Source organism: Phoxinus phoxinus (genome assembly GCF_949152265.1).
Source record: "Phoxinus phoxinus genome assembly, chromosome: 9".
Classification (NCBI taxonomy): domain Eukaryota; kingdom Metazoa; phylum Chordata; class Actinopteri; order Cypriniformes; family Leuciscidae; genus Phoxinus; species Phoxinus phoxinus.
The window spans coordinates 28,593,785-28,665,873 of record NC_136884.1 but is presented as its reverse complement, the minus strand read 5'-3'; the positions used below and the strand labels follow the sequence as shown (position 1 = coordinate 28,665,873).

The following is a 72,089-nucleotide window of genomic DNA, read 5'->3' as shown; positions in this document are numbered from 1 at the left end:
TCTGGAAAGTAACCTGGCTGCCTTAAAAAAATAAGTTAATTCAACAAAATGAATAGTTTAGCCAATTTTTATATTGTTTGCACAACTAATAATTATAAATTGACTCAACAAGATGCTTAGTGTAAACAACTTAAGACAGCAGAAAAGTTTGTTGGTGTCCATCCATCTTCTTCCGCTTATCCGGGGCCGGGTCGCGGGGGCAGCAGTCTAAGCAGAGACACCCAGACTTCCCTCTCCCTAGACACTTCCTCCAGCTCTTCCGGGGGGACACCGAGGCGTTCCCAGGCCAGCCGGGAGACATAGTCTCTCCAGCGTGTCCTAGGTCTTCCTCGGGGTCTCCTCCCGGTGGGACGTGCCCGGAACACCTTCCCAGGAAGGCGTTCAGGAGGCATCCGAAACAGATGCCCGAGCCACCTCAGCTGACCCCTCTCGATGTGGAGGAGCAGCGACTCTACTCTGAGCTCCTCCCGAGTGACCGAGCTCCTCACCCTATCTCTAAGGGATCGCCCAGCCACTCTGCGGAGAAAGCTCATTTCGGCCGCCTGTATCCGGGATCTTGTTCTTTCGGTCATGACCCAAAGCTCATGACCATAGGTGAGAGTAGGAACGTAGATTGACCGGTAAATCGAGAGCTTCGCCTTGCGGCTCAGCTCTTTCTTCACCACGACAGACCGGTACATCGTCCGCATTACTGCTGAAGCTGCACCGATCCGTCTGTCAATCTCCCGTTCCATCCTTCCCTCACTCGTGAACAAGACCCCAAGATACTTAAACTCCTCCACTTGAGGCAGGAAGTTTGTTGGTGTCACTAATTTTATGTTGTCTCAAATGGGATTTAGGTTTACACAACTTTTAATGTCTTGTTGGACCAACTAAAAAACTAATTCATTAAACTTAAATTAAAGTTGATCAGACTATTTTGCCAGCTTCACCTTTGTTACCCCAACGAATAATTCTAGGTTGATAGAACTCCAATATATGTACAAACAACTGAAGTTTCTTAGCTTATTTAACAAAACATTTTAAGGCAGCCAGGTTACACATTATTTCAAGTTGAATGAACTTGTTCGTTTTTACAGTGCATGTGTGAAATTGTTTATGGTCTTATATTCTCTTAGCCAATCAGATGTATGATGATGCGATGCTTGCCCTTGCAAAATGGTATAATTGGTGTATTATTTTGTGTAAGGTAGAGTTGGCTTGCGACCTCCTCGTGAGACTTTGACGCTCGCTCTATCAATGAAACTGCAAACTATTCTTCAGTAAATTTTTATCTTTTTGATTGAACCTCACGACTCCTGGTCATCTTTTCTACATATCTGGTCTCGGGTCTTATAACTGTTAACCCCTAACAGTATACAGCCAAGTCCCTGTGAATGATAAATTTATGTATGTTCCCATTTTAAGAACTCTTGAGTCTCTGTTCACCAACTCTGAACTTTGCCACTGTTTCCAGCAAGTAAAGCTTCATCCAGATGGCATTTACAAAGACATTAATGATGGTTCTTACTTTCAAAACCATACATTATTTGGACACAAAGAACATGCTCTTCAGATACAACTATATTTTGACGACTTCGAAACTGCAAATCCGCTCGGATCAAAAAAAGGGATTCACAAACTTGGTTGTGTTTACTTCATTTTAAGAAATTTGCCCCCCAAGCTCAATTCCGTTTTGATGAACATTCATCTCGTGGCTCTTTTTCATTCAGAGGACTTGAAAAAATATGGCTTTGGTCCAATCCTCCAGCCTCTCGTTGACGATCTAAAAATTCTCGAGACAGAGGGGATGTGTACCCTTTTCAGATGCTTCATTAAAGGGTTCAGTTATTCAGGTTACTGGCGACAATTTAGCTATACATGGACTAAGTTGCAGTCAGTCTTCAGTGAGGATGATCCAGGCTTGATTCTCTGGACAAAGGAACTCTACTTAGAACATTGCAATGCTCTGGCACAAGATCCCACTCTTGTTTCAATGTTTGGTGTTAAGAGGACTTGTCCTCTCAATTCATTGCAGTTTTTTCAGTCCTCAGACAATTTTGCAGTTGACATTATGCACGATTTACTTGAAGGGGTTGTACAGTACGAGTTAAAGCTCCTATTTCAGTACCTAGTTACAGACTGCATGTCTGTAAACAGCCTTAAAGAACTGATTCAGAGCTTTAACTATGGATACAGTGAGAGAAAGAACAGACCTAGTGGAGTCAAAGTCGATGATGGGAGCAATGACCTTGGCCTCAATGCCATTCAGTCGTGGTGCCTCCTGCGCAATACCCCTTTGATTTTTGGAGATCTAGTTGACAGAGACAATAGTTATTGGAATTTGATACTACTTCTGATTCAAATTGTGAACATTGTATTCTCACCAACTGTAGCGGATGGTATGACCTATTTTTTGAAACATTTAATTTTTGATCATCATAAACTTTTCAAGTCTCTGTTTCCAGAAAAAACGTCTGATTCCAAAGCATCATCTGATGATTCATTATCCCAGGTGTATTAGGAAAATAGGTCCACTAATACATGTGTGGTGTATGAGATTTGAAGGTAAACAACTTCTTTAAGAAGTCTATTAAGAATTTCAAAAATATAACCAAAACACTGGTAAAGAAACATCAGAATCAGTTGGCCTTTCATTGGGAAAATTTTTATTTTAAAAGATTTCAGTTTGGTCCTGTTAATGTGGTCTCTACTTGCAGTCTGGAAGGCAGTGAAGTTTTATTTGAAGCTTTTAATGTGTCAACTATTTCAACGACATCTTGGGTAAAACATTTCGGGACAGAATACCAAGTTGGAATGCATGTTTGTTCTGCTGTTGAAAATGAAATGCCAGTTTTTAATAAGATAGTTAATATTGTTTTGAAGGATGAGCAAGCATTCCTTTTGACTAGTAAGGTTACTACAATGTATTTTAATGAGCATGTGCATGCATTTTGTATTGAGGAGGTTGATGATGTTTTTACTATCATTTGTGTATCTGACCTGTTATATTACAGACCATATGACAGGCAGTTTTCATATGGAAATGATGAAAGTCATTACATTGTACCATATTGTAGTTTTGTTTCGGAGTGCAATTACCTGCAAAAGTTTGACAAGTCTTAAAGGGATAGTTCACTTTAAAATTAAAATTCTGTCATCATTTACTCACCCTCAAGTTGTTTCAAACCTGTATTAATTTATTTCTTCTGCTGAACACAAAGAAAGATATTTTGAAGAATGTCAGTAACCAAACAGTAGTCTATAAAAATTTTTTTTACAGACGACTGACTGCAAAAAAAATACTATGGAAGTCAATGGGTACAGACTACTGTTTGGTTACTGACATTCTTCAAAATATCTTTCTTTGTGTTCAGCAGAAGAAATAAATTAATACAGGTTTGAAACAACTTGAGGGTGAGTAAATGATGACAGAATTTTAATTTTAAAGTGAACTATCCCTTTAAATGTGAAAGGTGAATGTTTGTTTATTGTTTCGAATGCTGAATGTGGTGTACCTTAATAAAGTGTTTTTGTGACATTTTCTGCCATTTCACGAGTTTACATGTTAATGAAATCTGATGTAATATTATAATGCGTATTTGGCTTGCTGTCCGGGGGGAGGGCTCCGAGCTCAGAATTCGGCCCGACCCCAGAGTACTCCCCCCATAACTTAGAGATCATAGGTATCTATGAACGGACCCAGCCGAATGTGGGGTGAAGGGGTGGAGGTGGGATGCTGAGAAATTAGTCATGAGACAGGAGGTAAGGAAAGGCTTTATTTATACTGGCTCCTTCTCGTGCTGATTGGATGATTACCTGAACATGCTCCTCCCGAACTTTGTTACATAAAACTTCATTTCACGAGTTTACATGTTAATGAAATCTGATGTAATATTATAATGCGTATTTGGATTGCTGTCCGGGGGGAGGGCTCCGAGCTCAGAATTCGGCCCGACCCCAGAGTACTCCCCCAAATGCCAGATAAACGAAAGGACAGCGAGCGTAGAATTTAGCCCCCCAAAAAGTGAAGGGTATGTATTTACCAAGGAACGAGCTTGCCTGTTCGACTGGGAAGGCTCTCGCAACATCCGACGGGAACTTGGATGCTCACGGCATCGGACGGATAAGCCCATTCTGCAGTTGAACTGACAGCTCGCTGACGCAAGAATTATGCGAGAGTGAATTTGTGGACGAGTTTAACCGTTCACTTAGGAGGGCTCTCGCGGCGTCCGACGGGAACTTATATGCTCACGGCATCGGACGGGTAAGCCTCGCCAGGTTGGACGGAGGGCGCCCGCTGGACTCGGTCGGGAAGGCTCGACCGGCGCTTCGAAGGGGGGGCTGGGGCACGGGAAAAACCCCTCACGTGCCGACGAATGGGGAGCCCACCTGGCGACACGAGCGCGGACGTCCGGCGACGTCTAAGACGGGCAGACTCTCACTGCAATTCGAACGGGAGGGCTCAACCGGCGTTTTGGAAGGGGGACGGAACCCGGCCTTCGAACGGGTGAGTCATCGCTGCGTGCGAACGGGGGAGTCTGCATATGATAGAAAACGTTCCCTGTGAATATTAAGCGATCGTGCGAGCGGCGAGCCCAGATGAACGGAAGGTTTGGTGGAACGGATGGAACTGAATGAGGCGCAGCAGGTGATAATTATAATGAACTAATTAGTTAGGGCTTGGTGAGCATTTCTGATGTAGAAACGGCTTGATCTAATATAGGTTTTGAAGGCATTCGATGACCAGCGACCGAGGGTTTTGATTTGTTGTTGGGAGAGACCTTTTTGTGCGGCTGTGGTAGCTGCTCCGATGCGGAAGGAGTGGCTAGAGAAACGCTCTGCTGAGACGCCGGATTTAATGAGGACTGCTTTAAGATGCTTTTGGAACCAGAATCTCGTAGCTGGGTGGTTGGAGTCGTAAGTAAAAAGTGGGTCGAGTGGGGATTTGGACGTGGAACGTTTGTACTGCAGGTAATTAAAAAGCGCATGGAACGGTTGGATGGGAGTTTGAAGATTGAAAATATATACGAAGTGACCTCTTTTATCTTTGTCCGTTTTGCTTTGTTTAATGAAAAATGATATGGTTTCATTATCTACGACCTGAAGGTCTGACATAGTGGGATGGATATTTGGGTCGAATAAGGAAGTGATGGTCAGTTCGGAACAGCGGAGGAAACCGAAGAATGCTAGGATGAACATAGCTTCTAACGTATAGGCGGTGTTGGTGGAGTGGTATCCAAGACGGAGTGATGAGATGCATCTGGTGAGTATATCGATTGTGATTGGTTGTCTGGTATCTGGACGCGTGGGGCGGGATCTTTGGATTCCCTTAACTAGAAGGGACGTTTGGGAGTTATTTATTGCAGGTGTAGGTTTACCGTGGATTAATTTATGGAAGAATTGAATGCCGCTTAGGTAGCTCTTAATGGATCCGGCTTGGAGACCTTTGATACTATGAAGATGAGATATGAATGAGGTAACTGTTAAAAGAGAAAATTCAGGAAACGGCAGGTTGTGAGAGAGGTGGAATGATTTGAACGATTTCCATGCGGTGTAATATGTTTGCAGGGTTCTGGGAGAAACGGCTTGGAGGATGGAATCGATGGACGTGTCCAGGAGGCATTTTAGCGGATGGTTTATGGGAAGATCAGCTGAGAATAAGGAGGTACTGGGGTTGGAGTGGGGTCTGCTTCTGGCGCCAGCATCCTGAATTTCTGAAAAGAGAAACGGGAAAGAGAGTCAGCGATTTGATTTTGAGCCCCTGGGATGTGTTTTGCAGTTATTAAGAACTGGTCGCATGCGGAGATCCATATGAGGCGTCTGAGGAGTGGCATGAGCGCAGGTGAGCGAGAACGACCTTTGTTGATGCAGTGTACTGTTGCTTCGTTGTCGCAATGGATTTGGATGCTTTTGGTTGACCATTCTTTCCCCCATAGGGAAGCTGCGACGACAATTGGGTAGAGCTCGAAAAGGGCAGAGGAGGCTGAAGACTGGGGTGTGTCTAGGAGCTGAGGGGGCCAGGGAGACGCGAACCAGCGTCCCTGGTAATAGCCGCCTAAGCCGATCGAGGGTGCTGCGTCTGTGAACAGTTTGATATCAAGGGGGAGAGATATAAAGTCGTCGTAAAAAAAAGTTAAGCCATTCCACTGATTGAGGAAATTAATCCATAATTTTAGCTCGTTTTTTGACTCTCCAGAAAGGATGATCCGATCTTCCAGCGCATGAACGGATGACGTGAGGGCTAGGAGATGCGTGATAAAGGGTCGGCCCTGTGGAATAATGCGCATCGCATAATTTAGGTGGCCCAGCAGCGAGAGAAGTTCGCGTTTTGAACAATCTGTGCCGTCTGTGAAATTGGAAGCGATTAGGATGATGCGATCGATTTTTTCCTTAGGCAGCGAGGACTGGAATTTTACTGAGTCCAGATTGATGCCTAGGAACTCGATGGATGTAGTTGGACCCGATGTTTTCTCCTGGGCTAACGGAATCCCTAGCTCGGCGAAAACTTTTTCCACTATGCGGAGGTGAGCCTCGGGGATGGTGTCGTGAGGTGAAATTATTAGGAAATCGTCGAGCAGGTGGAGAAGATGAGGAATTGCATAATTATTGGAAAGGATCCAACATATGGCTTCAGAGAGCGTGTCGAAGATTTTTGGACTGCTTTTGCAGCCGAAAGTTAGGCGCACGGCGAAATAGAACTTTTTCTGCCAGATTACACCGAATAAGTGCCATGAATCAGGGTGAATAGGCATTACCTTGAAAGCAGAGGATATATCTACTTTTGCAACCCATGCACCTCGTCCAGCTATTTTAATCATGGTTATGGCTTGTTCGATATCGTGATAGTTGAGAGAATACTCTTCGAGAGGGATGAGACTATTGATGCTCGGATATGTAGAATTATGGGGGGCTGAAAGGTCGATTATCAACCGCTTTTTCCCAGAGAATTTCCTGGTAGCCACGCCTATGGGGCTGATGCGAAATTTGTCGAACGGGGGGGCCTCAAAAGGACCCATCATGAAACCGGATTCTATTTCTTTTTTAATCAGCTTATTCACTACTCCAGGCTCGGCTAAGGCGGACTGAAGGTTAGCGCAGATGACATTTTGTGTGGGATGGCTTTCTACACCGGGTTTAAAGCCTTGCTTGAGACCTGTCAGTAAATAATTTGTGAAGTTAGCATCTGGGTGGTGTGATAATTCTTTGGCCAGGCGGGAAACATTTACAGGAGTCGAGAGATAGTTTTTTGCGTTTTTATTGACAGATTTTTTTAACTGGGCATATCACGCGGGCGTGGGCGCCGCCACAGTAAACGCAGACGTGGAGAAAACGACAGCGCTGTCTTGGGCATCTCCCTTCGTTGAAGTTCCTGCAGACTTGTCTATCGGGTGCCGAGTATGGTGCTCTGATTGAAAAATCCTCTCTTGCGTGACGCGGAACGTAACTCGTTGATTTTATTGCATTCTGCTCTGGGCAGGGAGGGATTGAAGGATTGATTTGGGGGCATGCCGTGGTGGCATGGATTGTGGATCTGCAGATTGCGCAGGAGATATTTCTGCACCCGAGGAAGACTCGGTTATGGAGATCCGTGTCCAACGCTCCCCAATAGGGACACTGATTCCACTGGGAAACGCGGACGGCGCATTTTGCGGAAAACAGCTTGTGGTACGTTTAAAAATGACTACCCCCGTAAGACAGTGCGAGCTCCGCTATGATGGATAGATAATCATTGAGCTCGCGCCGTCTATGGGGGAAAGATGAGCAAATGATTTCTGTATAGCGGCTGAAGGCAATACAGAATTCGGCCAGTGACAGTGAACGTGATGAAACCTGTGTGTTATTTTTTAGAGTGACTGAAATGTCGCCGCAGTCTACTTGGCGATTGGACTCAGCTGGGGGAAACAAGGACAGGAGAGAACCCAAATCAACATCTGCACCTGTGAGGATTTGGGCTCTGATGTTGTTCGTCACTGGAGGAGGTTCTGTGGCTACTGCATTCGGAGGGGCTGGTTGAGGAGTGGCTGAGAAGAGAGAGAAAGGAGAACGCACTTGGAGAGGGTTAAAGGGGGGGAAAAACGGGGCTGTGGCCGTTTGCGGAGGCATCCTCGCGCGGAGATCGGCCCCCGGGTTAGTTGGAGGAGGAATAGGAAGAGCATAGTGTGGAAGGGGAAGGAAATGCGCCGGCGATTGACCGGCTAACGGAGGCAACCTCACGTTAGGGTAAGCACCTGACGCTTGGGAAGGAGGAAAACTGAAAGAAGTAGAAGGGAAGAAAAATGATTGGGGATCGTGTAAGAAAGTGGAACTGCCGGGATCTAGAGTGAGAGGTACCGCGATGGGAGGGGCTGGGGAGGGGAGTTGACCTGGAGCGGGTTGACGCCCTTCTATGACTGGTTCCGGGGCGCGGCCCAGGCTAGCGGAAGGTCTGCGACGACGTGGCGCGGGGGCAGGGCCCGGCGCTGCAAGCGAGGAAGGAGATACTGCGGGACGAGCGATCGGGGCCCGGCGAGCCGTGCTCGTTCGAGCCGATGGGATTGGAGCTGAAACAAAAAGGGGAGAGGATTGTAAGGTGACATATAAATTAAATAATTCTGCTTTTTTCATCCTGCGGGAGAAATGTGCATCAGAATTAATTAGGGCTTGTCTTAGCCCCTTAACTGTCCACTTCCCTATGGGAGGGATGTTTGGGGGAGCTGAAAGGTGGGAAGACGCGGAGGAAGACGATGAAGATGATGAGTTCCTTGCTGGCGGTGGTGAGGGGAGTCTTCGGCGTCTTGGAGTATGCTGAGAGGATCTGGAAGGCCGACGTCCCCTGCCTAAGGATGGAGGCTCCAAGTTGTCGTTGGCTGCCAGAGAAGAAGGGGTCGCTGGAACTGCGTTTTGCGGTTGAGATGTCTCCGTGATGAAAGATTCATCGTCGGAGGGGAAGAGCTCTAACTCGGACATGACTGCACGAAGGCGGAGTCTAATGCTGAGAAATTAGTCATGAGACAGGAGGTAAGGAAAGGCTTTATTTATACTGGCTCCTTCTCGTGCTGATTGGATGATTACCTGAACATGCTCCTCCCGAACTTTGTTACATAAAACTTCATTTGTCTTAAGTAGGATTGGAAGCAGCTCTAGAGGTAGCCTATTCGTATTAACACCCTATAGTGTTAATGCTGAACAGTATTTTAACACTTAATGTTGTTGTATTCACACTACACTTGTGTTGGTGTAAAATAAAAAGTATTACTCAGTAGCACTGTAATTTAACACTAACACTAGTGTGGTGTAAAAACAACAATGTTAAGTGTTGAATAGTGCTAACTTTTAACAATATACAGTGTTGAATTAACAGAAAATTAGTGTTAAAAAATGAACACTTTCAAAAGTGTAAATGTAACACTGTGTAGTGTGGACACATATACACACTTGGCTGGTGTTAAATTTGACACTGTAGGTGTTGATTTAACACTGGGAATTTTGCTGTGAAATGTCTCAGTTTTTCAAAATACCCGTGTACGTGTAAACGGGGCCTCAGATCGGTAAATTCAATCCTGTTCAGGAGGAGGTTTATTTAAAGTAAACTGCATTAGATTAGAATAATTGTGCTCATACTTTCACTGATCAAGGGTTTAAAGTATGATCAGATGATCTGGGTTTATATATTTCACATTTATTAATACATTTACATTTATCAATTTCACCAACAATGTGACAAAATACCTTTTTTATTGAATGATCAATTTAAACAAAAGGTAATTTGTAATAGTAATAATGATTAATGAATAGAACTGAATGACTGAAATTGAGGTTGAGAAAAGCACAGATACACACCGTCACTCATCATGACTCACAAACACACACTGATCTTACGGTCTGTATGAGGATTCATTACACACATTTATTCTGACATGTCCTTTCACTGACAGAAGTTCAGCTGTAGTATTAATGTAATGAAGATAAAATAAGAGACTCTAACATCTCACTGGTACTGGTTTATCATGCAGCTCAAAGCATTATGGGTAGAGTCTCTCTACAGTCTGTTCTCATTCATCAACACAGTTTCACTGATGATCCAGGATAATAAACCCTAAACCCAGGATAGAGCGGCTGAGTGAATGTGGTCTGGACTGTGTGGATGAGGCTCATTGTGTCAGAGACGCTGTAGAAGGACAGAGTTCCTGCGCTGTGATCCACATTTACTCCTATTCTCCTGTTGATGGACTTTACTGGGAGATTAGTCTCTATCTTATTGTGTGTGAATGAGGAACTGGAGGAAGAGCAGATCAAACTCCAGGACTGATCATTATATCCAAACACACACTCATTACCCAATCCCTTCCTGCTGATGCTCTTATATGACACTGATATATCCACACCACCACCAAACACACCACTCCACTCAATCTCCCAGTAACAGCGTCCACACACACTCTCTCTACACAACACCTGATACACATCATCAAATCTGTCTGGATGATCAGGATACGGCTGAACTGTGTCAGTGTACGTAATCACTCTGTTCCTCTCAGACAGACAGAGGAGTTTATTCACAGTGTTCAGATCCAGAGTGAACTGATGAGAATCTGATGGAGAGAAAACACATCAGAATCAGGAATTATGAATCTGATCTTTTATTATAGCTGAACTCTTCATGTTCAATATATCTGTGTCTCAGTGCAGTTTACCAGATATCCTGTGCAAATCATCATTATCATAATCCATCATCTAAAGATGGACCTGAATATTAATGTTGGTTATTATCCTGTGTTTATTATAAACTATTATTGTATTTACACCATTCAAATATTCAGGGTCAGTACGATTCTATTTTAAAATAAACTGATCATAAGTTAATCATAAAACGTAATCATTGTAGGCCTACTGTTGGTGATTTTTAGTGCTTGCAGCCTTTGGGGATCTTGAGCTTTCTTTACATTTCTGTCTGTTTCCTCAAAGTTTAAAGACACTTGTTACAAAATCCTGTTTAAGATAAATCCATAGAAGAATAGATTTCAGTTTGTTCCTACTTTCCTGAAGCTTTTTTACTACTGGGATTTTACCTCTAAATCTTGGATGAATGTTTTTAATTGTCTTTTAGTGGAAAATAGGCATATTTATTCATCTTTATTAAAGTCACGAGTCAGTTACATTTTCAAATCTTGCTTTTTTGATTGTTAGTAAGTATGATATAGTGATGCCACTTTGGAAATGTGCAAAATATGCACACACAAAAATAAAATAAAGGACAGTAAAGATATTTAAAATATTAATAAACATTTGTATTTTTAATCATTTAAAATTTCTCACATTTCTGCTTTATTTCATATTTAAATCTTTCAATTCATCAAAAAATCCAGATAAAAATCTCCTCCACATATTCCAGATTTATATTTACATTTAAAAATATATTCAAAAAGAAAATGAATCTTTAAAGGGGACATATCATGATCATAATTTGGCACGGAAACATTAATTACGTAGATTATCACAAGTTGCAGCCAATAACCAAACAAGAAGCATTTATATTAAAAACAAAAACAAGAAAAAACATAATACTGTGTCTGAATGATAAACGCAGAGGTTGTTTTCACTGGAAGTTTGGCACCCGCGCAGAAAAGCTGAATGAGACGTTGCTATGGAAATGATACACCGTCTATTCTGATCACTGGTCAGGGTAGCTGCACATTTTTTAAAGTCAAATTTAAGGCTTTTTAAGACCTGAAGAAATCAAAATTAATACCGTATATTAGGGGTGTGCAATATTACCAAAAATATATCTTGATATTTTCAAAGTTTTGTTGATAATATAATAATTAGATGATATTTTACTGATTTTGTACTGGTACCATGGCTGGATTAGGCCTGCTGTTGACAGCAGACTCACGATGATATTCATATTTAACATATTCTGTTCAGTGGTCAGTTCACAGTAGTGACCGAAATTAACATTTATTATGAAGGGGCAATATTTCCCACCTTTTAAATTGATTTCCAGGGGCATTTTTACCTATATATGAAAATAATTTATAAACGTATGTAGAGGTATGCATCACCTTTTATGTCAAATTCTAACATTCAAATTAAATTATATTAGAATAAGACAGTACCACTGTCAAATTAAATCATTAAAATCAATTTCAAAAGTCAATTAAAATCCATCCTTGGAGTGCAGAGGTGACACATAAGCGGCATCCGAACTGGCATTACTATATTTACACTTCATTTACAATTGCATAAATAAAGCTATTCAATATTTAAATATGAAATGATTTATAATTTTAACATTTTAATTAAAAGGTACTTTAAATATGAAACTAAAACCGCCAATAGGTGGCGGTAAGTCACTGTCTTAATAAGCGAGTTGTTGGAGTCATTTATTCAACAGATTTGTTCAAACGGCCGATTCTGTAAAGGCAAGTGCACACTACAGGATTTTAAAACGTCGGGCTGAACTGTGCGGTTCACACTACATGACTTGCTCTCTCTGGAATCAGGAGTGTTCAAGTTGTTGAGCTGTTCACACCACACGACACAACGTGATTGATCCGCAACAGGAGGTAACTCACTACACGAGTTGACAACAACTCTGTCACCCAACGATTATATCTTGTCTACAAACCACGTTTTGTCACGAAAAATCACGCGATAAAACGAACCGGAAATGACGCAATACAGCACGCGCGCCACTACCCAGCGAAGAAGACGAAGAAGAACACAAGTACACAACACGCGAGTTTTGTTTGAATATGGACGTCAGACAGAAATTAGTGCTGCAAACTATTTGCGCGATGATTTGCTCTGGGAAAAAAAAAAAACTTTTCTTTCTGGTGACCTCAACCCATGCCTTGCTCTGATTGGCTGTAGCTCATGACATCGCATAAGATTGAGTCGTGCGACAGCTCCGGATATCTAGCATGCTAGATATTTTTCTGGGCTCGGCGACGCGTCCGCGAGGCGTCTGCGAGCGTCTTTGATGCGTTGTTGGCTCTTTCATACTAACAGATTGGCGAGCGTTCATCGGCCGCTAATCCCTCGCGATTTGAACGCGATAACAACCCGACCTGTCGGCGAGCTCAACGATTTGCAAATCGGGCTTAAATCGGGCTTAAAATCCTGTAGTGTGAACTAGGCATAACGGTCACCAGCTGGAGTGCCCTTGAGAGCCACCAGAGGACACTCCACATCAGACTATTATCACTCCCTCACAAACTACAATTCCCATAACTAACTGCCCGGACTCATCATCACTGTTAGTCTCAGCCTATTAGTACCATGTTAACTTATTCACTCACTGCGAAGTTTTGTATGTTGTTGCACTGCATTTCCAAGTGTTTTCTCTGGTCTCATGTCTCATGGTTTTTGGATTTCTTGCCTGTTCCGTGGATTACTCTGTTTGTTTGTTTGGACCTGTGTTTTGACCTATTACCTATTGGATTACGTGTCTAGATTGCCCCTCAATTACCGATAAATCTGCATTTGGATCTCAACCTTCGTGTCTCGTAGCAGTTCATAACAGATTCATTCAAGAAAAACGAGTGATTGTTCATTGAATCAAATGATTCGTTCAAAACACGGATTTCAGTAAAAAAAAAAAATCATCGCTGTCTGTTGGACTACAGTTTCATTATGAAATTCTCATCGGCGAAATAAAGGGGAAACAAACAATATTGTGTCTAAAAAGTAACACACAATGTTAACTTCATTGTATAAAATAAATAGCACATTTGCAATTGTGCACAGGAAACCGACACTCTTGCTCATGTGATATTCTAATATAGCAATATATGATATAAATATAAGACAAAAACTCATTTGGGGACATATCTATAACTGCACTGACACATCACGCAGTGAAAGCAAGCATGAGAGACAAACGCGATGTCAGCTCGCACTCACAGTGCCTCGTACATAGTTAAAACAAAGATTACAATATCATCATAGTTCATAGACAATCCTAAGCACAAAGAATAAACTTACTATTGAACTGACATTTACTCGTTATCCTCTCCTCTTGCGTGCAGGAGACAGACGCAGGCTAATACGCTGCCGTAAATTATGCGAATTGTCACGTGAACAAGCAAATCCACAAAGATAGAATAATAACAAAATAATACGTACGCTAATTAGATAGTTTTAATTTGGAAAGCTTTTAGATACGGTTAAGTCAAAGTGTCATCTAAAATTCAAGACCATTTATAAGTAAAAATAAATTTTTATTTAAATGTTCAAAATCTAATTTAAGACCTTTTAAGACTTTTTAAGGATCCGCGGGGACCCTGCTGGTGTAAACTAGCAGGTTACATTCTGTCAACACCGGATGCGAACGGCGCTACACGTCTATGCGCCTTAAAGGAACACTCCGACTTTTTGGGACTTTAGCTTATTCACATTATCCCCCAGAGTTAGATAAGTCCATACATACCTTTTTCATCTCCGTGCGTGCTATAAGTCTGTTTGACGCACCCACCGCTAGCCTAGCTTAGCACAAAGACTGGATGTGAATGGTTGCAGCTAGCATACTAATCCAAATAAGTGACAAAATAAAACAAACATTTTCCTATTTACATGTTGTGATTTGTATAGTCACAGAGTGTACAAAAAACAAAGTCACATGAGACACAGACATATTTTAACCGTATACTGGGAACTATATTCTCTGAAGGCGAAGCACTGCTACTTGGGCGGAGTGATAACCGCAGCACCTGAGACGCGCCGTTGTTTCTTCTGTCAACAAAACCAACGTGACTATACGCGAGTGACTCTAGCTCCGCTCAAGTGTTACTGGGACGACAGAGCGCGTTCGAGGCAACAATACTAACATTACAGGGGATACATGGAGCCCGTAAACAACTGCAATAGTAGTTACCACCCTATTCATATAATAGTGTCACTAACGTTACATTAGATCTAAGTTAGCTAATGGCACTGTTACAGTAACGTTAGGCTAAACATTTAAAAATATAACGGAACACTTACCGCAGCCGCTCCACTTTGTCCTGTATGTGATATCGATGGGATGTCCGTATCCTTCAGCACACGTTTCATGGTCCTTGTGGCAAATTCCATTTTTTGAAAATAGTCGTCCTCAGTGAAATGTACCGAGCAAACATAATGTCCCTTGATAATCTCATTAGGTGTGTTTTGATGAATATCCAGAGCAAGTAGCCATTTCTTCATCCGGTCAGCGTTTTTAGTTGGAATTCTATGAAACATCATGGTATTACCTGGTCTCCCTGTTTATTGTCACAGCTCTTTACAATACAGCGGAAATCCATGATTGTAAACTACGCTTTTACTATTTATAAATTGCTGACTCTGTTATCCAAACTCTGAACGAACTCTCTGCTCCTCACCGGCGCGTCTCAGGTGCTGCGGTTATCACTCCGCCCAAGTAGCAGTGCTTCGCCTTCAGAGAATATAGTTCCCAGTATTTATACGGTTAAAATATGTCTGTGTCTCATGTGACTTTGTTTTTTGTACACTCTGTGACTATACAAATCACAACATGTAAATGGGAAAATGTTTGTTTTATTTTGTCACTTATTTGGATTAGTATGCTAGCTGCAACCATTCACATCCAGTCTTTGTGCTAAGCTAGGCTAGCGGTGGGTGCGTCAAACAGACTTATAGCACGCACGGAGGTGAAAAAGGTATGTATGGACTTATCTAACTCTGGGGGATAAGGTGAATAGGCTAAAGTCCCAAAAAGTCAGAGTGTTCCTTTAAACAAACGCCTACCAAGAACACCTCAACACCCCCTTTCGAAGATATTGCCCCTTGATGTTCTCTCATGTAAACTTAATTACATGATCAACTCTAAAACTCTTCTGTCATGTTTTCTTTCTCCTTCTACAGGAAGAACATGAAGACACTCAGTGAGTTTTTCTGCTTTTTTTCTCAGTGACTTACATTGTAGGAAGTCGTTCCTGGTTCTGGGAACAATGTTGGTGAAAGTGACTGTGGAAATCAACAGACATGAAGAGTGTGATTATCATGTTGAGAGAAAACGATCCTAAGACATTTCTAACATGATCTTCTACATGATATGAGATGATGGAGGATGATTTCTGAGAGCTGGTGAATCTCCAGGACTTTACCTCTGTCTGAGATCTTCTCCTCTTTGCAGAAATCCTCCAGTTTGACTCTCAGCTGACGGACAGATTCTCTCACACCATCAAAAGAGGAGAGAGAACTGAAGGGATTGTCATTTACGTCTGTAGATTCAGGAGGAGCTGAGAGAGACTGGAAACTCTACAGAAAACAGAAATCAAAGCTCATCACCTCCACACTTCATCAATAACCTGCACTACTGCCAGATCTGAGCGGCTATATAGTTATAAATAAGAGTTTAAATATTAGGGAAGTTTTGAACTGTTGTTGTCTGGAAACTCAATATATCATTCAGAAAAATATTTTTTTCAGAGATTTCCAGAGCTGAACTGCATTTGTAAGTGCGTCTCGTTCAACAGAAGAAGATCAGATGAGAGTCTGACTGATGAGGATATAATAACCGAACACACAGATCAACACTTCAGTCGACGGCTCATTCTGCGGTCATGAAATGTTTCTCTGAGTCTCTTGCTCAAGTCCACTATGACCCTGTTCTTCTAGATCTGTGTTACCTGCAGGAACTGGATGTGATCCTGTGTGTGTGAAAGCTGCTCCAGCTCAGCGTCTCTCCTCCTCAGATCATTGATCTCCTGCTCCAGTCGCTCCAGTCGTCCTTCAGCTCGACTCACTGCAGTCTTTTCCTGATCTCTGATCCGCTGTGTCGCCTCAGAGCGGCTTCTCTCAATGGAGCGGATGAGCTCAGTGAAGATCCTCTCACTGTCCTCCACTGCTGTGTGTGCCGAGCGCTGTTACACACACATCACAATCACACAGTGTCTTCAGTGAGTCCTGACTGAGACGTCTCAAACTTCTCTTCTTCTCCAGACTCACCTTATGAGACGCCACAGCCTCTCTCAGCTGCTGAAGATCTTTCTCTCTCTGCTGGATCCTCTGCTGGAACGACCTCTGCGTCTCCTTCAGCTGGAGCTAAAGGACAAACCAATGACAGGAGAAACATCACACAAATCATCAGCTAAACCGACACTCAAGTGGTGAGATTGAGGGGTTAAAGGTCTTGCATGATAAGCTTATAGGTTCATTCATAAGTGCCAGCATTATTTCACCAATGCCTAGTTTTATAGTGATGTTCACCCAGAACTGTCACATGACTAATCATGCCATAATATTTCATATATTTTCATAAAGATTTAGATTACCCCCATTGGAGTTGTATGGATTTATTTTATTCTACTTTCAAAATGCGGACAGATGAGAAATTCCTTAAAATACCTTCTTTTGTGTTCCTCTGAAAGAGTCATACCAGTTTGGAATAACATGAGTAAATAATAAATGATAATTTTTTGGGGTGAGCTACTGGTTTAAAGGGGTCCTATTATGCTTTTTTCCATGTTCATCTTTCTTTGGTGTTGTTTAGTGTTTATGTTTGAGGATGAAAAAGTCCCTCCAGAAAGGGTTATTATTTATGTACTTTTAACACTATTCCTCAGCAATATACAGCCTCAATCTTTGATGTGTTCTCACCACTTTTATAACGACTGTTTTAACGGCAGAGAGATAAATGAAGTTACAAACGTAGGTTCGGGAGGAGCCTAATCATTCAGTCCTGTCAATCATCATTACGAGCGAATATAAGCAGCAGTCAATGCGCCGTCCCAGTGACAATTCTTCCGACATTCCTCCACCTCTTCATCGCCGTTTATGGTAAAGCGTGTTACATTTCCGACACGCTAATCACAACAGACCGGCTGACCAATCGATTTTCAGAAGGCTGGTTTTAAATAAATTGAAACTAAGGGGCTGTTTACATGACACCATTTTTAACTAAAAATGGTTCAGCTCTTCATTTACACGACAACAACGTTTTGGGAGGCTGGAAACGCAAACTTTTGAAAACACTTTTCAAAAGTCTCCATGTAAACAACAAAACCGCGAATCTCTGAAACGATGACGTCCTGGACATGCATATTACGTGTTTAATCGTTATCTAACAGCCTAGCAGCAGAATACAGTGTTTTTAGTCGTTTTTGCAGATCCATGTGAATGGGGATTTACTTGACAATGGTGTCGTATGTGCGCAGAAAACTTAAAGGAAAAACATCTCCGTTTTAAGCATATCGTTGTTGTGTAAACAGAGTTCAGTCAGAGGGTGAAAATAGACATTAAATTATGTAAATGTATTCTAGTAGTCCTAATAAACAAAACTATGAGCCTGTAAATTATAATAATGGGACGTCTGTAAGTTCATACCTGATTCTCTGTCCTCTGTGCTGCCGCTGATACAGTGTCGTGGTTTTTATGTTCATCCATCACACACAGCACACATATACACTTCTGATCAGTGCGGCAGAAAACCTCGAAGATCTTGTCGTGTTTCTGGCAGATCATCTCCTGCAGTCGTCCAGTGGCATCAGTCAGATTGTGTCTCTTTCCTTTAAACCAACTCTCGTGTTGTTCAAGGTGACTCTGGCAGTAAGAGTTCAGACACACCAGACAGGACTTGACGGCTTTGTGTTTTCTTCCAGTACAGACGTCACAATGCACATCTCCAGCTCCAGCGTAACAGTCAGCAGCAAGTTTAGTCTTCTTCAGTTTCTCCACCATTTCAGCCAGAAGTGTGTTTTTAGCTAAAGCAGGTCTTGGCCTGAAGGTCTGTCTGCACTGAGGGCAGCTGTAGACTCTCTTCTCATCCTCCTGATCCCAGCAGTCTGTAATACAGATCTTACAGTAACTGTGTCCACAGTGGATAGTCACTGGATCCTTCAGGAGATCCAGACACACTGAACACATGAACTCATCCTGAGAAAATCTGGCTTCTGCCATTTTACTGCATGAAGACAGAGACACAAACACACAACAGCTCAACTACACTTCACTCTCACTTTCCCTGAACTCATGTGATTCCTGTTTCCTGGTTCTGTGTTTGAGTGTCGTGTGCAGAACAGGCGTGTCTGTAAAGCAGCTTCCTCATTCCTAAACCTGAAGAGCCTCATTCCTAGAGCCTCAAAGTTTTTAGTTTCCATGTGTTCACACACACACACACACACACACACACACACACACACACACACACACACACACACACACACACACACACACACACACACACACACATTTTCAATGTCTCAAACACTCATAAATATAAGTTAGAGAGAAGCAAGACAACAACCTTAAAAGTTCAGTAATTCCATAACATACTACAATGTTACTGCAGGACTGAAAACTGTCCAGAATTACAGTTCCTTAGAGTCACCATGAAGTTAAAATGGCTAACCTGTGCACATAGGACTGGGCAATAAAACAATAATTATCACAATAAAATTAGAACAGAGGAACAAAACAGCGTTAACAATGCCACATGGTCCATTTATCAGCTCAGCTTAAACGGCAGCACAGCGCTCTAGATGCGTTCACTCGTTGATTGGTTTTAATCACGTGACCACTAGGGGTGGAACGGTACACTGAAGTCACGGTTTGGTTCATACCTCAGTTCAGACATCACGGTTCGGTACGAGTTCGGTACAATGGAGGGAAAAGCAAAACAAAAATGCAGAAGGCAATTATTTTTATTGTGCATGTCTCAGTCTGTACCACCTACAGTCTCTCCCCTGAGCTAGCTGACAGCCTGCCCTGTAGTGTGTAAAGTAAGATGTAAACAAAATAAGACAATCACCTATAAAACTGAAAATACAGCATCTCTTATGTGCGGACGCACAAGCTCGAAGGTGCGCGCGGCAAAAATGACGTCATTGCGGTGTGGGCGGTCGTGCACGTTGGGTGCGCAAGGCCCCATCTCGCGTGGCGGTGTGCAGTGCACAGCTTTTTTTGTAACAGCGCGCGTGTCTCCGCATCCGAAGATGCACGACTTCAAGCTGAATCTGGCCGAGCATGTACATCTCACCGGCACCCAGTTATTGCGTCTAAATTAGTTGCTTACATGAACTAAATGAGCCTACAATAGCAGACATAAGCCCTTTAAATAAAAATAAATGGCCATGTTTTATTAAAAGGTTCACAAAACTAAATAAAAATGTTTAGAAATTATGTAAGATAACGTTAATTTAGTTGTAGGTTACGTTCTCAAATCCATTTGTTTTCTAATGTCACAAGAAATAATCTGGTTTACTGCTTTGCACGATTCTTTTGTAGTGTGGTTTTGGCGTAGCCAACTAAAGTGTACTAAAATAAATATTCACGAGTGTACCTTACTTCTTCTCAACGCTGATTCCTGATGGTTTAGGAGGTCGTTCCCGTGCAGCCTGCTGTCGTCCCGGAGGTCATCCCCGTGCAGTCCGCTGTCATCTCGGAGGTCGTCCCCATGCAGTCCGCTGTTGTCCCGGAGGTCGTCCCCGTGGAGCCCGTTGTAATCCCAGAGATCGTCTCGGAGCTGCCCACCATCAGTCCTGCCACGGTCCAGAAGGCTGTCTTCCTCTTTTATGCAGTGGCGGTACTGCATGCGTGGAGGAGGCACAGAACGTCTGCCGATCCAGAGACTGTTCAGGTCACGTCTGCCGATCCAGAGACTGTTCAGGTCACGTCTGCCGATCCAGAGACTGTTCAGGTCACGTCTGCCGATCCAGAGACTGTTCAGGTCACGTCTGCCGATCCAGAGACTGTCCAGGTCACGTCTGCCGAGCCGGTGTCTGTTCCTGCGCCTGATCCGGTGTCTGTTCCTGCGCCTGAGCCGGTGTCTGTTCCTGTTCCCCCGCCGTGGCCCTCCGATGGGCTGTCGTCTCCGCCCTGGCCGCCCGATGGGCTGTCGTCTCCGCCCTGGCCGCCCGATGGGCTGTCGTCTCCGCCCTGGCCGCCCGATGGGCTGTCGTCTCCGCCCTGGCCGCCCGATGGGCTGTCGTCTCCGCCCTGGCCGGATTTCTGACTAAAATATACATATTGCTAAAATATTTGCTGTTGGAGACAATAAATGTGCCATATGTGGAATTTTAAACTTACAAGTAAGTATATTTTTATGAAAGTGACCATTATAAATAATGGGGTAATCAAATGCAGGCTAATATAATTAGTTTGTGCTTTTGTTTTTAAATTGACTAACTTAGGCTAAACTAAAAATGAAAATAAAAACAAAAGCACAAATTATATTAGCCTGCATTTTCCTCTTGTGTTAGAGTCGTCAGGTTTAAGTAGTAGGTAGTGCCAATCTGTGGTCAACAGTAGGTGTACAGGTTGGCTTCATCTCATAGAGTAGTCTCTAGTGAGGCCACTGTGCACATGAGCTTAAAACAGTTATTCTGTCTAGCATGAGATAGCTTCCCTCCATTTGGGGTTTATTCTTTTGAGGCCACCACTCTAAGCTCCAGATACACCAAAACACCAAGCGTTGGGCCTTGTCGGGCCACCTTGATAGCCACCTTGTATTTATATCAGGTCTCCTCTCACTTCAGAGAGTTGTTTAAATTAGACTATAACTTTGAACTTATGATATTCAGGTGTCGGCAATCGGCTTAGGTAGAGACACATTAGTACTCACCTCCCATTCGGGTCGGTCTGTGTACACTCCCTTAGGGGCTAAGCACTGCCATGGGCCGACGCTTTTGATAATCAAAGCTGTAGGCCTTTCTATAGGCCTCCTCGATAGTCAGGTAGCGTACGATTGTACTCCCCTTGCTTAAAGGGTCAATAGCACTTCTGCTGAGTACACCAGGATTGAGTAGATTTACTCCCCTCGTTTGCAAAGGTTATAAAAGCGCTATGCTGAGTTCTACTCTACAGGATGCCTGTCTCTATTATCCGGTTTGTGAGTGAATACTGCCACTATTTGCAGTTATTCCTATTGGATGCCTCCACTGGTAGAGATAGATAATGTTAGAGACTCAGTCTTGCAAACAACCCAGTTTTCTAAACAATGTCAGTAAAATAGACCAGGTCAGCCTCCCTGGTGGCATGTGGGGTTGACTTTATGTCCCCCTGACTGGACAGGACTCCTTTCAGACCCCCTGGTCATATTTCTTTAAGGGAACCCCTTCCAAATAAGCTGTAGGTTCCAAGCCTTTGAGCGTCTCTTCTTTTCCTCGCTTTTTGACGTCTCTTGTCTTTGGTGGAGTGTGCGGACTCTCTTGAAGTGCCTATCAAATTAGATTTTTTTTTGTCTACGCACCTATGGACTAATTTTGAGGCGCGGTGAGTCCCTAACTACTCTTCAATATTTCTATAGTTAACACATTAATGATTTAAAGGAAAATTAAAATAAGTTTAAAACATATGTGCCCGGTTTCATAGACGAGGGTTAAGTCTAGTCCCAGACTAAAATGCAAGTTTGAGCTGTTTTAACTGAAAACAACTTGCACTGAAATATCTTAAAATATGTCAGTGCCATTGTTTTGTCTCAAAAGGCACACCAGTAATGTTTTTTTTCTAAGGCACATTTATAAATTCTACTTAAATGTCCTAATTGAACTGGCTTAATCTAAACCCTATCTGTGAAACCAGACCATGATATATTGAATTACATCAATCATAACAAAAACATTTAGACTGTGTCAACCAAAGTTTTTTTTCCTTGAGGATAGCATATTTTCATAATTGTTTTCAATGGGAGCGCCGCGTTTTTTTTTAAGGGGTGGTAGATTATTATTTCACTTTTCTAAGGTAGTGTAATTTTGCTGTTTGAGCATAAACAACATCTGCAAAGTTACGACGCTCAAAGTTCAAAGCATAGTGAGATATTTTGTTTTAAAGAAATAGCTTTTTAAGGACTACAACAAACGGACTACACGACATTCCTCCTGGGTTAGTGACATCACAAACCCTAAATTTTACATAAACCCCACCCCCGGAACACGATACATTTAGAATATGCTAATCAATGACTAGAAGATAACTACACATAAGCTACATAAATTCATCAACTAAACATTCAGAAATGTTGTCTACATGTTGTCACTTTCTTGAGTCTCTCCATTTTTGAAATTTTCAGTGCATGTCTGTGTGAGGTAAAAGGACACAAGTTGTTGCAGCTCCGCCCTCTGTGCCCTCTGTTTTTAAAAAAGCATAAATGTTAAAAAACCTGCTGCGCTGCCAAAACGCTCTCAAGCGCCCACAGTTAGGCGTATTCAGCATAGCTAAAAACGCTTAGGTGGACACGCTGCCTTAGAGAAATGAAAACCAAGAAAAATGCCCAAGTATAATCATAAGCAGTTTGTTTAATAACAGGGTTTATAGAAGAGCTCTTTCAATGGGACAGTTAATAATAACTTGATTCTGAAAGTTCAAAACTGCACATTTCTGTTTTTAAAGACTTTCATACTTATTTGGGAAGTCAGATTTGTCAAAATCCAGCTGTCAGTCACTTCAAAAAGTACAGTGCACATAGTAAAAGGTTTGTAAGTGCATTCAGGAACATGACATTTGTTGAAAATAGTGATAGCATATACTTTCAACAATTGCTGAGAGAGAATGAATTTAACCAAAATACTGCTCCAATTCCCCTACATGACAGTCATTTATGACACAACACTCGTTTCGTGCATCATATGTTCTTATGCCATTTTAACGTCACATGCCCAAGCACAGCACTTTCCAGTTTCGGTTTTCAATCCGATCAAGTGTTTTTATATGTTCTGCCGAACGGATCACAAAAGGTTTAAACCACCACTCAATAGTTTAGTGTTCATTTCAGGGATGTGGCAAAGTGTTTTCCAATGCATCCACACATACTGTACACTTTATCTAGGAAACATCATGATTGTTCAGAGGGAAATCAGTTTGTTTCGGTTGCACGTCCTGGTGGCCTGTCTGAGAGTTACTACATGAGGCTCCGTGTGATCAAAACCATAATATGGAAAAAAGACACCTTGCTCTCAAATGTGTCTACTTCCATCATTTGTTATTCAAACAATAATTCAAAGTCACTTTCAAGAAATTCATGACATGAGTAAGGAACACCTGTTTTTCAAGTTAAGAGACAAATTAGCTTAATTACAGCTTGTTGAAAGGGATATTTGTGCTATCATCACGTCACCATATCCCTCTTGTGAACACTCTAATGATAGTAGATTGTAAGCAATGATTATAGATACATTTGTATTCTTAGTTTTTCTTACACAAAGAGTTGTGCGGCCGTGTCCTCAGCGATGCAGTCCTCGAGATGCAGAGGGAAGTCATTAACTCAATCAGAGAGGTGGCCAAGGAGTTGGGCGAAATCAAGACTGTCCTAACTGAAATAAACTGCACAATGAGGGAATTCTTGAATAAATAATATATTTCTCCACACCTTTTGTTGTTCTTCCAAACGCTGGCGCACAGCAGCAGCATTTGGCTCAAATGCCTGGGGATGGGGGTCAGGTTCGGGGCCAACACAGCAATCGGCGTCAGGGGGTAGAGCCACGTTTTTAAGCTGTGCCACATTGTGTAGCACAGCACATGCCAGTACGATTTGGCACACCTTTTCAGGAGTGTACAATAACCTCCCTCCAGTGCAGTCGAGGCAGCGCCATCTGCCCTTAAACAGGCCGATGGTGCGCTCCACTATAGCGCGAGCTCGGCTGTGGCACATGTTGTAGTGCCTTTCCTCTGCACTATGTGGGTTGAGGAAAGGCGTAAGCACTGTTTGAGGGGATTTCCACTGTCCCCAGCAAGGATAGTGAAAGGGTTAAGACATTGAAGTTAGGGATGCACCGATACCACTTTTTCCAGACCGAGTCCGATACCGATACTTTCATTTTTGGTACTCGCCGATACCGATACCGTAACCGATACCTGTATTTTTAATTTTCAATTAATTTTTAATTCATGCATTTGTCATTTTTAAATGTATTGGTAGAGAAACCAAAAGAATATCAATCATATTAGTTGTTTATTAAATTAAAACTTAATTTGTTCATCAAATATATATTTAATGCACTGCATATTCATTACTGTATAAATTAAATATAGATGGATCTTTTTGTAAAGTAAAAAAAAAAGTAGCCTATTTAGTCAAGAGCAGTGAGTAATTTATTTGTCCTTTGTTTGATTAACATTAAAACACAGCAGCAGATTAATTAAACTGCAGCACCTTTAAGACCGAACGCACGGACCCCATTTGAATATACCGTCTGTTCACTTGAGATATAACAGACTTTGTTTATTAGGAAACTCGCCAAGACGGGCGTTTTTACATAGTTTTGTGTGAATTCATCCGTACAAGCGCAAGACGTGAAAGACTTCAATTCAGTATTCGCGCTGAGACGCTGGTTTCGGGGCGTGCTTTGGATGTTTGAAGTTCATGTAACTTCTTGACCTGCAAATGTCCTCTAATAATGCAGGCAACCACTCGTTAAACATAAATAAGGTAACAGTTCATGTTTTACTTAAATATACGATTTAGTTTTAATCCAAATAACATGTGCTGAGTGAACGATCAGCAATCAAGAGCATTCAACAGAAGTGCGCTCTCGCTCTCTCTCTTAATGGTCAGTTAACGTTAATAATAAGCTACATGCCTCGTTTTACTTTCTTTGCCATTGACATCCGACTGAACTACAAACTTTCCATTGACGTCTGATGCGCTCGACCAGCTCGACTGTGCCGGGGCGCGCTCGATCCACTGCGCGTTTTTCTCTTATCAGCTCGCGCGCCACAGCTATATAGCCGTTACTATATTCTGTTTAATATTTCAATAATAAGATATATTTACTTCATAAACAGCCTTCTTTTTTATCCCCATTATAATTTTTTGTTGTCAGTGTTTCTTTGTTTGGACACAAACACTGTACACACGCTGCCTGGTATCGGTTGTTGGTATCGGGGCATTTTTACGAGTACGAGTACATGAGCTCAGTATCGAGTCGATACCCGATACTGGTATCGGTGCATCCCTAATTGAAGTACAGTAAAATGTGAAATGTCTATAAATCAAACATACCTAGAAGCCAGCCATCACGCAAAACACCAGCCTCGAGTCTGCGTCCAACACTGCTGTGTCTTAAAATGAATGAGTCATGGGTTGACCCAGGCCACCGAGCTACTACATTAGTGAGCAACATGTCTGCATCACAAATAACTTGGACATTGATTGAATGGAAATGTTTTCGATTAATGAAAGCATTTTCATTAACATTCGGTGCTCTTATGGCAACATGAGTGCAGTCAATAGCACCGAATACGTTTGGGAAACCGTACATAGCTGCAAATTGAGCTTTCTTATTTGCCTGTACACCCGCCGTGTATGGAAACTTTATGGAATCATGGGACAAAGCTATTATGCCTTTTAACACGTCTGGCATTACCCGGCTATGGGTCGGCTGAGATATACCTGACCTGTCAGCCAATTCCCTCTGAAAAGTGCCAGTCGCCAGGAATCCTAGTGTTGTTAGGACTTGAAGTGGGACTGGCACGGCGTGGTTCCTCCGAGTGCTCCTCTGTAACGCTGGGCCCAAAAGACCGCAGAGGTCCAACAGGACAGCTCGAGGAAGCTGGAACCGGCTCATAAGCCACTCGTCCTCTTGCTGTCTGAAGATGCGTTCACTCCGAATCCTTCCATTTGCCACATCTTCTAAGAGCGCAAGATCAGCCATTGTGCGTAATTACGCATTGTGATGGGGCCTTTTATTTCCATCCATTTAATTGCATCTGACAAGCTAGAGATGTCGGTTATAATCTACGTGGAAATGAGAAATAGTTCAGTGCAAATGTAATTTCTTGCAGCTTTCTGAATGGTTGAGACATACGTCATACGTTATTTTATCAAAAATAAAACAAACTAAAGGCATATGCATGAATACCATGATTCCCTAGCTGATGAAGAAATTTTTACTATGAAAACAACTTTCCCCAGTGGACAATTAATACATCTATCTATTTATCCATCTATATATCTCCCTAGTTATCTATCTATCTGTTTATCTAATTGCATCTATATCTGCTCCGCCAGACGGACACATTGACGAGAATATCAGTTTTGTACATTATTTTGTTCTGTTTACCATATTGTTTATAAGGATGAATTGCATAACATGCCAATATTACGCCTTCTTTTGTGCGTATGCAACGTTTATAAATTAGACCCCAGGGGCCTCATTTATAAAATTGTGCGTAGGATCCTTACTAAAAATGTACGTGCGCCCGAAAGCCAAAAATGGCGTGCGCAAAAAAATATTCACTTATAAAACCGTGCGTACGCCAGAACCTGCGCAGAATTCACTTTATAAATCCCAGTCAGCGGAAGATTGTGCGCACATGCGTCTCCTCCCCGAAATAACCATATATGGAGCTTACAACGCCTCGTTTTACTATGCATATCCTCATCTGCATATCATTTGCATATGATTATTCATCCACATGATAACATGTTTAACGGTACAAGACATTAGGAAAATATGAAATACGGATGTGCCATCACATTACATTTATAAAAATAATTTAGTAGCTGTGGCCCTATCCTTGCCTTGTTTTTGAATAAATAAATCAAATAGTGTAAAATACATTTCAGAGAAAGTTTTTCTCAATCTTTTCCACTGGCCAAATAGTGTTTTTAATTGATTTATATTTGTAATGGAAACAGATCGACCTTGTTGTGCATTATATTTGCACAATCTGCTATTGTGATATCATATTATCATGATAAGCAATTATCTAGTTAAAACATTAAAACACAGCATGCCAAAGGAAAAGTGTTCAAAAGCATTGCATCCACAACAAATATTTATAGGCTATTTATTGAATATATATATTTTTTAACTTTTCAGAAAATGTCATGTAGTTTAAGTGTTTAACTCCATTAATGAGAATGGCATATTTAATCTAAATGTTTATATTGGAAGTAAAACAGTTTAAATCATTATTTTATTTAAACTGTTATTGTGAACACACACTGTAGCCTATTTATGATTAGGACTCATAATGAAGATTTACAGTTTTACTTCATCTGCCGTAAGATATGCGTCAGTTTCACTGAACGGCCCAACGCGCTCGCCAACGGTGACATTTAAAGGGCACCTATTATGGAATTTTGAAATGTACCTTTCATGTAGTGTGTAACATAGATCTAAGTGAACAAAAAACATCCTGCAAAGTTTGAAATATGAAAGTGCACCGTATATAAAGTTATTGTCTTTCAAAAGTAAGAGTCGACTCGGAGTCATTTTTATGAATCGTTAGAAGACCGAAGCTTTTTCTCTGACTAGATGACGTCAACTTGTCAAGTTATTATACGATACGCCCACTTATTGCGCTCCAAGGCCAGGGAAAACTTGAAAACATCATGGCGACGAGACGCTGTGTTCTGAAGTGCGACTCAAAAGCCAACTTTTTTCATCTGCCCAAGGAGGAGCATTTGAAGACTAAGTGGCTACAATTCATATATACAACTATACCACAGAAGTATAGTCCGAGCCTTGTGCTTTGCTCGCGCCATTTTGAAGACGATTGCTTTTTAAATGCAATCAAACTGGGATTCGCGAGCCGGCTGATATTGAAGAAAGGTTCAGTTCCAAGTGTATTTGCATCAGCTTCCTCCTCCGTATCACAACCTGTAAGTGTTATTAATAATTGTTGCTTTTATGTTTTATGTAGCATGCTTAATAATTATTTTGATTGTTGTGTAAGTACCGTTTAGCTTCTAGGTCTTCAATGGCAATTGTATTGAGATATGTGAAGTGTTTGTCGTTGTTTTCGGAGTTGTCGAAACTGCATTTTTATTTTTATTTTTTTTAAACCTTATGTTTATGCATCGGGCTAACGCAAACAAAGACTGATTGTGATTTTACTTACTGTGAATCGCAAACATGTGAAAATAAAATAATATTTGGCTTAATAATAACTTACTGAAATCCTATGTAAACTTATTATTATTATTATTTTTCTGACCCAAAATTTTTCAACTGTAACTCCTCCTAGAGCTTTAACTCTACAAAAAAAAAAAGAAGTTCTTCAGGTAAAAAAAAGGTAATCCACCAAGTCAAAATGTAAATCCACAAGGAAAGTAATAATATAAAATATAAAAAATAAACAATTACCAAAACAGAGTACCACAAGAGAGTCCAACTGGAGCAATACAGCTTCGCTGAGGCTGTCAAAAACCGGAAAAACCCCGGCTGAATGTTAACAGAAACAAGTGTGAGGTCTTTGTGAGTGAGTCATTGAATCATTCATTCCCAAAAAATGTTTTTTTAATAATTAAAATTAAAATACATTTAATAGACTGCAGCAATTAACATTTTGGCAGAACCTCACATAAATGACATGCCATTTTGTTTAGTTGTCTGTTCAGAATCACTATCTCTATTTGAAACAAAAAATGTGTGATTCTCAATTTATCCAAAATTGTGCAGTTCTACTCCTATGTGTGACTCACTGTTTCTCCCATGACATACAGTGATGGGCAAATGGTAATGGTAAAAAAACCCCAAATATTCAGACTTATAAAACCGTGCGTACACCAGAACCTGCGCAGGATTCACTTTTTAAATCCCAGTCAGCGGAAGATTGTGCGCACATCCGTCTCCTCCCCGAAATAACCATATATGGAGCTTACAACGCCTAGTTTCACTATGCATATCCTCATCAGCATATCATTTGCATATGATTATCCATCCACGTGATACCATGTTTAACCCTCTGGGGTCGGCAAACGCGCGGTGCGTTTTGCTGGGGTTTTTTTTTACATCAGCAACATAGACTTTAAATACTCCGTCATGTATGGTCATACAGACTTAAGAAATATGAAAAAAGAATCTGTGAGATGTCTACTTTTGTATGTGTCCACTTACAATCAAAACAAAACGTGCTTTTGTAAAATAAAGAAAACTAGAACGTACATTTCCAGAAGAAAATGTGAATGGTGCTTGCAGTGGCAAAAATCACGACCCGGTTGCTAGAGTGTGGTACATGATTGCATACGAGCAAACAACCATGTCTGTACGATGTTCTGTTGCTGAGATATGGCTTATTCATGTTGTTCAGGTGGTTGCTAGGGTGTTCTGGGTGGTTGCTAGGGTGTTGCTAGGCGGTTGCTAGGGTGTTCTGGGTGGTTACTATGGTGTTCTTGGTGGTTGATATGGTGTTGCTAGGGAGTTCTTAGGTATTTTGGGTGGTTGCTATGGTGTTGCTAGGGAGTTCTAAGGTATATAGGGTGGTTAATAGGGTGTTATGTGTGGTTCCTAGGGTGTTTTAAGGTGTTTTGGGTGGTTGCTATGGTGTTGCTAGGGAGTTCTAAGGTATTTTGGGTGGTTGCTAGGGAGTTCTAAGGTATTTTGAGTGGTTGCTATGGTGTTGCTAGGGAGTTCTAAGGTATTTTGGGTGGTTGCTAGGGAGTTCTAAGGTATTTTGAGTGGTTGCTATGGTGTTGCTAGGGAGTTCTGAGGTATTTTGGGTGGTTGTTAGGGTGTTATGGGTGGTTGCTAGGGTGTTCTAAGGTGTTTTGGGTGGTTTCTATGGTGTTGCTAGGGAGTTCTAAGGTATTTTGGGTGGTTGCTAGGGTGTTGCTAGGGAGTTCTAAGGTATTTTGGGTGGTTGTTAGGGTGTTCCGGTTGGTTTCTAGGCAATTGCTAAGGTTTTCTGGGTGGTTGTTAGGGTATTTGGGTGATTGCTAGGACATTTCTAGGCGGTTGCTAGGGTGTTCAGGGCGGTTGCTAAGGTATTTTTGGTGGTTGCTATGGTGTTACTAGGTGGTTGGTAGTTTTCACAGATGGTTACTATGGGGTTAGGGCTAAGGTTAGGCACTCGGCCGCATTTAAAATCTCTATTAAACGAGTGCATTATAATGAGTGCACGAGGCCTGCGGCCTCGTGCCTATAGCTTATGGTTGCTAGGGTGCTGTAACTGGTTGCTATGGTGTGGCTATGAAGATTTTAGGCCATTACTTATTGGCTGCTTGATAATATATAGCACACCTCTCCTCAATGAGCCGGTCGATTTGACGCCTCACTCAGGGGTCTGTGACAAACGGTGCGGGGCGAGTTACGCGCCGAACTTTTGTCCAGAATAATAAAAAGAAGTTGAATAATAAGTATGCAAGAGAACACTAATGTTGCTTTGCCTATAGGCAAGCACCATTAATAAACAGGGAGTGCTTTCAGCCTCTCCGTCTCGTGAACTTTTTTTTTTCTTGAGCACGGCCCTAAACATAAACAAACTCAGCGAATACTTGTAACACATTTGAGCTCTATATATTTATAAACATTTAAGTGTGCAGTTTTAAATGACCTGATTCAAAAAGAAAACAAATATTCTCTGTTTAAGTAATTTGTATAAAACCAACAAGATATCCAGTTTCTCAAACCCTTGCTCATTATTTTTAATGTGACCACACCCACACGTGCAAAATATATAGACATGCAAATCGCGCTCATTACCTCAACAACAATTTACCTAACCTCATCAGTCCTCTTCTGTTTGCCGAGTTTGGAAGACGCGCGCAAGCTTATTGGATTTACATCCGAAGAAGAAGAATGCGATTTGAAGACAAAGATTTTAAGGTAAGAAATAATTCTGAATTATATTAGTTAGTATTGTTGCATAAACTTCACATTGCAGTCGAACTGTTGCTCGATGCTTCAGTGAATGCTCTCAGGCGCTGCATTGAACATTTTACATTTAAAACAGCTTATTATGTTGGTAGCCAATGTGCCAGATGCTTTCACTTGATTCAAACGTTCGTTTTTGTGATTAAAATACATGTAAAATATTACCATAACATCTGTCTTCCTGTCAGGGCCGGAGTGGGGCCACTTTTCAGCCCGGGAGATTCAGGCCCAAGACGGCCCACTTTTTCCATGGTGGAATTCGAAATTAGCATTTTTTTCCAAATTGGATAAATGAAGCAACAGTTCAGCTCTTACTATTGTGTAGTTTGTATTAATACCATGGTTAAACAAATAATGTAAAGGTTAAATAATAATTCACAGAAGAAGTTAACAAAAAATATTCCACTATTCCAGAAGAATAGGTTGATAAATTACAAAAGCAGAAAGAAAGAAAGAAAGAAAGAAAGAAAGAAAGAAAGAAAGAAAGAAAGAAAGAAAGAAAGAAAGAAAGAATTTGAAATGTATCCCACTCTTCCACAAAGAGGCATATTGAACTAATGTTTACAGTTCTGCTGCTCAGAAGCAACAACAAATAATTAAGAGGTCATTTTACTGCATACACAGATCAAGCATGAGTTTTGTTATCAATATTAAATTGCATAATATTTGCAAAGTCTATGAATCGCCATGACATGTATTGAGTGATACAAAAAGGCTAATATTTTAATTAAATTTTATATTTTGCTTGTGAATAGGTTGACAACGATACAACGTTATTAGCCGAATAATTAAGTTGCAGCGTTGCTATTGCTAATCATTACTAGGCCTATCTCTCTTTACCTGCTTGCCACTTGTGTTTGTCCTCTTGAAAATAAATCTGTAAGTGTCATGAATTTGCGTGGAAGCAAAGGTAGTCGGATCTAAATGCAAGCAGTATACTTTAATTACTCAGAACAGGATAAACTCAGAACAAGGAACAGGAACACTCACACGGAACTTACATACAATCACTGACCAGGGACAAGAGAGAATACAGGGTTTAAATACACAGAGGGGAACAGGGAACTAGACACGGCTGGGGCAAATGACATCAACGAGAAGGACCATACAAACTAACAAGGGAACTAATAATTAAGCAGGCTAGGGACAATTGAATACAATAAGCACACACAGAATCAAGGAAACTGAATGAAATAAAACAAAGTCCAAACACACAGAAACATGACAAAAACAGAACCTGGTCATCACAGTAAGCTTGGCACATTTGGCAGCATCCTCCTCCAATGCCTTTCTTTTTTTCAACCTGGCTTTTTCAGCCCCTCCTGGCCTCTTCCTCCCATCGTCCTCCCTGACGCATACCGTTACGGTAGGGCCGGCCCAGCTATCGGTACTTGAGAAAACGTTTTGGAAAAGACGCGCTATGGACCCAACCAACTATATGGGTGGGGAGGGGAGGGGAGAACTGCCTCACATGATGGAACAACCCATGCAGAGGCTGCGCGCTGCGGTGTCCGAATGCGGAACGCGTGTAGCCTAATAATATCATAACTAACGTGACAAATGTAAAAAAAAAAAAATTTATCGACCGGCCCAAAAGTGAAGCGGCCCACCGGGAATTCTCCCGATTACCCACCCCGGGCCTGCTTCCTGTGTGCGGAAATTTGTTTCTGTAGCCGTGACAACGAAACACATGCATGCGCGCCTGTGTTAGAGCCTTGTTGCTGTGCGCGCTGATGCGCTCATCTGTTGAAATTTCCAAATGCTTTCCACACAAACAAACGTACATGTGTAATTAGTATGAGAAAAAATATATTTATGCCTATCGGACACAGGCCGGGCTTGGACAGAAAAATTCGTCCCGATCCACAAAACGCACCAAACATAGGTTTCATATTTTTACTCCAATCTCATTTAATAACGTCATATCGATGTAAACTTTTGAAGTAACATATGATAATAAATATATTTTTCTCTAGTGTAGTGTTACTGAAGTGTTCCTTGTTAATGATGCCTGCTATAGCCTACTATTGTTATTATTATTTTATGCAGCCCTGCACATACTGTATGCCTACAAGGCACAACAAACCTGGTGTTCATTTTGTGTGTGTGTGTGTGTATTTTATAAATTTTAAAAAGCAATTTTAACCAGAACAAATCTAAAATGTATTCCCAAAATCGTGCAGCCCTAGTTTCTCTTGATATCAGCATGTTCACAGCTTTCTTTCTTTTTTAGGTACCAGTCCTGCTGACTTCAACATGAGCAGAACATGGTAAAGTGAATAATCAAACACCTGGGAAATGACAGGTATGCACTAGGTGTGTGACTGGTTAAGTCTCTGTCTTTAGTTCAGTGTGTTAAATAATGTGCTTTTTTGCCATTTGTTGTGTATCTTTGGATTGTTGTGTTGTAAATAAATCCAAACAATCAAAAAGCCATTATTTTAAAAATCTCCTCATTCTTTGTTCAAAGTTCCTCATATGACCTGAGAGCTCCTAATAGGGCCATTATGGGAGGCTCTTTGTCTTTCTCAGCTGTGAAACACTCAATATTCATGGGTGGTTAACGCCTACTCGCATACAGCTTACTTACACAAAACATGTCTTACAAATTTTAAATCAATATATTGTCTGATCTGAATGAGTAGTCAAGGTGATTTTCACATAGTTTTGGAGCAAATATTCTAGGCTACGTGATACAATTTTCAAAAGTCTTGTGAAAAAATTATCAGTTTGGGTTTCATGACATTATTTCAGTGACTTTTTTTTTTGTCATTTTCACAAACCCCGCTTAAATGTTATCTCAAAACTACAAACTTCTACATACATGCTGCTGAAATATTATTGTAGCAGAGTTTGTGCTGATGCAGTGTAATAAGACTTTAGCCATGAAAATGTCACAAGTAACAGAAATAAGCGCAAATGTTAGAGCATGTCAGAACACCTCCAGGACCCAGAAAACACCTCGGGTTAAAATATCAACTATCAGTAGTGTTATGTGCATGGCTGACCACTTAATTTATGGTTGAACAGCTTTGTGAAGGTGCAGCGCTTTGGGTCTGTGTGTTTGACGAGCGAGAGAGGAGGTTCATGTGCTTCATTCATTATACATTTCATTATTTTACAATTATTTAACATGCAAAAAATGTAAAAAAAATTAAAAATTCTCGGCTTTTGGTGATTCCATTGTTAATTACGTTTCACACATTCACCTCAAACAGGGTTCCCGCGGATTCTTAAAAGTCTTGTTAGATTCTTAAAATGTAAGGCCATAAAAAGTCTTAAGTCTTATTTTTACTTGTAATGATGAGTCACTTGGTGTGGGATCCATTTGCAGGCTTTATTAAATAACAGGGTCAGACAGGCAAAGGTCAAATACCAGCGATAATAGCAGAGTAGAGTACATGCACAATTGGAGTCCAGGAACAGGCAAAGGGTCGGAGCAGGCGGATCAAGTCGTAACAGGTTAACAAACACAGGGTATAAACGCTCAGAATTGTTCACTGGGAAAGCAATACTTCACAGTAACCTGAAGAGTGAAAGAGGTTTATATGGATGTGTGTGAATGAGCTGCATGTGTACAGTATGAGTCACAGGTGAATGAGATGAGTGCTGATGAGTCCGGGCAGTGAGTATGGGAAATGTAGTTCGTGAGGAAGTGATCATAGTCTATTGTGGAGCGTCCTCTGATGGCTCTCGAGGGCACTCCAGCTGGTGATCGTTACATTACTCATGAAAGGTCTTACATTTTAGATGACACTTTAAATTAGACGTGTCTAAATGCTTTCCGAATGAATGCTTTTCAAATTAAAACTATCTAATTAGTGTACGTATTATTTTATTATTATTATATCTTTGTGGATTTGCTTGTTCACGTGACAATCCGCATCATTTACGGCAGCATACGTCTGTCTCCTGCACGCAAAACAGGAGTTCATTCTTTATGTGCTTAGGGATGTGCGATATATGTATTGTCTTTGATCATATTGCAATTGTTTTAACTATGTACGCACTGCGAGCTGGCATTTGCCTGCGCGCGCACCACCCCAAACGGAGGCTGCGAAAGCTAAGCTAATGTACCCTCAGTACAGTTTCAGTTTAAAAAATGTTAACTTGTCCCGGACAAGCGTTAATGTCAATGCTAAATATAATGTAGTAATTTCATTATAGCACTCGTCAGCCTGCAGCATCCAATATGATGTTCCTGTAAACAACACGGAGACAGAAGTTGAACAGCACAAACAAACTAGGGTCATCATAGCAGAACTCATATCTCCATTTGTGCTTTAAATAGTTTGTTTTTTTAGACTTTAAATAAACATTTATCACCTTAACACGGTCAGAATTAATTGATTCGGTCCGGTTACATACCGGTTAGGTACCGGTTACATATCGGTCCCGGGTTTTGGTTTTTCGGTTAGTTTTAAAATTGGTTAAGATTTGAAAATCGTCTAGTGTGTCCTAGACCTTACTTTTGATAAGACTCATGATGTGAAGGTCCTGAAAAACTTTTTTCCTTTTCTTCCCTTTAGGCTGAATTTGGACCATAGCATGTTTGTCCCAAATGCCCGCATCATCCTTCGTATCGACTGGCCAACTGCAATCTAAAAAAAATTTAAGTAACAGTTTTCTCGATAATATATATATATATTAGTATCTATAATTTAATGTAAATATGTATACTTAGATTTTTATACAGAAAGGTAATCACCTTCTAAATGGCCTTTCTTGGTTAAGCTTTAAACAGAATGCAGACGGCTCTTCCTCTGTCTGCATCTGTTCCACAGATGTTGCCTGTTCTTCAATGACTTCTTGCTGCTGCGGTTTCATAATTATTTCTCGCAGCTGACGCAGCTCTGTCATGATTTCATCAACCTTTCGATTTAGTGTTAGGTAGTCTGACCATAAAAATACAACACATGCATTAAAATTCCTTCTAAATGTTTGTTAAGTAATACAATTATTAATGTGTGTGTATGTATATATATATATATATATATGCTGAATATTTGTAACACTTTTAACACTTGATGGGCAAGGTGTTGTATCATTCCTGTCTGTTAATTTTAAATGGTAATAAACATTTTGTATTAGCTCCTTATTTATTTTTGATCTGATATTATTGGTTAGTTTGATGTAAACAACTTTAAACAAATTGTTCTTGCAGGTTACTTACTGTCTTGTGGCAATGGCTCATCATGCTGCCTATTATTTATGAATACAGGAGCTTGAGGTTTCCAGCCATACATTTGGACCTAGGATGCTTTGCTGGTGTGGCCAATTCTGTGAGTGAAAACCACACATATTGAAACGGTTATATCATTCCACATTTTGCTAAATGCCTGATTATAATTAGTTGACAGACAGTTGGACATTCATTTTGTGATGATGTCACGAAACCCGCCTCCTCGTGGACGATCTGAAACGCTAACATTAATGCATTAGACTGATATTAAAATAAATAAATGATATTATCAAACTCAGTAAACACCAAACAAGTTAAGCATAGCCTACTATGTACAGTAAAGCAGACGAGCCCAGAATATGACATAAGAAAGCTCATTTGTGTTCAGTGCAAATAAACCTGCTGCCTGTTTTATTAATAATAACGAATTGTGTGTTTTTTTATTTTTATAAAGCCATTAAGCCTCATTAAGCGTTTTCTTGGTTTTCTATGGGAGGAAAATGCGTAATGTACAATTAAACCTGTTGCGTTCATTATTAGTATGGTGTTTACTGAGTTTGATAATATCATTTATTTATTTTAATATAAGTCTAATGCATTATTTATTTTTAGCTAAATGAGGGATATCCACCTTATTTTTTATTTATATATTTTTTTATTGAATTTTCAAAATTATAGAAATCAATATCAAGTTCTTGACACATTTCTTATACACTTTTTACAATGAGCAACATTGGGGTTTGAGTTACTCCATTTAGTTTGATGATTATAAAATTTTCCTAATAACAAAACTAAAATTACTAAAATGACCACTAAAACCACTAAAATGAGAGAAACATATTAACCCAAACAAATTTAGATGGAGGAGAAGAAATATTAACAAAAAGAGATCTAATCGATTGGTTACTGCATTTATCATTAATTAAATCAAGTTTGTACAAATGTTTGGAGACTTTACTTCCTACTGCGTTACACCAAGTGCCCTGATTTCTGAATAGAGATACAATTTTGGCAGAAATAGAATTTATTACAATATAATAACAGAAATATGACACTGAAATTTCAGACATAGTTCAGTAATACCCCAAAACTCACCATCAGAATTCAACAACTGACCAACTAATAGTAGGCTATATCAGACTCAAACCAATGCCTAAAAAAATAATGTTTTTCTTTAGTGTGTAATATTATTATTCCAAATAAAAAACGAGTGAGGAGAGAATTTATGTTTAAAAGCCAAACACCAAGTCAAAAAGACAAGTCAGTAAATTAGTCTAATGCATTAATGTTAGCGTTTCAGATCGTCCACGAGGAGGCGGGTTTCGTGACATCATCAAGTACAATAGAAGTCCCATTTTCACATCAGAGCTGTGAGTGTACATTTTAGCATACAAGTACAAATATTTATTGTACATATTGTACTCCTCGTCCTCGTGGTAGACCTCGGCGCCGAGGAGGAGCTCACGTCGGGAGCCGTTCGCAGGGGAGGGGCTCTGTCACTAATAGCGCCTCTGTGGCCCTTTCTGACCGAACACAGCGGGAACCATCACCCGAATATTAGTTCCGCCCGGACTCTTTTCTCACACGGACCCAGTACTTTTCCGTCCCAGCTGTGGATCATCATCCCATTAGTTATCGCCTTTATAAGGCGCGGACTTTCTCTTGTTCATTGCGAAGTCTTATCGTTCCCTATGGTCGTAATTCTGAGCGTTTATCTCTGTGTTGGATTTTCTGTGTATGACTCCTACGTTGTTCCTGTTTTCTGGTGATTATTCATTCCTGTCGACGATTCTTAATAAAGCCTTGCAGATGGATTCGAATGTCTCCGACTCCCCGTTACATTCATTACTTTTGCCGGTTCTTTGTGGCAAGCTTTATGAGTCCGCTAACTAATTGAATATTGTGATTTGTGACTCATCCCTATTTTGTACCAGGCCATTTATGGTTGTTCATATTGTTTAATAAAGTTCTTGGTAAAAAAGAAAAGAAGAACTGTGCCTAATATTATTGTATACAGTGCGCAAGGTTTATGCGCATGCTCAAAGTCTTCTTCTCCGTTTTTATTGTATCTCTATGGCAGAATTACAGCGCCACATACTGGTCTTGGATGTATACTACATCGTTTTGAGTCGGTTTCAGTGGTTTCGTGTGTACGCAGATATTTCTTGAGACGACGCCGTGTTTACGGAATTCTTTTTTCGAACGAGACAAAAAAAAACCCATCGGATAGGGAAAGCTCTGGCTTCGTGTGGATGTGGCCTAAAAACAAGACTTTGCGATGAGTGAATAAATTAACATGGTATAAATAGACTGAGACTAACAGGATGATGAGACACAGGTGAATGCAATCAGTGAATGAGGTACAGGTGAATGTGATCAGTGATGAGCGATGATGAGTCCGGGGAGTTATTAGGAACATATGAAATACGGATGTGCCGTCACATTACACTAATAAAAATAATTTAGTAGCCTTTCCTTGCCTTGTTTTTGAATAAATAAATCAAATAGTGTAAAATACATTTCAGAGAAAGTTTTTCTCAATCTTTTCCACTGACCAAATAGTATTTTTAATTGATTTATATTTTTTATATATTTATAGGCTATTTATTGAATATATATATATATATATATATATATATATATATATATATATATATATATATATATATATAACTTTTCAGTAAATTTAATGTAGTTTAAGTGTTTAACTCCATTAATGAGAATGGCATATTTAATCTAAATGTTTATATCAGAAGTAAAACATAGTTTAAATCATTATTTTATTTAAACTGTTATTGTGAACATGCACTGTATTTATGATTAGGACTCATAATGAAGATTTGCGGTTTTACTTCATCTGGCGTTAGATATGCGTCAGCGTATCACGTTCCAACGCACGATACCCAACGCGCTCGCTGGCGCGGACATTTAAAGTCTGCGTGAACCGGAAGTTGCAAACTACTTTTCTCAAGTGTTGTGACGCATTTCCGAGTGAAACGAATATTGAACAGAGGGCAGGGTTTTACTTCAGCGCTCCTCCTCTCCATCTCTCGCCCCATAGCAGAGTAACGGCTTGAGGGGAGTGGCTAAGCGTTTAAACAACCCGAGCCGTCAAGCCTATGTCATTGTTTGATTAAAGATAACCACGGCAAACAATTTGTTTCTGTGTATTACCTTGCACGGATTAATTGTTCACCACAAGACTATAATATCCGCTAACAAAGTAAATAGGGTCAATTTTGATTTCATGCTGACTTTAAGGTGTGGATATTTGCTTCAAGTGATAGGCTTGGTGAGTGAAATTTTAATTGTATTATCTTTTTGTATGTATAATTTTCTTTAGATTTTCTATCTAAAAGTGACCAAAAAGACATTTAACTCCGGCTCACCATCGGTGTCGCCAAACTGCTCCGTCTCCAAAACGTTGGTACGCATGAATCAGAGTTTGCGTGCAGGTGCACAAATTTTCCCGTCAAGTTTATTTTTTATAAATCACATCTTATGCGTCGGAAGTGGCGTACGCCTCTTTCAGGGCCGGTTTTGTGCGTACGCAACGGTTATAAATGAGGCCCCAAGTTCAGAAAATGAAAGTCCTCCTTAGTATTTTGTTCCAATCACCTGGATTTGCTCATTTTTCAGCCAGGAGATAGAACTGATAAGCGAAATCAGCCGGCTGAGTTCATAAAACATATGGCAGGACTTTTACTTTCTTACCCCTGGACTTTACACCTCTGCCTTTAAATCTTGGGCTGTGTCTGAAATCGCCCCCTCTACCCTTAAATAGGACACTATTTTGAGGGGACCATTTGTAGTGGTGTCCGAAACCACAGTGGATGTTATCGAGAACACTTATTCACAATGCACCGCAATAACGAGTGTACAACTGATGTATTCTCAATGGCTAGAGAAATACCCATAATTCAATGTGACGGTATGAATTAATTAATTTCAGCGTCTGACCAGAAGATGGCATCGCAGCTGAATCATACATCCATCCATTTTCCAAACCCCCTGGTCTAATGTGGCTACAGCGTAATATCATACAGGTGTAAATTCCTCTTTAATCCTCTGACATTCTCGACTGAAAACTCTTAAAACTACATTTTGTGACACAATAACAGTAGTATTTTTTAATTTCGCTGCCTTTCTCCTCTGCTATTGACGCAACCTACAATGAAAAGCGCTACTAATGGGGTCCTAAGCTGGGAATTATTTTAATTATATATTTAATATAATATATTTATATTATTAAAAATATTATTTATTTTTACAAATTATATATATATATATATTAGGACTGTCAAAAGATGAATCGTGATTAATCGCATCCAAAATAAAAGTTTGTGTTTCCATAATATATGTGTGTGTACTGTGAATAATTATTTATATATATAAAAACACACACATTCATGTATATATTTAAGAAAATTTGTTTATATTTATATATAAAATATTTATATATAATATAAATTATATAAATGTATATACAGTATATAAATGCAATTATTCCTTAAATATATACATGAATGTGTGTGTATTTATACATAATAATTCTACACAGTACACACATATATTATGGAAACACAAACTTTTATTTTGGATGTGATTAATCACGATTAATCTTTTGACAGCCCTAATATATATATATATATATTTTATTTATATTTATAAATGTGTATATATATATATATATATATAAATAAAATTTGTATATATATAATTTAGATTATTAAAATATTTACAAATATATGATGTTTGAGAGTGTAGAGAGACTTAGCAGAGTTTAGCTTCAACCTATTTTTTCAACCCCAATTTATGGCTTTAAATAAATAAAAATGACCCAAATAATGTAAATAATTGTTGAAAGATTATGAAGGTATAATGAAAAGAAATCTGGGACAATCAAAAAAAAATGTAGACATTTTTTTAGACAGACTGGTTTTAGGTGTTTTTAGACTCAAATGAATTTATGCATTTCTTTTTATTTATTTATTTCTTTGAATTTCTTTATTTATTATCACATTTGTCACTATTTGCATTTAATCTTATTTCTATCTTGAATAAACTGGTTTCTTCACCCAAACATTACAGGTTTTCTTTTTAGACAACATTTGTCATCTCTTTTATTTTTGTATATATTCTATGTAAATGTCAATGCACTCTTGCGATTTTAGACAAAGCAAAGTGAGAACAGGACTTTTATTTTGGTGTTGTGATGTGACGTCATAAGGCTGCGCCGCGCTCCTGCATCTGTTGTGATTCGACTGAAAAAAGGTTTGTGTTGAAAGCATTTAGTGTACTTTAACCCGATAGAAACCGTTCAATCGAATTTAAAGATTGATTATTGTTTATTATTAAATGAAACATAGTAGCCTAATGCTTTATCTACCATTTATTTAAAGCGCATCCACACACGAGTAACACAGAAGGTGCGTCTCGTTTCTCTTCTTTTATCGTGAATCGGTTTATGATAAACACGAATTCGGTCACTGGCGAGTAACGTTAGAGATAGAGAGAGAAACTGAGCTTTTAAAACTCCATGTCAACTGTTCAAAACAGTGTAACGTTATATGCAACAGAAACACAAACGTGTAATTTTAAACAAACCAATAGAAGGGTCATTTCTGGGATTCGGTAATTATTTCAGCTTGGATTTTTTATTTATTTTTTACAACATATATCATTTTCTACCTAAGGCATTAAAGACATTTTATTTTTGTGTTAGTCATTTACATGTCAGGTGGCAATAAGCAAGAAATGCTTTAATTTTTAACTGACTAACCTATTTTTACCATAAATATGAATGTGACCAGGTTGAGAATAGTGTGACAGGGTTGTAGACTGTAACCGGTTTGAAGGGAGACATTGCCTTTGATTTTATATTTAAAAATAAATAAATTAATGATCATATTGTGCCCTTCTTTCTGAGTCAACCTATTTGCATGCACAACACTGTCTTTCTGCGGCCGATGTGGCTGCCATTTCTGACATAGGATACTTTTCAGTGTTTAAAGGTATAGCGGAGGATCTTTCCTAATTTTAGAAAAGACCCGCCCTCTCCGATTTTTTTTTTTAATGCACATGCGCAACACTCTATTTGCTCCCGAGAGGGAACGCCTACTAGCAGTGATTTTAAATGGATTTCTCCAAATAGCATGACAAACTTTACCTGTCTAGTAGAATATTCGCGACTGCGGCATCAGTGGGAAGCCCAGCCTGTGCTTTTAGCGCACGCCAGCATGTGAACGGCCTTACGTAAACATATTACATCAAATATTCTATTTATAACAAAATTATGTGTTGTCATAATGATAAGTAGTATCTTAACTGAAACCATGACACTTGTTTTTATTTATTATTATTCATAAATGAAGTGAAAACTCGACCTTGTCACAAGTTTTCAACCCTAAAACAATGAGAAATATACAGATGTGTGACAAGGTAGGGTTTTTTTTTTTTTTTTTGCACAAAATGGCCACTGCACCTTGTGTCGTGTAGGAGACTAGACTATGGCAGCAATTAAATAAGTACATTATATTTACTTATGGATTCAAATTAAATTTTGAAAAATAATAATTTTCCATCTTAACTTTATGTGATGGGGTTGAGTTGTTAAGCTTGATAGTATCCTCCGTTGATAGGCCTCAAAATATGAATACAATATTCTGCAAATCTGTTAAAAAGACCTGAGTGATATAATTTCTGGTAAATTATGTCACATATGGGGGTACTCTAAATGGTTATAGGCAGAGAATAGTTGGGGTTGAGTTCAGACTGAAGGACATCACTTTATAGTCTGTTTTTAATAAAATATCTTGCTTTTTTTAAATATATTTTTCACAAGAAAGTAACACAAATAAATACTTAGAATATTGCAAAAAATAATTGACACTGCACATTTTGTTAAATTATCAGTGAAGTGCCTCAGGGATATGACACGATGCTTAGTGTACAATAGAAATAGGCTAAGACATTATTTTATGATCATTTTTTTTTATTCATTATAATGAAAATACCAAAGTATTGTGAAAAGATTTTAATATTTCATTTTGGTGAACCACCCCTTTAAAAAGTCTGGGGGACTAAAATATGACTGAATCCCAGGAATGACCCAAAACACACCGAATTCAGTACAGACAGAAGTCAGTCATTGAAAACAACATATCTGTCCTCCAAGAACCCCAAATATAAATTAGCATAATCAGGAGCCATGGTAACCACCATGACCATGCCCTCAATCTGTAAATAATACCGGTTGTCGGAAGGCAATCATCCTCAACACTCAAATCAAGGAAATGTTCTAGAGCCAATAGACCTTCATTGGTGTGGAATATGTGTACAGCGAGGTTACATCCATAGTTGGCAGTATTACATCTTGCTGGACATTTTGTATCGTTGTTAAACATTGCAGAAAATCTGAAGTCTTTCAGGTCGCTTGTGGGAGGGATGTGACGAACGGTCTCAGAACAAAATCAACGCAATTCCAGAGTGGTTCACTTAAGACTATTGTTTCCTGCTACTGGTGGATTAACCAAACTCTTATGTACCTTGGGTGGAATATAAAGACTGGAATATAACGATTAAACCGATATTGCATCTCTTGATCAGGACTCAGTAGATGAGCATGTGCTTCCTGAAGAAACAACTCAATCTCTCTTTGGACCTGAGCAGTAGGATCTGCAGTCAATTAAATGTGATCTACAAATCATTAGATGCCAAATATACATATATCATAGGGATTTCCAATACTAATTGTGCTTGTATTATTTGAAGTGCTAGTTTGAGTGTGTTTAGTCTAATCATGTGATTTAAGTCCATTAACTCTCTCTCTGACTGACTCTCTCACCAGTGCACTGAACTAGAGCTGATTGAGACACACACAGAGATTTAGTGTTGATTTATTTTTCTTTCTGTTAATTATTCTCATCTCAAACAGGACAAACACACAGAACAACTCCTGGTGAAGCGACTGAGATCCACGAGACACTATTATAAAGATGGCGTTGATTAAAGAGGAGAGTGAAGACATGAAGATTGAAGAAGCATTCAGAGTGAAACAAGAAGAAACTGAGGAACAATCAGGTTGGTTTCATTCTCACAGCCATTTAAATTGTGTTCTAAGTAGTTCTAGTTGCTTGAAAAATTATCAATGTGCAGATGGTTTTAGCAACATTAACGGTATATTGACAGACACTGAAGGTCTTGCTCGGTGGTTGAAAGGTCCATTGGCCGGTTTGAATAAGTCCGATGGCACAGTACTGTACAACCTCTGCTGGAGCTGTTGGTGTCGTGTGCAAACAGACAGAAGTCTAATGATAACCCTTTTAGTGGTCTTCACAATATTATGAAAAATTCCACCCAACCAATCATTAAGTTGATGTTTAAAACGATTAAAAATACAATACAAAATACAAACTGTTCTCTGAAAACTTTCTCTGAACAGTATTTTATACAATTTTGATTTAATCTAAAAACATGACAAGGATACTGAATTTTTTTCTTTTTTGCAATGCAATGATACGTCACAAAGGGCATTAATGATATAGTCATATTTTCCTAATATCTTGTATCGTTAAACATGGCATCACGTGGATAGGAATATGCATATGGAAATAATGAGGCAGATGAGGATAGTCATAGTGAAACTAGGCGTTTTAAGCACCATATATTTATTCAGGGTTATGATGGGGTGGCGATGCATGTTGAAGTTTTATTTATATAGCGCCTTTCCGTAGCTCAAGGTCTATTTACATTGTATATCACAATACATTTACACACACACACACTGTAATGCATCATTACACTGCTTGGCCTCTGGCTTGATACCCAGCTCTCCTTCAAACCTCATATTAACTCAATTGCAATAAAGTATATGGTCAATTGAAATCACTTTATCGCTCTGCAGATTGCTTCTCACAACATGTTCGGAAAAGAATTATTAATCATTTGATACTTCCAATAATTGATTATGCTGATACTATATATGGGAACACCACAGATTCAAATCTTCGCCCTATTTCTGTACTATATAATAGTCTTTGTAGATTTGTCCTTAGATGTCCTTACAGAACTCACCATTGTCAAATGTATGAGTCTTTGAACTGGTTGGCTCCCAAATCAAGAAGGCAATTCCATTGGTTACTATTTATTTTTAAGTGTATTCATTTCAACTTTCCTCCATATTTGAAATATTACCTAACTCCTTTTCATACACAGTACAATTTAAGGCATATGGATCAGCTCTATTTTTATGTACCTAGAATCAGTAAAGAAGTAGGTCGTCGTGCATTTCAATTTAAAGCTCCATCAGACTGGAACAATCTTCCTAGCTCGCTCAGATCTATAACCTCCTTTTATTTCTTCAAATCATCTCTTCTTACTTATTCTCAAACATTGTGTTCTTGTTTCTGATCCCTTCTTTTTATTTTATCAATTTATTGTTACTACTATTATTATATTTGTATGTGTATATGGAAGTGGGTAAGCATACTTATACCTTGATTTTGTATTTGCATTTTCGCAGATGGTTCACCGATTGTCTTTGATTATGGTTTGGGCCAAAAGGGAGGGGACTGGGCTTGTGGGAGAATTGTTAGTGTGTGTGCGTGTGTATGAATATCCATGTATCTAAATGTTTGTTACAGTCTTGTGTTGTATTTACTTTAATGATGATTTCTATTATGATGTTGGTTTCTTTGTATTGTAAGGACCCCCTCGAAAATGAGATGGTTCATCTCAAGGGGTTATCCATAAATAAATTACAAATTACAAATAATTACACACATTGCAAACACATAACCCATATAGCCACATTATCCAAAGTACATGTTAAATAGTTATGTTTATGTGAGTCTTGAAGGTAGTAGCCTTAGATGGGAAAGTGAATTCCATAATTGAGGAGCATTAACACTAAATGACCTTCCACCTACAGTGGACAACCGAAAACGAGGGATGGACTACAAACCAAGTTCATCTGATCTAATGAACCGGGCAGGGCGGTAGGAGTAAAGTAGATCAGACAGATATAGAGGTGCAAGACCATTTAATGCCTTAAGCGTTAGAAGTAATACCTTAAAGGTCCCATGACATGGGGTTATTATATTATTTTATAATGTTTCCTGGGTTGCCCTTATAATGTTAGTATGTTTTTTAGATAAAAAATAGTCATAATTTAGAAACAAAAGGCATTTTTCCTAGCCCAGTTTTAGCCTCTGATTTGAACGCTCTGTTTGAAGGGGCGTGTCTGTGTGAGACTTCGGTGTAACTGGCCACTGCTGTGATTGGCTGACATGCTTGCATATGAAATTGCTACTAACATGTGAAACTCTCTCGAATACTTTTACTACAGTTATTATACGTTTTTACTATTACAGCTATCGAGATTAACAAATCGTCAGAAGTTTTTAAAGTATTTAGATCTATTCCCATCACATAAAATGTTGCCGTGATGAGCATTGAGCAAGCAGATGACAGTCTGTTGTTGATCGCGAGAATTAAGATCTTATCATGGCAACGCAGTTTCTGCACTCTCTCTGCTTTCCCCAATGCAAACACGATGATGTAAATACAGTAAGAGTGATCATGCGCAGTGTAACGTGCGTCATTGATTTCATAACGAGTTTGGCAAGTGTCCAGATAAACTCGTTCGCGCTGTGTCCATGAGAAAATGAGCTAGGAAGTATAGGAACGCGTGCGCGCGATTCCTACAAAGATTGTTCTTTGATCGATTTCTGTATATAATTTATTCACAATTTAAATACGATTATTTTCATCCTACTAAAAGAAACGACGTGAAGTTGATATTTTAGTCACTGGCTTGACTTACTGAGGCATAAATAGCAGTATTGAACGATTTGAGAGAAAGATTACCTGTCTGAACTTGAACAATTAACGTTGCACATCAGAAAGTGTTGCTTGGTAACGTTAGCTCAATCGATTTATTTTCAGACGTTCGTCGAAGCCAGCTCTGTATTGACCCAAGTTGAGGAAACAGTCGTCGGTGAAATGTTTGCCGCAGACATGCAACACTTTGGGGAGTTGTGTCGGCGCATTTCCAGAGAAAATGAAATGAATCCACTGGTTCTTCTGGGGCTTGGATGAAGGAACTAAAAAAAGGCTTCGGTGTTCATTTGTACATCCAATTATTGAGAAATTATTATGCTTCGCTCGCTCAAAAGCCATGATATCTCCCGTGGACAAACTAAAATCGCGCGCACGCGTTCCGGATTCCTAGCTCATTTTCTCATGCGGGAAATATTCTCTGGGCGGGCAAAGCAGAGAAAGGGGAGGTAACATTTCCTCCGTAGGGAAGATTCAAGATCAGCCCGATTGAGCTTCCACTTTCTCAAAGGCAGAGAAAGATAGCAAAAGCTCGATTTACACCGATTTAAATTTCTAGAAATTTGGGGACCATATAAAGGCTAGGGGAACTCATATTAATGTTAAAAAACCTCAAAAAGTGAAAATTTCATGTCATGGGACCTTTAAAGTGAATATGTGATGCCACGGCTAGCCAGTGAAGGTCGTAAAAGCAGAGTAATGTGAGCAGAACGCCTGGTGGAGGTGAGAGACGTGATGTGATTAGCTGATTCTGAAACCTTAATTCATGCATTCGAGTGAGAAGAATATTTGGTTGCCATATTCGACTTTAATGGCAACCAAATATTCCAATGTTCAAAGAAGGTTCATATGAGGTTCATATGTCTCAATGCAGCCTCAAAAGCTCTACACGATCCCAGTCGAGAAATAAGGGTCTTATCCAGCGAAACAATCGGTAATTTTCACACACACAAAAAAATGTCTATGCTTTTTAACCATAAATGCCCGTTGTGTACCATCTCTGAGATGCGGCACACATCGCGTGACGTTATTTGTCTAAGTTTTTCTTTTTTTTCCGTGACCTTTCCAACGTGATGACGTAATACGTGGCGCATGTAAGAGGTGGTTAAAAAGTATGTATATATTCTTTTTTTTAGAAAAAATGACCAATCGTTTCGCTGGATAAGACTCTTATTTCTGGACTGGGATCGTGTAGAGGATTTGAAGCTGCATTGAGTTTGATGAGCAAAGCCAGGTGCACACAATGTTTTTGCCAACGATTTGGCCGTCTGAGACAAATTTAGCAAATCCTAAAAGATTCGTCTGATCCTTGTGTGCTAGTGTGCGTGTGTGCCTCACGAAGCGCATGTAAGCACCCAACCAATCGAATTATTCAGAAAGTCTAGTTTATTATGCAAAGGTTTTAAGGTTAACTGTTGTTTTATGAATTGCAACTTGCTGCAACCTGTCAAACCTAAGCCCATTTCCAATACTTTTTAACCTAAATTAATTTATTAAAGACTACTTTTTTTTCTTTCTTTTTTTTTTTACTAAAATTGACTAAAACCTTTTTGCGTTTTCGTCGACTAAAACTTGACTAAAACTATCAAGTTTATAAGTGACTAAAATGTGACTAAAACTAAAAGGGCTGCCAAAAACAACACTGCAAGCCATCTCGGGTATTTTCATAAGAATAAATTATATTAGGCAATACTAATCAACATAGCATTTAGAATACTTCAAAATAATATATATTGTCTGCCTCATTCTGTAATAAGAAGCCATTTCAGATCCCAAACAGAAGATATTTCAAAATGCACATCGTAATTTACTCAAACTCACAGCGCTTGCAAAGACCATTTACTCTATGAAACTTTGTTTAGTACAATAGAAACCCCTACGTTTGAGCAGATATTCACGAACACAATATTTTACAGTAAAACCTGGTCTAAACATTCTAATATTCATCAAGTTAGTGTAAACAACACTCATCACTTTTATATTGTACTGTTTTATATTATAGAGGATAAAAACATCCTTATGTCGTACATTTATATTTATTTAGCATCGAAAGGTTGCCTACCTAACTATATTTTATATTTCAACATGTTTCCATACATTTTACTAGTTGGTCTATTGCCAGACTAACATGTGTGAAATGTGTTCAAGTTTGTTTAACAATAACACGTTAACTAATGTAAGTGATCAAGCTGAGACAAGTAACTTATTCTCAATGGTGTTCTTCTGGTGTGGCAAGTGTTCGCTGAGTTGCGGTTCATCTTTGAAATGCGTTTCAGAAAGTTGTTCACAGAGACTGAGACTTCTTTCGCAGAAAGCACACCCTGATTGTTTTATTTTATTTTTAAAAAGCACAAAGTTTTGTTGTTATTGTGAGTCTACACAAATAAAAATAGACCCTTTACAGTTTTGGAGTATTTATGACAAATTTTTTTGAGGAAAAAATGCAAGTGATCGTGCCGGCGCCTCCGTCGACCCCAGGGGGTTAATCGACCATCAATAAGTTGTTGATTAAATTATTATCAACAATTACTTGATCGGCGATTAATTGTTAGCATCCCTAATTGAGATCAGTCTCGGCGATTAATTGTTAGCATCCCTAATTGAGATCAGTCTGTAATTAACTATATCTCCTGGGTCAAATTGCTTTTTGGAAATAAAGTGTTTAACTGCCAGCTTAAAGGCATTTAAGAAATTTAAAGGCATTTATTGAAATTTCAGTTAGTGGTATTGTGAAGAGCAGTGGTTCTAAACTGTGGCCCCCGAGGTCACCTTTTCTGCAGAGTTTAGCTCCAATCTTGATAAAACTCACCTGCCTTTAGCTTTCAATAATACGCAAGACCTTGATTATCTTGAACAGGTGTGTTTTATTAGGGTCGGAGCTAAACTCTGCAGGAAAGGGCCAGAGTTGAGAACTTCAGAAACTTCCGGCAGGTGTATTGAGGACACATGGCCTCCAAAGCAGGTTTGGACACCTTTGGTATAGAATGTAGCATACAGTACGTGTTGTTGGTTTTGATATATTACTTATTTAAATGTTTTGATGTCTGTTGTATTGTGCAATTAAACTGGAGTTAACTTTTATTTGTTTGTTTTTCCACCTTAGACCTAATGGCAATGAAAGAGGAGAAAGAAGTACTCAATGAAATTGAAGAGAAAGATCAATATGAGAATCCTGATGATTTCATAACTGGAGAAAAATCTTTTAGTTGTTCAAAGACTGAAAAGACTTCCACACGAAGAAAATCCCATAAGGCAGGAACTAGAAGATATTTCACTTGCTTTCGGTTTGGAAAGAATTTCAACCAACAAGGAAACCTTAAAGTCCACATGAGAGTTCACACTGGAGAGAAGCCTTTTACCTGCCAACAATGTGGAAAAAGTTTCACTCAAAAAGGAAATTTTAACAGGCACATGAGAATTCACACTGGAGAAAAACCTTACACATGCCAACAGTGTGGAGACAGTTTTGCTCAACATGGAAACCTTAAAGTCCACATGAGATTGCACACTGGAGAGAACCCTTACACATGCCATCAGTGTGGAAAGAGATTTGCTCAGCTTGGAAACCTTAAAGTCCACATGAGAATTCACACTGGGGAGACCCCTTTCACCTGCCAACAGTGTGGAAAAGGTTTCACTCGTAAAATAAGTCTTGACAGGCACATACGAATTCACACTGGAGAAAAGCCTCACACATGTCCTCAGTGTGGAGCAAGTTTCACTCTAAAAGGAAACTTTATCAGGCACATGAGAATTCACACAGGAGAAAAGCCTTTCACATGTCATCAGTGTGGAGACAGTTTTACTCAACATGGAAACCTTAACATTCACATGAGAATTCACACTGGAGAAAGCCCTTATATATGTCCTCAATGTGGAAAGAGATTTGCTCAACATGGAAACCTTACGGTCCACATGAAAATTCACACCGGGGAGACCCCTTTTACGTGCCCACAGTGTGGAAAAAGTTTCACTCGTAAAATAAGTCTTGTCAGGCACATAAGAATTCACACGGGAGAAAAGCCTTACACATGTCCTCAGTGTGGAAAAAGTTTCCACCAACATGGAAACCTTACAGTCCACATGAGAGTTCACACTAGAAAGTGTCCCTTCACCTGCCAACAGTGTGGACAAAGTTTCAATCATAAAGGAAGCCTTAACAGGCACATGAGAATTCACACTGGAGAAAAGCCTTACACATGCCAGCAGTGTGGAGAGAGTTTTTCTCAACGTGTACCCCTTAAAGTCCACATGAGAATTCACACTGGAGAGAACCCTTACAAATGCCGACAGTGTGGAGAGAGTTTTGCTCAACGGGGAAACCTTAAAGTCCATATGAGAGTTCACAATGGAGAGAGTCCCTTCACCTGCCAACAGTGTGGAAGAAGTTTCAACAGAAAAGGACATCTTAACTACCACATGAGAATTCACACTGGGGAGAAGCCTTATACATGCCAACAGTGTGGAAAAAGTTTCACTCATAAAGGAAGCCTTAACTGGCACATGAAAATTCACACGGGAGAAAAGCCTTTCACCTGCCAACAAAGTGTGGAAGAAGTTTCGTCTGAAAAGGAAACTTTAACAGGCACATTAGAATTCACACCAGATAATTTTAGCCTTACACCTGCCAACAGTGTTGAGAGAGTTTTACTCAACATGGAAACCTTAGAAACCACATGAGAATTCACAACAAATAGAGCCATTACACATGCCCTCAGTGTGGAATACGTTTTTGTCAAATAAAATAAATAAGTTCCTTAACAGGCACGAGAAAATATTTTAACCAAAAAGGAAACCCTAATGCTGCGTTCAGTTCAAACACGAATAAAGCGTCTGGCGTGAGTGATTTCCGAGTTAAGTCAATGTAAACATGCGTTTACGCGCGTCTGGAGGTCCTGCGACGCGAATGCAGATTTCGCCTCGGTTTGGACGCGCAAATGGATTCAAAATGTTCAGGCGTCCAACTAGACACGAATTTGACGCTCTATTTGCGTTTGGTGTGAAAGCAGCATAAGTACCACATTATGATTAACTCAAGAGAGAACCATTTTAAATGTCATCAGTTTGGAATGAGTTTTCATTTTGCAACATCGATGCTGGCATTGAACTGAATTGGATCAACATTAAACCAATTCTAACTGAATACATTGATGTCTTGTGTAGAAATGAATTGTCTCCAAAGAGTTTCCACAGTTGATTCTGCCCTTTTCTTCTTCATCTCTGTGAACCTGCTTTGATGCAATCCATATTGTAGAAAGCTCTAAAGAAATAAAGGTGACTTGACATTAGCTTGACTTGAGTTCACACTGGAGAGAATTATTTCACCAGTTCTCAAGACCTTGATATACTCAGTTCTTTTTCATTCTTCTCTTAGGGGTAAAAAGAAGTTGGAAATACCTGAGCAGGCCACTCATGCGACTGGGAGTTGCATTTAGATAAATATGTAAAAATGCGCAGCATGAATTCTCTTAACCCGCACTGTACCGCCGAAGGGCATTTGTTTACTTTATATCAATTATTCTATTAATCTTCAGAAATTATATACCATTTGAAAGATGAAAAACTTAAGATAAGATTCAATATCAGAAGTTGGTTATTCAATCAATAACTTATTATACAAGTAATACTTTGAAGCAGGTTTTTGGACAAGAGACGTTCCCCCAGTTTCACAGACATGGGTTATTTCTCATCCCAGACTAAAATGCATGTTTGCGCTGTTTTAAATGAACTTCTTAAAATATGTCCGTACCATTGTTTTGTCTCAAGATGCACAACAGTAATGTTTTTTTTCTTCAAAGGCATGTTTTAAAAAGTTGTTGAATCCAAGCCCTGTCTGTAAAACCGGGCCCTAATTTTCTAGCACAGGGGTGATTAATCCTTTTCCTGGAGATCTACCTGTCTGCGGAGTTCAGATTAAGGGTATGTTTACATGACAACAATGTACTAAAAACTAATGACAACGTTGTCAAAGCAATCATCGTTCAGACGGATCTGCAAATACGACTAAAAATGCTTTACTATGAATGCCAGGCCAGTAGTTGGCGATATCACTCTGTAAAGAGAAACCCCACGGCTTTAGACTGAGCACTAATGTGCATGACACCACCATTTTTACAAATTCACGTTTTGGTTGTTTACAGTCTGTAAAACCGGGCCCTAATTCTTTAGCACAGGGGTGATTAATCCTTTTCCTGGAGATCTACCTATCTGCGGAGTTCAGATTAAGGGTATGTTTACATGACAACAATGTACTAAAAACTAATGGCAACTTTGTCAAAGCCACGTTGTTGTTCAGACGGATCTGCAAATACGACTAAAAATGCTTTATTACAAATTCACATTTTGGTTGTTTACATGTAGACTGTAAAGGTATAGTTTTTAGAACCTTGCACTTTGAAATCCGTTTTCAAAAGCTACAAAGTTTTCCATTTTTCATTGAAAATGATGTGTAAATGGCCCCTAAAGCCTGCTCCAACACATCTTTCTGTAATTATCAAGTGCTCCTGAAGATCATAATGAGCGGTTTCAGTTGGTTTTGATCAGGGTTGGAGCTGAACTTTGCAGGATGGTAGATCTCCAGGGACAGGATTTGGTGTCCCTGTTTTAGTGTCTCTGCAATCAGATTATTTTAAACCGCAGCCTTCGAAGGGTGTAGCCTTTGAATTCGCCTTTGGCTAAGCCACGCCCTAGAATGTAGATTGACCAATCACAGCGCAGCCAAGAACGAGCTCCACAGAGGGTCCGACACTTTTTCACGGCGCTCCATTGACTTCAACGCAGGCGGCTCATATTTTTGGTCTCGGCAGGCTATTACGTCGTAGTTTTATTAAAAATATGGTTAAACGTTGTGCCTGGGGCGTTTGTAACACAGATACGCGTTTCCCAGAGAGGTTGGAGGGGGGTGTCCGTTTTTTCCCCTTCCCAAAACCGAAGTTAAATACTGACAAGTGTCGTCTTTGGATTAAACTGTGTGGACGTCCTCAGTCAGCGAAACCCCTCAAGGATCAACAAGCTCACTTTTGCTCTAAGATACATTTAGCTTTTAACCTTACTGTGAAGTTGTACTAGTTAGACAGTTTTATGCTGGTTTAGGTTATGATTTCGGTTCTCTGCCCTAATTGTTGATACGCTAACACACGCTGCTAATAAATACAACTTTATACTTGCGTAGTCCGTTTGCTTTGTAAATAATAACGATTATAGAAGTGAATAGAGACCTACCCAGCTTTGTATGAACAGTGTTTCTCCTGATATTGTTAGTCCCAGCCTCCGTCTCGATTAGGATATGCTGTGGTTCATTTTTGGACTGTGACCGTTATGCTTTTGCCTCTATTTGGATGCCTTGTTGTTGCTTGCGTTTCTCCGGTATGTCTTGAATATTGCCTTCGAACACACACTGCAGCCCCTTTTGCCTACTTCTATCGGACACTTTATTTGCTGCTTTATAAAAGTTTGATAAAATTTCAGCAGGAAGAGCCATCACAGCATAAGCCATGTTGATACCAAACCAGAGCCCAGATGAAGTTGTCGGAGGTAGCAACAGTAACTATGGGGGGCGGGGCTTAGCCAAAGGTGAATTGGGAAGCACCTATAGTCTTAGAGCTGAACCTTGACTAACCGGGGCCCAGGTCAGGAAGCAGACAGACTGGCTAAACCGACTGTCTGCTAGCTGTCTTGCATCACAGAATTCAGATAAACCGATGGATGAATGATCCTCCTGTAAAATATGTGGCTGCAGATAACAGAAGGTTTCCAATGGGTGTACTTCTGACTGGGCTGGCTTTGCCATTTCCTGTTGTAACTACACTTGGGGCAAAACTGGTTGAACGTCACATATGTACCCCTCTGGTGTAGCTGCACATCAGACTTTGACTTGCAAATTGGAGTTGTGGCAAAAAGCTCACACAGGTAGGTTCCTCCAATTTAACTCCAGGTGAGGTCTTTTGGGTTTCAGGTGTTGGAACAGTACTCTGAACTGTTCAATGTGAGAGTCTCATATTGTGGTTTTGTTGTACACCCAGATACATCCTACCTTGGTGCCAGTCCTGACGACAAAGTGTATGCCTGTTTTCATTGCCCTAGTTTGCTTTACGCCCTTGAGCCTGGCCAGATGTCTCCCCTCGTACATGAGAAACCTCATAAAATATACTAGTGGTCACTCTAGGCTTCCACATTTCCTTCCACGGTGGACACTCTGATTGCTCCTCTATTATAGCTGCCAATTCCTGTGTGACACCTGTGTGAAACTGCAGGTGGGATGAAGTGCAAGCTCTTTGGAAAATGTAGAATCATCAATAGGGAGTTTTGGGAACACAGGAGCATCTGGGTGTTTAATGTTGTTTGGTCACAAGAGGGCAGCACAGGACCAAATCTGGAGTCCACCAAAGACAAGGGCATCATGTAACGAGCCCGGATTGCTAATGTACATATCTATAAATGCGGCTTTGGCATCACAGGAGCCCTGCAGTATGATAAAAAAGTTTCCTGTTTATGTAACATTTTAAGAAACGCCGGCTCCATCTCCTCTGGTTTTGCGAAATGAATAACTTTGTGGAGAAGGGTTTCAACATTCAACATGTTGGTTACAACATTGTGGACGGTCCTGCAGTTGCAAGTGGCATGTTGAAGGTGTCTGAAGTGACCCTGTAGGACGCTCCACAGGCAAGCCAGTAAACTGTGACCAGCACTTCAACTTCATGGCTCTATCAATGGGCTTTTGGACGCATCTGGACCAGCATGTTAATGCTGTTTCTGGAGAGCCTGAAGGCTGGTTTTAAATTTTCTCCAGAAAAAAACTTGACCAGGCACCTGGTCATTGATCTGGGAAAGGGACTTTTTTCCTGTTAAAAAACAATAATTTTAGGATGTTTTTAACCTTGTTTATTCATTGTTGTTGTAGTATGTATTTATTTTATATTTATTGCTTATTTAATCATTTTTACAGCAAATATTTATTTAAATGTATTTTCTGAAATTGTAGAAGTCTGCTAGAATTACATTTTCCTCCAACTGGTAAAAAGTGCATTATGTTAGAATGACATGGTTGAAATGGGTACTGCAGTCCAAATTCGAAATATCGGAAATTGTTGTGTCCCCTGCCTCCTCCTCCTCAGATGCGACGTGTGAGTTGCCAGTTTGAGGACACGTAATAGGAATGAGCGCAATTGACAAAAATTGTCATATTATTAAAGACTACTAAGCATCACAGTTTAGATTTTTTTAGTTTATGTTGTTGAAACTTCTGACTCAACTAACTGGTTTCCAACAGATCCTTAGATCTCTCTCTCTCTTTCTCTCTCTCTCTCTCTCTGTGTAAGAGAGAGAGAGAAAAATTAATTCATAAAACCAGTTGATTTTTTGTGTGCATACAAAATAGTTTTATATAATTGTTAATAAATTAGGTAAATAAAAATATTTGAATGAAGCCACTTACAAAATTTTGTGCTGCAAATTATAACTTCACACTCACTTGATCTTCACACACACTTCAAACTTTCTTTGTTTTCTGTATGTAAATTTCTTTCCAGTTGAATTTTGAATGCACTATACAGGACTTTTATTTTGGTATGGTGGTGTGATGTCATAAGGCTGCGCCGCACTCCAGTGTCTGATTTGGCTGAAGTAAGGTTTGTGTTTTAACTAAGATTAATAAATGCTGTAGAACTATTGTTCATTCTTAGTTCTTGTTAACTAATGTAAACTTGTGAATTCTTATTGCAATGTTACCAATTTCATTTATTTTACACCCCTTGTTAAACTGTAAAATAGACTGAATGCTTTGTATGATTTAAACCCTTAAAATGCTTAATGTTCATTTCAACATTTACTAATACATTATTAAAATCAATTATTTTTTAACATTAGTCATGGAGCCTTCACGTGCTATGGAAAAGATGATATTTTCCACTTGTGAACTGGTATTTACCAGTGTGTTGTGTTCAAGTGTAATGTAGGGAAAAGATGGACTCACAGATCCAGAGCTGTTATTTGGCTAAAATAATTTTAGATTGCTTAAGTCATCTGATACAGCAAGAAGATGATTTATCAAAACTCAAACGGTAAATAATATGCTGTATATTCTCTAGATCAAGAATAGTAGATCTTTTTTTAAGGACAAGGGTGTTAATAGAGCTAATATATTTCTGTTTTAGCTGCAAACGCTAGATCTACCCTTATGTGAAGCATAGCTACTAGCCTAATCTTTCCTACCAGCTCAAAAACAGTGTTGTTGTAATAAGGCCTACCATACATGCACGCAATGCTTATCATTCACGACTCTTGCGTTGCTCTCCGCCATTTTGAAAAGGTCAAAGGTAAAGGTCTCATCTCGGCAACTCGTGCATCAAAATATTCTACGAGCTGCCCAGTGGAAAATACCACATGAGGGGGTGTTAATGTGCATTTTCCACGTCGGCTTTTGGTATTTACTATAATTACCATAGCACGTGAAGGCTCCATTAATGCACTGTGAACTTACATAAACAATGAACAACTGTATTTTTACTAACATTAACAAAGATGAATAAATACAGTAATAAATGTATTGCTCATGTTAGTTAATACATTAATTAATGTTAACAAGAGAGCTTATTGTAAAGTCTTACCAATAATATTGAATGTAACATTTTAATGCATTATCAAACATAAGCACATGAGTAACAGAAATGGTGCATCTCATTTCTCTCCCTGTATCATGAATCAGTTTATCATAAACATGAATTCGGTCAATGGAAAGGTAGTGAGAGAGAAACAGAACTTTTCATAACTTAGAGTTAAAGGTTGTATCAGCGATTGTGAGTGACGTCACTTCTGTTTGTGTTTGAAGCGAGATCCCAAACCAACCAAGTTAGCCCGCCCATCACTCCCGTTTCGTGCATCATGAAAAAAACCGATCATGCACGCGCATTTCTTAGCAAGAGCTACCCAAGTTTAGTCGAGCTTCGCTCATATTATTTCAATAAGGATATTGTCACACACAGTTCACATCCAAACAAGTCAGCACTAGCAGCTACTCACCTGTCCAGAAGAAACAGTGCAACCTCGGCGTCCGATTAAAAAAAAAAAAACCCTTCCCGATAACTATACATGTCTTGGAATAAACACAATGGTATTCCCTCACCCTAATCCTCCTCTTGGGGATTGACTCAGCCATGTCCATTTCTCTTGTTGATAGACGCTGGCTTCTTCTTCAGCTCCGACTTCGCGTGCAGCCGTCACCGTGCACGAGCGCAAAACCTCACAACACCCAGCCCCTGTCGGTGATTGGTTGGAACACTGTTTATTTTGGTTTTGAGTGGTTGGTGAAACCAATTGTTTTTGTGTGCAGATCTCAGAGCCTAGGCTGCCTACAGAGACGCGCTTTTTTGACAGCTTGCTTATGGGGCGGGCAGCTAGCGGATCGTTAGGAAAGATTAGATGAATGTGATAGTTTATGTTTGGGCCTGAACTCGCTGATACAACCTTTAACTGAACCAATTGTTTCCCAAAATGATTCACGCTACCGACACACGCTGGTCAAAACAAATGACAACTTTTACAAAACAAATCACAAATGAATACAAACAAATCATTTTGCTAATCGGTTAAACATGATCCACAAATCATTAAATACTATAAGTCATAAATACCTAAAAATGAACTTTCAAAATAAATTGTGTTCTTTTATTAATTTGTAGTGCTAGTTTTGTGTTATTTTTTGGGGATAATTAGGCCATTAAATGGATAGTTCACCCAAAAATGAAAATTCTGTCATTAATTACTCACCCTCATGTTGTTCCAAACCCATAAAACCTGGATTACTTTAATGATGTCTATCCTATGGTTCTGGACCTTGAATGTGTAATGTGCATTCCTCGCAATAGAGGGACTGAAAGCTCTCGGATTTTATCAAAAATATCTTAATTTGTATTCCGAAGATAAACAAAGATCTTACGGGTTTGGAACGACATGAGGGTTAGTAATTTATGACAGAATTTTCATTTTTATGTAAACTAACCTTTAACTCTCATTCTGACTCCCAAACTTGTTGCGCTGGCTACTAAACTAGGAGCTGATTGAGACGCACCCTGAGATTTAGTGTGGATTTATTTTTCTTTCTGTTAATTATTTTCATCCTAAACAGGACATATTGTCCAAACACACAGAAAAACTCCTGGTGAAGTGACTGAGATCCACGTAAAACACTATTATAAAGATGGCGTTTATTAAAGAGGAGTGTGAAGACATGAAGATTGAAGACATGAAGATTGAAGAAGTATTCAGTGTGAAACAAGAAAAAAATGAGGAACAAACAGGTTTGTTTCATTCTCAAAGCTTAACTCAGTCATTTGATCCTTATTAAAATGTCCATTTTTGAAGATTGTCAAATAAGTGCCCTAATTAAAGTGTCCAATTTGATTTGACATGGAGCGGGTCGCCTCATGTGGACAGATACATTGAGATCACATGTCCAGACAAAAGGTATGTTCGACATGAAGCAGCGCTGTGCAGACTGATCTGTGTATGACATCGAAGTATCGTGAGAGGGATTAGAGTATGCGTATGCTTTTTAATCACTCTTGCTGTACTTTAATGTCATTCACCGATCGCTGCACAGCACTTCAAGGAGAACACACCTAAATACTAATGCTGCCTTCAAGTGAACCTGAGAAGATCCTACTTCCAATTGGGTATTTGTTTTTACGATATGTAATAATCAATCACACCAAGTGATAACTTTACACAAAGTTGTAATGGTCTGATAAATAGTACCTAAACCGTGCAAGTGCTTGTCCACAAATGCCAACATGCTTCTAGGAATTTCCTTCTGTGAACTATATCTAGATGGCATTGTGTATTCCTGAAATTGGGCAGATAATTTAAAAACTCTTTGTGATGTGTTTATTTCGTCTAAGCAATGCTTGGTGCAATTTCGGTAAGGCCACTGTTACATATCTGTGGAAGAAGGTGGTACAGGGCCTAATTCACCCCATCGTTTCCCACCCCCCAAACCTGATGAAAACTCCTAGATACGGTGGGATGTTATCATAGGTGCTGCCATAATTTGTCTGATGATGTTGTTCTGCCTTTAACCTGCTTTACAAATTCAGAAATATTTTGTGTGCTCTGATGTATGTCAAAAAGCATTTGGCTCTTGTGTTGCACTCCAGTTTTGTTTGCACTTGTTTTCTTATTGCCCTTTAAGCTAGATGCATTACATAGAAAAATCCATGAGATGAACTTTTGCTCAGGCGGTGGAATGGGGAAAAGGTTCTTCCTCTTTAAATTGGTTATTTACATTTACATTTAGTCATTTAGCAGACGCTTTTATCCAAAGCGACTTACAACTGAGGACTACAGCAAGCGAGTCATCGTGAAGAGGCAAAAATAACGCAAGAAGTGCTCAAAATACAAAGTTCAGGCATTGCTCAGAGTAGTATAAGCCAAACAAGGGAGGATTAAAGGAAGAGTTTTTATTTATTTTTTATGTCAAGTGCTCACGGAAGAGATGAGTTTTCAGTTGTCTTTTGAATGTGGTCAGGGATTCTGCATTCTGGACGAGGGTTGGGAGATCATTCCACCAGCAAGGAACCGTGAATGAGAATGTTCTGGAGAGTGATTTTGTAGCTCTCTGTGATGGTACCACGAGCCGTCGCTCATTGACCGAGGCTTCTGGTAGGGATGTAGACTCGTAGGAGCGAGTGAAAGTAGGAGGGAGCTGAGCCTGTGGTCGATCTGTAAGCAAGCGTCAATGCCTTGAACTTGATGCAAGTTAATTTGCATCAAGTTGTTTTATTCCCTAGGAGACATAATAAATCGTCATTTAGATCAGTCTGTAATTAACTACAACTCCTGGATCAAACTATGCTTTTTTTAATAAAGGGTTTAACTGCCAGTTTTATTTTTTTTAGGACATAACCTAAAGAAAGTTCAGAGTTGGCAGGATTTTCTGCCAGAACTTTTTGGTTAAAAGAACACGTTTTCTACCCGGTCTTTTAAATAGTGTCTGGCAACCATGCGCACGCGCTCTTTCTCGGTCAAAACTGACTGCATCCACGCAAGCAAGCAAATTCTCGATAATACCTTTGTAAAAGTTGGGATTTAACACTTATTAGCATGAAGAACAAATATAGACAGACTTTGCATTGATATTTAAGATTAAAACTCTCTTCGACACAAAAAACATACCCTGTGTGTGAGTTTTGTTTTTAATGTTGATACGAGCAAGAATGCAATGTTTCCCGAATATCTACACGATTTCAAATGTGACATTGATTTTATAGAACAGTTCAACAAACAAAAGGATAACATTAAGTGATGTACTACATTTAGAACAGTTGACAAAACGAGATCTCGAGGGCTAGGGTTGAGAACACCTGGTAAAGAGGTTCTCAGATCATATGTAACACCTCATTCAGTAGCATAGTAGGTATAGGACAGGGATGTCTAATCCTGCTTCTGGAGGGCCACCGTCTTGCAAAGTCTAGCTCCAAATTCAATTAAACACACCTTAACCAGCTAATCAATGTCTTTAGGCAACTTAAAAAACTTCTGGCAGGTGTATAGGGGTAAGTTGGAGTGAAACTATGTAGGACAGTGGTTCCAGGAGAAGGTTTAGATACCCCTGGTACAGGATCTAGCATATATCTGTTTGCATTATATCTAAATGTTTTGTTTTCTGTTGCTTTGTGCGATTAAACTGGGGTTAACTTTTTTTGTGTGTTTTTTTTTCTTTCACCTTAGACCTAATGGCGCTGAAAGAAGAGAGGGAAGTACTCAATGCAGATAAAGATCAATATGATAATCTTCATGATTTTATTCCTGGAGAAAACATTTTTAAATGCTCACAGACTGAAAAGACTTCCACACGAAAAAAAGCTCAAAAGACAGGAACTAGAAGTTATTTTACTTGCACTCAGTGTGGAAAATGTTTTAATCAACAAGGAAACCTTAAAGTCCACATGAGAATTCACACTGGAGAGAAGCCTAACGGATCCCCTCAGTGTGGAAAGAGTTTCAACCAAGATGGAAACCTTAAAGTTCCTTCGAGAGTTAACACTGGAAAGAGTCCCTTCACATGCCAACAATGTGGAAACAGTTTCACTAATAAAAGTAGACTTAACAGACACATGATAATTCATACTGGAGAGAAGCTTTTCCCATGCCCTCAGTGTGGAAAAAGATTCAGTCAACATGGAAGCATTAACGTCCACATGAGAGTTCACACTGGAGAGAAACCTTTCACCTGCCAACAGTGTGGAAAAAGTTTCAACAGAAAAGGAAACCTTAATTACCACATGAGAGTTCACACTGGAGAGAAACCTTTCACCTGCCAACAGTGTGGAAAAAGTTTCAAAAGAAAAGGAAACCTTAATTACCACATGAGAGTTCACACGGGAGAGAGCCCTTTCACCTGCAAACAGTGTGGAATAAGTTTCACTCATAAAGGAAGCCTTAACAGGCACATGAGAATTCACACTGGAGAAAAGCCTTACACATGCCAAGAGTGTGGATGGCGTTTTGCTCGACATGGATACCTTAAAGTCCACATGAGAATTCACACTAGAGAAAAGCCTTAAACATGCAAACATTGTGGAAAGAGTTGTGATCATCATGGAAACCTTAAGGTCCACATGAGAGTTCACACTGGAGAGAAGTTTCACTCAAAAACGACACCTTGAAGTCCACTCAAAGATTCACTTGATAAAGAACTGTTAAATGTCATTAGTGTGGAATGACTTGACTTCTGGTATTCTTTCTGGTATTGTTTTTTAAAAAGTTGTTCAAATTGTCATTGTCAGCACATGACATCAAAAAGGAAGCAAATTGACTTTGGTTGGGTCAAGGCCAAAATAACAAACAATAACAGAATATACCTTTTTTTTTTCAAAGAAAACCTATTACCCTATCAAAGAAGAAATGAGGGTTTGCTTCTCCCTAGTAACAGAAGGGTTTGCTGAATTATACATATGAAGAACCAAACAAATTGTAGGAAAATTATGTAATGAATGTCATGTCACCTTTGCCATGCTCCTATTCTATAAAATCTCTTGTATTTTTTTTTGCTGGTGGGATTCTCTCTGAAATTGGTCTGAGATCCTCCGGCCGTGATTAAAGCTTATTCAAAGGCATTGTCTGGAGTCTGTTTAGTTAAAAGGCACCTATTATGTAAAATTAACTTTTACATGGTGTTTGAACATTAATGTGTGTTGGCAGTGTGTACACAACCACCCTATAATAATAAAAATCCAACCAGTGTGTTTTTTTTTTAAAATCCCCATAAATCATAAGCACTGTCTCAGAACGAGCTGTTCTCAGAATCAATGCAATGTGACGTAGAATTGCATAGGCCCCGCCCACGACTGTTGATTGACACTGCAGTTTGAGCATAGACTCGCCCTGAGTGAGCTGGACACAGTCCGCCATTGTTTCGACGCTGGAGCAGCTGCAGAATGTCTCCAAAAGCGATTGAGGTGTTTTGTTTTTTGGATGTTAGAATAAACATAGCAGTCTTCATTTACTCCCGTTGTTACTCGAGGATTGATCAGTACAACTGCTCTCGTGATCCAGCTTACAGTCTCCGGAGCGACAGGACTAACATTACTGATCACGGCAGAAATGAAAGTGAGAGCGAGCACTTTATGACACTCGAGCTCATCGAGTCGTTTTACAGATATACAGTTTACCAGTTTATAAAGCACCCACTGAAAAGGTGTGTATATATTTGTTTACTGTTAGTTGTAACGAGTGTTTTGTGTACTTCGCTGTGTAACGTTATGTTACACTCAATGTTCTAATAGCCCGTCTGTCTGCTATTGGTGTTTCTGGCACAGCCCTCAATTGGTTCCAGGCATACCTCTCAAACAGAAAGCAGTTTGTAACACTTGGTCCACATCAGTCTTCCAAGTCCCCTGTCACTCGTGGTGTCCCCCAGGGTTCTGTACTTGGGCCCCTCCTGTTTCTCATATACATCCTCCCTATTGGCCAGATTATACGCAGCCACGGTCTTAACTTCCACTGTTATGCAGATGGCATCCAACTCTATGTTACCACTCCCTCTCCCTCTGACCCTCCACCATGCTCCCTCACTGACTGCCTTTCTGACTTAAAATTATGGATGCAAAACAATTTTCTCAAACTCAATACAGATAAAACCGAAATTCTGCTGATTGGCCCTAAAAGCATCCTCTCCAAATCTCCCAGTTTCACTCTTAACATTGATGGTTCACCTGTCCACCCTACCCCTGTTGTTAAAAACCTTGGCATTCTGCTTGACTCCACCCTTAGCTTTGATCCTCATATCAAATCACTCACTAAGACTGCCTTCTTTCACCTCCATAACATTGCTCGCCTCCAACCCTTTCTCTCTGTTAGTGATGCACAGACTTTGATTAACTCCTTCATTATGTCCCGTCTAGACTACTGCAACTCACTTTTCCTTGGTCTCCCTGCTAAATCACTTCAAAGGCTACAATATATTCAAAACTTAGCTGCCAGGCTCCTCACCCACACCAGACGATCAGCACACATCACCCCCATTCTCCACCAACTCCACTGGCTACCAGTTTCGTCCCAGATCAAATACAAAGTCCTACTGCTCACCTTCAAAGCCCTCCACAACCTTGCTCCCCCCTACATCCGCGACCTCCTGACCCCTTACACTCCTTACCGCTCACTCAGATCCTCTGACCAAAATCTCTTGGCTATCCCCCGCTCCAGACTTTCCACCCTGGGTGGCAGGTCCTTCAGTGCCTTGGCCCCCAAACTCTGGAACCGCCTCCCACAACCTCTTCTCGACTTTCCTTCTCTTCCCGTCTTTATAGCACATCTTAAGACCTTTTTGTTTAATGATCATTTCTCCACACCTAACTCATAGCTTCATAAAGATAACTTGTCTTTGTAGTATTGTTTTGGTTGTTTGTTGTTGTGTTTCCTTGCCTTCCTACTATGTAAAGCGACCTTGGGTTTGAGAAAGGCGCTATATAAAATAAACTTATTATTATTATATTCCATGATAATGAAAGGGAGAGAGAGAGAGAGCGAGATATATCTAAGGATCTGTTGGAGACCAGTTAGTTGAGTCAGAAGTTTCAACAACAAAAAACTAAAAAAATCTAAACTGTGATGCTTAGTAGTCTTTAATAATATGACAATTTTTGTCAATTGCGCTTGGCTCTGCAACATCGCGTGGCATTTGGGGACAGTACCTCTGGACTGGCAGACTGGGGTGGTGGTCCCTCTTTTCAAGAAGGGGGACCGGAGGGTGTGTTCCAACTACAGGGGGAACAGTAAGGTTTTTCATCCCGGTTGTGGAACACTGGATCAGCTCTATACCCACTCCAGGGTGCTGGAGGGTGCATGGGAGTTTGCCCAACCAATCCACATGTGCTTTGTGGATTTGGAGAAGGCATTCATCTGTGTCCCTCGTGGCGCCCTGTGGAGGGTGCTCTGGGAATATGGGGTTCGGAGCCCTTTGCCAAGGGCTGTTCGGTCCCTGTACGACCGGAGCAGGAGCTTGGTTCGCATTGCCGGCAGTAAGTCAGACTTGTTTCCGGTGGATGTTGGACTCCGGCAGGGCTGCCCTTTGTCACCAGTTCTGTTCATAATTTTTATGGACAGAATTTCTAGGTTTGGGGACCACACGATTTCGTCTTATTGCGGATGATGTGTGGTCCGCAAACCATCTGGTTTTTGCGGATGATGTTGTGGTGTTGGCCTCATCAGACCAGGACCTTCAGCATGCGCTGGGACTGTTTGTAGCTGAGTGTGAAGCGGGATGAGAATCAGCAACTCCAAATCCGAGGCCATGATTCTCAGTCGGAAAAGGGTGGCTTGCCCACTTCAGGTTGGTGGAGAGTTCCTGCCTCAAGTGGAGGAGTTCAAGTATCTTGGAGTCTTGTTCATGAGTGAGGGAAGGATGGAACTGGAGGGACTATGTCTCCCGGCTGGCCTGGGAACACCTCTGTGTCCCCCCGGAAGAGCTGGAGGAAGTGTCTAGGGAGAGGGAAGTCTGGGCATCTCCCGGATAAGCGGAAGAGGATGGATGGATGGATTATGATATTATTTTTTATTTCTAAATTATATTACTTTAATATTAATAGATTTTTATTTGTATCTATTTTTATTTAAGTATGCACTGTAACCATTCATCTGTGAGACAAATCAGTTTTATACATCAAACTTAGCAGTACACTAAAAACAGGTGGTTATGTTTAATTTTTTTTCTAATAAATATCTATACTGTTTTTTATACATTCATATTAATGTCATTTCCATCACCACACACACTTTTTAAAAATATTAAAAAAGTTCTCATTACACATTAAAAATGTGAGATCATGCTCTACTTAAAGGGTTAGTTCACCCAAAAATGAAAATAATGTCATTAATGACTCACCCTCATGTCGTTCTAAGCCCGTAAGACCTCCGTTCATCTTCGGAACACAGTTTAAGATATTTTAGATTTAGTCCGAGAGCTTTCTGTCCGTCCATTGAAACTGTATATACAGTATACTGTCCATGTCCATAAAGGTAATAAAAACATCATCAAAGTAGTCCATGTGACATCAGTGGGTTAGTTAGAAGTTTTTGAAGCATCGAAAATACTTTTTGGTCCAAAAATAACACAAAATAAGACTTTATTCAGCATTGTATTCTCTCCCGGGTCTGTTGTCAATCCTTCACAGTGACGCTGATGGCGTAAGACGCTGATGACGTGTTATCTGGTGCGCCCGAGCTTCATTTATAGACTGAGGGAAACGCACGCTGTAAAAGTGTCTCATCCGCGACATGCACATTTACGCACCATTAAAAAAATGATATCCACGCAAACAATGTAGAATAGCTTGAATATAGCGTGCGTCTCCCTCAGACTGTAAACGAAGCTCGGGCGCACCAGATAACACGTCATCAGCGTCTTACGTCAGCAGCGTCACTGCGGAGTCCTGAACGCAGATTGACAACAGACCCGGGAGAGAATACAATGCTGAATAAAGTCTTATTTTGTGTTATTTTTGGACCAAAAAGTATTTTCGATGCTTCAAAAACTTCTAACTAACCCACTGATGTCACATGGACTACTTTGATGATGTTTTTATTACCTTTATGGACATGGACAGTATACTGTATATACAGCTTCAATGGAGGGACAGAAATCTCTCGGACTAAATCTAAAATATCTTAAACTGTGTTCCGAAGATGAACGGAGGTCTTACGGGCTTAGAACGACATGAGGGTGAGTCATTAATGACATTATTTTCATTTTTGGGTGAACTAACCCTTTAAAAAGCTCAGTTTTGGATCAGTTCTCTCTCTCTGCTTCTGCCACTCACTCGGCGCACTATATACATATAGATATATTTATTACCCGCGTAAATATTTATTGTGTAAATCTACATAAATATATATTTATTACATATATATTATAATACATATATGTTTATTATTTTATTTTTTTCTTGTGCGGTTTTTGCTTTCTTAAAAAAAATGATGTATGAACATATGCTCTGATAATATAGTGTATAGGCTATATGCTGTTATAAAAGAAATAAATTTTCTGCTCAAGTTCAGATATGTTTTTTTTAAAGTACAAATAAAATGACAGAATGTAAATTTAAAAAGAAATGTATATTATATTTATTATCTAAAAACAACACATTAATGAATGGAACCAATTTGGAACTATTAAACGGCTCACAAAAAGATTGCCATTCATAAAAAAAAAACTATTACAAGACCTTGTAATCAACAGAACAGATATTATTTTTACCCTCTGAAAGGAGATAAAATAAATAAAATAGGTTTGAAAGAAGTGAGGCTTGTCTTAAAGCTGCAGTCCGGCACTTTTTTGGGTTTAAAAATATCAAAAAAGACATTTTTGAAAAAAAACGTAACCAGCCAGTGTTCAAAACGATCTGCTTGCCTTACCTCGATTCAAAACGGTAATCTTGTAATAATGATTTTAATTCCAGTGGTACTGGTGGATTTCCGCGGGAATTTCGAGCATGTCTTTGCGTCATTACGTCACTTCTGTACACATAGAGAAGGAGTCCCCGGCTAGCGTGTGTGGATGATGGAGGTGGAGATTTAGCTTAGCACTTGGTATGGCGGATCCCGAAAGTTTAAAGCGACAATCACCAGTGACAATTGGAGATTCACCAGTTGTAAAACCCAAAGACTTCGGACTTCAGAGTGGCTACAGAAAAAATATATTTTTCACGTTTTGACGTGATATAAGCAATCGTTAGATTTAATCAGCATGATATAGCTACTGCAATGCTTCCCCCCACCCCCCGAATTTGGTCAGAACAAAAGTGAATGTTACTTACTTGTTCAGATGACATTTTCCGATGAAAATTCTAATGTTGACACTTTCAAAAGGTATACTCTAACATTGCTGATGACAGTACAGTATCCACAGCGACGCGACAGGTTCTCCTCAATACATTGTGTTCATCCGCGCTGTTTCATGCCGATTTACTACCCACGCACAGTTAATAATTCCGCGAATAACTGCAATTGCAGATTCCTAACAGAGATGGCGACAAAGAGGAAAAACGACGGACTGCAGCTTTAAGTGAGACCATATGGATATGAGGTCCACACAAGGCCCACCAGCTTATTTGTTCTTGGATGGTTTCTTGCATTTGAACTGGGCAAAAACATTTCAAGACTGTGGTGTCATAGATCCAAGAACCTGCTTATTTACAAAAGGTTCAAAGCAGAAAGTGAGTCGGGGCTGTTATTGTTACCGTCCTTAGAAATTGTCAATATTGATTTTGGGTCCATGTACATGTTGTTAGTTTGTTTTCCAATTTGAAATGAAATAAGCAAAAACGAGAAAACAAGCCTTTATTTGTTTTTCGTTTAAAAAATAAAATAAAAAACAAGATTTCAGTTTGATTATTTGGTTCACGGACTTCAAAATTCGTTTTGCACATGTGGGCGGTCATGAGACGCCCCTTTCACCCGATTGGTCAAGCAAATCTGAGCCTGTGACGTCATCAGTAATTCCCCAGCTCAGTTCAACAAAATAAGAGTCCTATGGCTCTGCATACCGCTTCTTAAAGTCTGTGTGAACCGGAAGTTGCAAACGACTTTTCTCAAGTGTTGTGACGCATTTCCGAGTGAAACGAATATTGAACAGAGGGCAGGGTTTTACTTCAGCGCTCCTCCTCTCCATCTCTCGCCCATAGCAGAGTAACGGTTTGAGGGGAGTGGTTAAGCGATTAACCAACCCAAGCCGTCAACCCTATGTCATCAGAAAAATAACCATTCCAGACCGAAAGCAATTTTTTAGACTTTGATTAAAGATAACTTCGGCAAACAATTTTTTTCCGTGTATTAACTTGCACGGATTAATTGTTCACCACAAGTAGACTAGTAATATCCGCTAACAAAGTAAATAGGGAAAATTTTGATTTCATGCCGACTTTAAACTGTACAGGGCTGTGCAACTTAACGCATTTCACAGAAATATTTGTATCAGAAATATTAATCTGCACCCAGCCGGTTTTATTTTGCTGTGCAGAGTTACATTTGTGTGCTGCTGCGCTAGACAGTGCAGAGCAGGTGAAGCACAGACCGATGTTCAGTCAAGTGTAACACAGCAGTTATAACTTTTTTTTTTTTTGTCCAGTTTTGGACAAAGGGTGGTCAGTGCAAATACTGTAATGCAAAACTGCTGATGGTGGTGGGTACCGTGGGTACCGATTATGGTAAATTAAAATGTAACTGTAATCATAGCCGCGAGAGTGAGACAGCGAGATGATTGACAGGACGATAGCGGAGGAAAAAGCACAAGATAGCCTAATATTTGCTAGTAAAAAAATATTTATTTGTTTAATATAAGTGAGTTTGTCTTTGAAAACAACAACAACGAAACAATCAAATAACACTGTGAACCACAAACTGAGCGTTCATATTAAAGGGAAATTTCCAAATATCTTTTATTTATTTGTTTTAATGCTGTTGTTTTATGTATTCCGTATTAATCGTTTTTGACACACACACACACACACACACACACACACACACACGCACACACATTAAAGTCTGTGACACAACACAAAGTTGCACAAAAGCGTTTCTTGTAATTTAACTAAATAGTGGCAATATATAATATGTATAAGAGCATATGACAAACATTTTTATGTCATGTGTTCTTATCACAAGGCTCAAGGTTAATTTTAATCAAGGATTTTCTCCTTTGAATTCTGATACTCTTCCCTTTACAAGGGTCATCAGCACCTTGCTGATCTTTGCTAGTTGTAACGTCCCTTCAGGCAACTGGTAAAACTTTATATGGACTTTTATATCGTGTCAGATTCAGCACTTTAGATAGCGTTGCGATATTTCCGCAGCTTTGTGGATGTTTGGCTCCACACTGGTGGGCAACCTTCCTGATGCAATCTGTGCCTTTGTAGAATGATGTCTCAGTCATGGGCTTTGCGAGAAAAAAAAAGTACTTTCATTTTGTACACCACATGTTTGACGATTCTTTACAAGTATTTCCATGAAGTCTATCATAATTGGGGTCAGGAGTATTGGCACCTTTCTGTCTCGCTTACCTCTAATTTCGATGTGTTGGACACGCTGACGGAGCTTCTGCTCCACTTCAGATAAAGCATCAGCGACATCGGAATGTAAATGTGTTTCGAAGAAGATATTAATTCAACCACATTTTAGAAAGTTCTCCTGCTCTCCTGCGATTAAACATAATTACTTCACACAAAGTTACTTGGGCAAGATTTCACCTGTTCTTCTGACTTTTCTCAAGTTTGAGCTTTTTCTTTGGTACCATCCATCCTTCATTCTTCTCCAATTCACATCACTCCTCTCCTATTCTCTCCTTGTCACTCTTATCCTATCCTGTTAAGTTCACTCTTCTCCCCTCTCATTTCTCCTCTCCTATTTCATCCACTCCTCTCCACTCTTCTCCCTGGTTTAATCCACTCCTGTACTCTTCAATCTCTAGTCTCCTCTCCGATCCATTCCGCTTCTCTCCACTCCTATCCTCTCCAATCAACTCTCCTCTCCATACCTCTCCGATCCACTCTTCTTTCCTGGTCAGTTCACTCCTCTTTTTTCCTCCACTATTCTTCTCTCTTGTTCAGTCCACCCCGTCCACTTCACTCTTCTCTCCTCATTCCACTCTTCTCTTCTGTTCAATCCTCCAATCTCCACTCCACTCCTCCTTCTCTTCTCTTTTCCTCCACAGCAAACCCAGTAAGATCAGAACGAAATCTGCAAATGGGAAATATTGTGCATTCAGGTTAAAGAAATCTAGATGTTTGACACTACTAGCTAACTAGCTTTTGACAAATCACTCACTCTATATATACTGTACAGTACTATATACAAAAACAAACTATGCATAATATATAGTATGTTTACATCTTACAGAACATTTGTATTGTTCAGTATTGTGTAGTCTGATATCCAATATAGCCACATATCGTCATGCCACAAGCTAACTAGCTACAATTTTTCTAAACCTGAACGTAACAACTGGCCATGTAGCTAATTGCTAACGGCAGCTAATGTTTAGTGCAGCCTTTAGTTATCCTTACTAGCCTACTATCTGTCTGACATGA

General features: G+C 39.6%; 3 protein-coding genes and 1 long non-coding RNA gene across 9 annotated transcripts; 2 read left to right on the top strand and 2 right to left on the bottom strand.

The window, feature by feature from the left end:
- Window positions 1-8,753: 8,753 nt before the first annotated feature.
- Window positions 8,754-18,974, bottom strand: LOC307003767 (tripartite motif-containing protein 16-like). Its single transcript, XM_079622554.1, has 6 exons — window positions 18,289-18,974; window positions 16,912-17,007; window positions 16,593-16,826; window positions 16,068-16,221; window positions 15,880-15,927; window positions 8,754-10,553 (listed from the first exon to the last, which is right to left on the bottom strand). The coding sequence occupies exons 1-6, from the start codon at window positions 18,859-18,861 to the stop codon at window positions 10,021-10,023; spliced, it is 1,638 nt and encodes a 545-aa protein (XP_079478680.1). The 5' UTR covers window positions 18,862-18,974; the 3' UTR covers window positions 8,754-10,020.
- Window positions 18,975-35,447: 16,473 nt separating this feature from the next.
- Window positions 35,448-36,822, bottom strand: LOC307003796. Of its 2 annotated transcripts, XR_013798815.1 has the most exons (4): window positions 36,670-36,822; window positions 36,205-36,391; window positions 35,966-36,097; window positions 35,448-35,697 (listed from the first exon to the last, which is right to left on the bottom strand). It is a non-coding gene; the product is annotated as an uncharacterized lncRNA (long non-coding RNA). The 2 variants fall into 2 exon arrangements; XR_013798814.1 differs by having other exon boundaries at window positions 35,448-36,097.
- A 5,017-nt stretch (window positions 36,823-41,839) lies between these two features.
- LOC307003763 (uncharacterized protein) lies at window positions 41,840-52,856 on the top strand. Of its 2 annotated transcripts, XM_079622548.1 has the most exons (3): window positions 41,840-41,952; window positions 44,615-44,760; window positions 50,621-52,856. In XM_079622548.1, exons 2-3 carry the CDS (start codon window positions 44,676-44,678, stop codon window positions 52,195-52,197), a joined length of 1,662 nt encoding a protein of 553 aa, XP_079478674.1. In that variant the 5' UTR covers window positions 41,840-41,952; window positions 44,615-44,675; the 3' UTR covers window positions 52,198-52,856. The 2 variants fall into 2 exon arrangements, with proteins under 2 accessions (XP_079478674.1, XP_079478675.1); XM_079622549.1 differs by lacking the exons at window positions 41,840-41,952; window positions 44,615-44,760 and adding an exon at window positions 50,232-50,479 and having other exon boundaries at window positions 50,621-52,805.
- A 4,200-nt stretch (window positions 52,857-57,056) lies between these two features.
- LOC307003781 (uncharacterized protein) lies at window positions 57,057-63,623 on the top strand. 4 transcript variants are annotated; one of them, XR_013798805.1, is made up of 4 exons: window positions 57,057-57,143; window positions 59,639-59,810; window positions 60,411-60,529; window positions 62,239-63,623. XR_013798805.1 is itself a non-coding variant. In XM_079622586.1 (3 exons), the coding sequence occupies exons 2-3, from the start codon at window positions 59,711-59,713 to the stop codon at window positions 63,072-63,074; spliced, it is 936 nt and encodes a 311-aa protein (XP_079478712.1). In that variant the 5' UTR covers window positions 57,057-57,143; window positions 59,639-59,710; the 3' UTR covers window positions 63,075-63,623. The 4 variants fall into 4 exon arrangements, 3 of the variants coding, with proteins under 3 accessions (XP_079478712.1, XP_079478714.1, XP_079478713.1); XM_079622586.1 differs by lacking the exon at window positions 60,411-60,529; XM_079622588.1 differs by lacking the exon at window positions 60,411-60,529 and having other exon boundaries at window positions 57,094-57,143; window positions 59,661-59,810.
- Window positions 63,624-72,089: the final 8,466 nt, after the last annotated feature.

Bases quoted from the DNA above. Each gene is read 5' to 3' on its own strand.
- LOC307003767 (XM_079622554.1), bottom strand. From the start codon at position 18,861: ATGGCAGAAGCCAGATTTTCTCAGGATGAGTTCATGTGTTCAGTGTGT. The intron at 16,827-16,911 runs GTGAGTCTGGAG...TGTGTGTAACAG, and splicing joins AGGCTGTGGCGTCTCATAAG to CGCTCGGCACACACAGCAGT. The intron at 15,928-16,067 runs GTAAAGTCCTGG...TGATTTCCACAG, and splicing joins GGAGAAGATCTCAGACAGAG to TCACTTTCACCAACATTGTT.
- LOC307003781 (XM_079622586.1), top strand. From the start codon at position 59,711: ATGGCGTTTATTAAAGAGGAGTGTGAAGACATGAAGATTGAAGACATG. The intron at 59,811-62,238 runs GTTTGTTTCATT...CTTTCACCTTAG, and splicing joins AAAAAATGAGGAACAAACAG to ACCTAATGGCGCTGAAAGAA.
- LOC307003763 (XM_079622548.1), top strand. From the start codon at position 44,676: ATGGCGTTGATTAAAGAGGAGAGTGAAGACATGAAGATTGAAGAAGCA. The intron at 44,761-50,620 runs GTTGGTTTCATT...TTTCCACCTTAG, and splicing joins AGAAACTGAGGAACAATCAG to ACCTAATGGCAATGAAAGAG.